Source organism: Myotis nattereri (genome assembly GCF_964212035.1).
Source record: "Myotis nattereri genome assembly, chromosome: 15".
NCBI classification, from domain to species: domain Eukaryota; kingdom Metazoa; phylum Chordata; class Mammalia; order Chiroptera; family Vespertilionidae; genus Myotis; species Myotis nattereri.
Window position 1 is genome coordinate 12,524,701 of NC_138090.1, and position 67,267 is coordinate 12,591,967.

Consider the following 67,267-nt stretch of genomic DNA (forward strand, 5'->3'; position numbering starts at 1 on the left):
AGTTTCCTCGAGCCCCGACCCTGGGTACAGACTGGTTTCTGTCACCACAGCGTAGTCTCACGTATTCTAGGATTTCATAAAGGTGGGATCATACAGCATGTACTGTTTTCAGTGTGGCTCCTTTCATTCAACATCATGTCTGCAAAATGCAGCCATATTGTTGCACGCACCAACGATTTATTCCTTTTTATTGCTGAGGTGCTTTCCCTGGAAGGGATGTCCCTCAGTTAGCTTATTCCTTCCCCTGCTGATTAACCAATGGGTGGTTTCTACGTTAAGCTTTTAAAAATAGAGCTGCGGACGGACATTCGTGTACAAGCCTCTGTAGAGACCCGTGCTTTCATCTCTCTTGGGTAAATACCTACAAGAAAAATAGCTGGGTCCCATGATAGACCTCTGTTTAACTTTTTTTAAAAAAAAAAAAATCCTGCCCTAACTGGTTTGGCTCAGTGGATAGAGCGTCGGCCTGCGGACTCAAGGGTCCCAGGTTCGATTCCGGTCGAGGGCATGTACCTTGGTTGCTTTCACATCCTCAGTGGAGGGTGTGCAGGAGGCAGCTGATTGATGTTTCTCTCTCATCGATGTTTCTAACTCTCTATCTCTCTCCCTTTCTCTCTGTAAAAAAAAAAAAAAAAAAAATCAATAAAATATATTTAAAAAAAAAAAAAAAAAATCCTCACCTGAGAATATGTTTATTGATTTCAGAGAGAGGGGAAGGGAGAGTGGGAGGGGGAGAGAGAGAGAGAGAAACATTGGTTGTTTGGCCCCAACCAGGGATCAAACTCAAAACCTCTGCCGAAACCGGTTTGGCTCAGTGGATAGAGCGTCGGCCTGCGGACTGAAAGGTCCCAGGTTCGATTCTGGTCAAGGGCATGTACCTGGGTAGCGGGCACATCCCCAGTGGGAGATGTGCAGGAGGCAGCTGATCGATGTTTCTAACTCTCTATCTCTCTCCCTTCCTCTCTGTAAAAAAATCAATAAAATATATTTAAAAAAAAAAAACAAAAAAAAACCTAGGCATATGCCCTGACTGGGAATCGAACCCACAACCTTATGTACGGGACTACGCCCAACCAACTGAGCCACACCGGGCAGGGCTGTTTAACTTTTTTTGTTGTTGTTTTAATATAATGTTGTTGTTTGATTGGCTGCCTCCTGCACGCCCCCTCCTGGGGATCAAGCCCACAACCCAAGCACATGCCCTGACTGGGAATCGAACCCTGACCTCCTGATTCTTAGGTCGACCCTCAACCACTGAGCCACGCCAGCTGGGCCTGTTTAACCTTTATATCAGCAGTGAATGAAAGGTCCATCTGCTATACATCCTCACCAGCACTTAAATAGTAGCATCCCTTTCTATGAAGCCATTTTGATAGGTGTAGAGCAGTGTCTCATTGTGCCTTTAATTTGCATTTCTAGATGTCATGGTGTTGAGCATCTTTTCACCCATGTGTTTATTAGATGTCCGTACACCTTTGTTGAATTGTCTGTCTGAATCTTTGGCCCCTTTTAAAATCCAGGTTGTTTTCTTATATTGAGTTGCAATTTTGAGCCACGTTTTAATTAACAGAGATGAGAACCAGGTGGTCCTCAGGTCTAACCCCTCCCCTCCCTGGCCTGCTCCCAGGGAATGTGGGTAAATCCCAAACTCCAGGGCCGGGGCCTGCACAACCTGCCTCCTCCCGCTGGTCCCTAGCTCAGTCCTTCCTGCCTGGCCGCCCGCTGAACCTGCCGACATCTATTACCAGCGACCACCTAACTCAGGATTCTCCGGGCACAGTTAGTGTTTACCCACACCCCCAAAACCCACAGCCAGCGGGGCTTCCCCTCAGGTCGGGCTCCCAGTTCTGCGGCGGAATGAATCCATAGGTAAATGAACGCCTCTTACCTAGCTGGAGAGGTCGGCCAAGTCTCCTCTGAGGACGCATTGCTGCTTTTTGGTCGCAGCAGACTAAAGGACTGCTCGGATAACGCGGCGGGGAAAGCACTCCGCGCAGAGCGGGTAGCGCGTGCAAAGGCCCGGCTGCAGGAGGGAGAGCCTGGTTTGTGTGAGAAACCGCGAGGAAGCAGGTGGGTGGAAGAGAAGGGCGGAGAGGGCAGCGAGGGGTGATGTTTTGCCCTGTACCGAGGCCCTGAGCGAGATGGGGAGCTCCCACGGCTCCCATCTGCCTCCTCGGAACAGCGCAGGAGGAGACAGGAGCGGCCTGCGGTCTGGCGGAGGCCTTGGTGGCGGTGAGAAGGGCGCGGGGACGGGCGTGTAGGAGGTGAACGTGTGTGGCCGTCGTGGTGAGACAGAGGCTGGGCGAGCACCAGGCCACCCCCGGGGACTCTGGCTCTTGGGTGGAAGGACGGCGGGCAGCACCCCTCGCAGAGGCCCGCGCAGCCAGCATGTCCCGGGCTGGTTTTGGCGACACTGAACAGGCGCCCCAGAAGGAGCGTGCGCGCGCGCGCGTGTGCCGTGCACGGGGCTTGCATCTTCGCCTCCCGCCCCCGGAATACAAGGGTGCGGCGGGGTGGGGGGTGGGGGTGGGGTGGGCCAAATGGCCGAGAGAGAAACAGCGGGAGTGGGTGGGAGGCCGACAGCGCGATCGAAGCCGCGGGAGGACCGGGCAGAGTTTTGCTGTTTGGGCGCCTAGGGTCCTGGGTGCCGGACCTGTGCCCGGCTTGAAGCTCGACGGGAGGCAGCGAGCGGAGGCCACCCTTCTGGGTTGTGGGGAGGACAGCCGGTGGGAGCTCCGACAGGGCACCCGAGGGTGGCAAACAAGTTCTGCAGCCTCCGGGGCAGGGGTGAGAGGAGAATGGGAGGCGTCTCAGGGGGCCCCAGGCCGGCACCGCGGCGGGTCCCGGGTCCGAGGGCAGGAAGGGAGGAGAAGGAACGAGGGCGGAAGAGGGGAAGGGAGGTCGGAGTCGAGGAGGGGGCAGGGGAGAGGCGGGGCCGGGGGCGGGGCGCGGCGGGGGATGCGCCCCTGCGCCGAGCTCGCCCGGCCCCTCTCTCCTTCCGCACAGCCGGGGTTTCCGCTTCCCTCCCGGGCGCAGGGGGTGAGGGAGCCAGACCGAGCCGCGTCCGTGCAGCCGCCACCGCCATGTGGCCCCCAGACCCGGACCCCGAGCCGGACCCCGAGCCCGCCCGCCGCTCCGCTCCCGGCGCGGGTGTCCCGGGGCTGCGCGCCCTCCTGCCCGCGCGCGCCTTCCTCTGCTCGCTCAAAGGCCGCCTCCTGCTGGCCGAGTCGGTGAGTGAGGCGCGGCCCCCTGGGGGCGGGGGCCCCTGTCCGGCGCGCCCCGCTGGTCCCGCTCGGAACCCGGTCCAGTTGGGCACACTTGCCCGCGTTCAGGACGGACTCGCTGAAGCTCAGCGCGCGGGGCAGAGGCGAGGCGGGGCCCGAACCCGCGCTCTCCCGGGCGTTCCACGCGCGCGTGCCAAGCTGGGGGTGGCAGAGGTCTCCAGCCTCCAGGCCTGGGTGAGAGGAGAATGCGAGGGGCCCGGGGAGCCTGGCGAGAGGCCCCGCGCGCGGCGCTGTGTGACCTCGGGCGCTTCCGCCCTCTCTGGGCCCCGGGAGGGTTCAGCGCGCTCGGCCCTTCTCGCGCCCGGGGGCCCTCGCCCTCGTTCCGGGGCGCAGGGAGGGCCAGCCGGGCCTCGGGCGGCGGGGCGGAGGCTGCGGTGGAGCCCAGCCAGCTGGGATGGGGACAGCACCGGGTGGGAAGGGGACCCCTGGGAATGGGTGAGGCCCCGGCAGCACTCTGGGGGGCGCGCAGGCGCCGGGGCGGGGGCCGGAGCCCAGCGGGGTGACTTCATCCCCCGCCTCCCCTTCCTCGTCGGGATCCAGCCGCCCCGCCCCCGCCGAGCTGCTTCTTCCTTCCCGCTCCCCCCGCCCGGGCCGGCCCGGCCTTTGTCCTCGGGACCCGGCGAAAAGCCCCGCACTGGCCGCGGGTGGGCTGGGGGCTGGCCCTGGACCCCCGTGGAGGGAAGGGGAGGGAGAGACCAGGCGGAGGGGACGCGGGATGAGGGAGGGGCACTGATTACTTAGATCCCGGCCTCTGTCTTTATTCCCACTTTGATGACAAGATCGCTGAGGCCGGAGCTTAAGGGGTTTGACCCGTGAGGGCGGGAGCTGCAAGGACCGCGGGGGATGGGGTCAGAAGGAGGGGGATCCTGCCGCCGCTTCAGAAGGCGGTCTGTGGTCCTGTCACCTCTGCTGGGCCTGGGGTCAGCCCGGAGGTCAGCCCAGGACCTGCCCAACTCCCAAGTGAGGCCGCAGGACCCCCAGCCCTCACTTCAAGGGGTTGCCTCCTGGTTGGCCACTCCAGCCCCACCCGAGAGATCGATGGGAGCTACTTTCGGGGAGAAGCCTGAGTCCACCATCCACCGAGGGGACCCCAAACCCACCCCACTCAGGCCCCCCAAATAAGTCAAGGGGTAGCAGGCTGGAGCTTAGAGGAGGCCCGGGGCAGAGCTGGGAGTCAGGAATCTGTCTGGGAGTGTCAGGCGTGGGGAGGAGTGAGGGTGGGCACTGAAGTCGCAAAGGGAGCTGCTCCCCGGCACTCGTGACTCCTGTAGTCACCTCCTGTCTGCCCCAGGCCCACGCAAGTGGGGAGGCTGGCAGGGGCAGGAAGGGGTGAAGTGGCAACTAGGAATCAGAGAATGAGGAAACAGGAATCTAGAGAGGGATGTCCACAGTCAGGCTTGGGGGGGTATGGGCGGGGCAGGAAGGAGAGGGACTCAAGAACAGCCCAGCCGAGTGAGTACAGCAGGAGCTGTGGACAGGCCGAGTCCGGGTCCCACACCTTGTCTTCCGGCTGCCTCTGTGCCCTGCTTAACCATCTGTTCAAGTTGGACTCAGCTATCCCCAGGGCCATGTTCAGTACAGATGCGGGTGCCCTGGGGACCTCCTGGGATTTCTGTAGCTCATTTGTCTGAAGCAGCCTCAGTGCTTCCTGTGAGGCCTCTGGGTATCCCTTGCAAGGCCCCCTGGGCCCCACTCAGAGCTACTCAGCCATAGACATGTTCAGACCCAGACACCGTGACAGAAACCAGATAAAAGCCAACACCCACAGGGCAGGGTTGCTTAAGAAAGTCACTGCCGGTCAAGCCAGCCCTGGGTTCAAAATCCTGGTATCCTCTTATTCGCTGCATGACACTGAGCAATCACTTCACCTCTCAGAACCTCAGTCTTCCCGTCTGTAAAGTGGGCTGTAAGCAGCACCTGGCACATGGGTGGTTGCGAGGATCCCAGGAGATCCCACAAGCCTCAGCGGGCACCGCCCCAGCACCTTGGTCTGCTCTGCAGCACACACAGTCTGCAGAACTATTGGGGGGCTCAGCGTCCGGCAGCATCAGTTCCCACACACAGTGCATGGACAGGGCTGCAGAGAACATTTTCACTCTAGTTCCTCAGCGCTCCTCGCCCAGAGACCAGCGGGACCGGGGACATCAGTGTCAACACTCTTCTCCTGGGTGTTTATTTCTTATTAGTCGTAAAATTTGCAAATATATTAAAAAGTCAAAAGAGTTATACTCTTAATACTAATATACCCACCACCTACATTGTACAGTTGTTAACACATTGGTATATTTACTTTATCACATATCTCTCCATCTATCTAGCAATCCATTTAAAATATATATATTTTTTATTGATTTCAGAGAGGAAGAGAGATAGAGATAGCAACATCAATGAAGAGAGAATCATTAATCAGCCGTTTCTTGCACACCCCACACTGGATCAAGCCCCGCAACCTGGGCATGTGCCCTGATCAAGAATTGAACCATAGCCGAAACCGGTTTGGCTCAGTGGATAGAGCGTCAGCCTGCGGACTGAGAGGTCCCGGGTTCGATTCCGGTCAAAGGCATGTACCTGGGTTGCGGGCACATCCCCAGTGGGGGATGAGCAAGAGGCAGCTGATCAATGTTTCTCTCTCATTGATGTTTCTAACTCTATCTCTCTCCCTTCCTCTCTGTGAAAAATCAATAAAATATATTTAAAAAAAAAAAAAGAATTGAACCGTGACCTCCTAGTTCATAGGTCGACGCTCAACCACTGAGCCACACCAGCCAGGCTCCATTTTGTTTTTCAATGAATTTAAACTGCAGACATCAGTACATTTCAACTCTAAACACTTCAGCCCCCATATCTTTACTAAGTTTAAGATTTTACTGTTTTTCAGGTAGATTGCATTCAGTGAAAAGTGCCGATCTTGTGTGTTGGGAGTGAATTTTTGAAATTGGTTCCTGCTTAGTGGGCTGCCTTTGAGGCTGCTTAGGTCTGCCTAGCCCGTTGGACATCATCTGGGTCGGGTGAACTCTGCCATAGAGCCTGCTGGGGTGGGGGCAGAGTGAGCAGCCCCAGAGGGTGGCCTCCTGCGGCTGGACACACATAGGAGGCTGGCACTTCCTGATTGGGTCCTGGCAAGGAGCTGGCACGGGGTCAGGACTAAGGGCGATGCCCAGAAACACTGGGGGCAACACAGGTGTGAGCCTGGGCCGCATGGCCAGGTCCTAAGCCTGGCAGCTGCAGAACTGAGGGCAGATCACCTTCCATTCCTGAGCCTCCTCTACTCCTGACTGGCGGGGGCTCAAAGGGGCCCTGGGTGAGGGGCTGTGCCAAGGCTCTGACTTCTCCCTCCCCACCCACCCAGGGCCTCTCCTTCATCATCTTTGTCTGCTACGTGGCGTCCACAGCGTCCGCCTTCCTCACCGCGCCCCTCCTGGAGTTCCTGCTGGCCCTCTTCTTCCTCTTTGCTGATGCCATGCAGTTGAACGACAAGTGGCAGGGCTTGTGCTGGCCCATGATGGTGAGGGCTGGGGCCCCAAGAGGAAGCGGCTGGCTGCCCTTTCTTCGATGCACTGGGACAGCTGTTTGCCGTTGGTTGGAGCCAGGCGGGTAGACCTGGCTTCAGGTGATCTGGGCCCCTCCACTCAGCAGCCATATAACCCCGGTCAGGGCCTCCAGGTCTCTCTGTAAGGCAAGCATGTCAAACTCAAAGGCTAACACGGGCCAAATAAACAAGGTTTAAGTTTATGTGGGCCGCAAAATAACAAAAGCTTCAATTTTCATAGAAATGTAGGTTTATTTCGATAGAGACATGCTGGATACAAAGGGCTGAAATAAATGAGTAATCATTAAAATAAAATAGGACATTTTAATAAAAATTAATAATTTTTCTTGAACATTAACTTACCAGACACTGAATAACTGCACAAATTAATAAGCGTAACGTGAATAAACCTATTTTTTCATGTTCTCCGAAAGCGAAATATTTCCTGTTGCGCACAGCAAACAAGTCAGTACAAGACTAATGACGTGGCAATCAGCTGCTAAAATATTCGCTGCTAGTATTAGTGGAGAGAAATGGTGCGCTGGCACGTAAGGGAAATGAATGCAAGCACGATTATAGTAAACGCTGTAGTTCGTTATTAATGATTATGTATAACAGGATATTGTAAAAATTAAGTTACGAAATTTTAATTAAAACATTTCTGGGCCACAAAAATATTCCTTGTGTGCAGGGAGTTTGACATGCTTGCTGTAAGGGAATCCCAGACTGCATCCTTGCTGCTGGCCACGAGGTGGCGCTGGTGCCCTAGTCTCAGCTACAGGAATTCAAGCCATTTCGACCAGGGCCGGGCACCCTCACTCAGCCCTCTGGCAATTCGGCTTATCTCCCCGGCGCCCAGAGCCCTGCCTCAGACTTCGCTGTGTGCAGTGGGTCAGTGGGTCAGAGAGAAGGGACAGCAAGCCTGCACTTGAACCCTGGCCTCTCTTTTTTTGTTTAATAAAGTGAATTTTTTTAAAAAAATTATTGATTTGAGAGAGAGGAAGGGAGAGAGAAACATTGATGGGCTGCCCTCTCGCACGTGCCCTAACTGGGGATCGAACCCACACATTTTGGAATATTTTTTTTTATTTTTATTGTTGAGAGTATTACATATGTCCCCTTCCTCCTCCCCCCACCGCTGTTGTCCCCTCCCAGCCTGCCCCTGCCCCCAACCCCAGCCTGCACCTCCCCCGCCCCCACCCCCAAGCCTGGTCTTTTCTTGACTTCATCCCCAGCATTCTTCTGGATGGGCTGCACCCTGTGTCCCCATTTTAGGGACAAGTAAACAGAAACCATAATTCATAAATGGACCTGCAACAAGTATGTGGCAAAGTGAGGCCCAGGGGCAGGGCAGCCTCAGCTGCTGGCAGCCTGCAAGCGGCACCGGAGCAGGGGGAGGAGTGGCGGTGGGAGGACAGGGTGGGAGCCCCACAGATGCTGGACTCGGGAGCCAGGCATGTGTTCAGGCTGCCAGGCCCACCCTCCTCTGGGAACAGTGGGCTTCCAGCCCTGTTTGTGCTGCCTGGTGTCTTCTGAACCCCTCGCCCCTGCCTAAGCTCCCAGCTGGCCCCTCCCCTGCTGTGCCCCACTCCGTGGAGCTCAGGGCGGTGTGACCATGTCCCTCTCTCCCCAGGACTTCCTACGCTGTGTCACAGCCGCCCTCATCTACTTTGCCATCTCCATCACAGCTGTCGCCAAATACTCCGATGGGGCTGCCAAAGCAGCCGGGGTGAGTAGCTGCCCTACCCGAGAGGGGGTGGCCAGTGACGCCCCCCTCAAGTTCACCCTAGCCCTCCTAAAGTCCCAGATGCTTCTTAGGACACCTGCTTAGCATGGTGCCTGCTTAGGCCCCCAAAGGCCTCTTATTGGAGATCCACTCTGCCCCAGCTTTGAAAGGGTGTTTGCCAGCCAAATTAACAGCTCCTTTTCCCATTTGTCATTAATGGGAGGGGCCTGTGCCTGCCAGTCTGAGCTGCTTATTCAATCAGATAAATAGGTGGTGAGGCTGGGGCAGGTACCTCCCAGTCTCCTGGACCAGGGACTCCCGTCCCCGCGCACCCTGTCCTCTGTATCCACAGGTGTTTGGCTTCTTTGCCACCATCGTATTTGCCATTGACTTCTACCTGATCTTCAATGACGTGGCCAAATTCCTCAAACAAGAGGGCTCTGCAGACGAGACCACAGCCAACAAGGAGGAAGGTGGGTGGCCACCCCGCGGGCTGGGGCCCTGCTCTCCCCTGGGGACACTTGACACTTGGCTGGTTTGAGGCTGGAGTAGCAGCATGCCCCCTCTCCCCATGGGCAGGAAGTGTTTTCACAGCCTGGTTCTCGCATCCCTTCATGCAGCCCTGATCATAAAGCCGGTCCCCTCGGACGAGCACATGGCTCCCCAGAGCCTGAGCCTTTCCAGGAAGGGCAAGCGGAGGGCATGCCTGGCACCTCCATCTACCTTCAGTGGTCCCTGAGGAGCCCCCGGGGCAGCCAGTCAGTGGCTCCCACTCCTGGGCACCGTGCCCTGGGCTGCAAAGTGGCCGGCGCCCCTGCAGTCTGGCCTGCCCCACGGCTTCAGGGTCAGGGAACCAAGCTGGCTCTCGGCCTTACCCGCAGCGCCCAGGCAAGTTCCAGCTTGTTCTGCTTTTTATCCAAGGAGAGTGCAACGGGCCTTCTGGCCCCTCCAGCCAACCTTCAGCTCAGAATGGTTGTGCCATTACCTAATTTAAAAATAAACGGGTTGGGGGGGCTTGCAGATTGGGTGGCTGGTTTTCCACCTGTGACCACACAGCCATGCCCTGTTTCTGATCACAATGGCCAAAAAGAGGTTTCCTGATTTTCTAGTATATTTGAGTTTCTTAGATAAGAAAATGGTTTTCCCCACATTGTCCTGCTAAACTGTGGGGTAGGGTTGGGGTACAGATGTCCTGTCCTGACACCCCAGGTGAGAACAGCTCAGGGAGACTAAGGGCGCATGGAGCCCCAGAGGAAAGGGCAGTGGGGCTCCCGCCTGCATTTGGCTGCACCGTGGAGGTGACAGCGGCTGCCCTCAGGCCAAGCAGACCCCACCAGTGGCACCGGCAGCTGCAGGAGGGGCCCAACTGTGCCTCTCCAGAGACGGCTCCCGGCACCACCAGCCAGGAGGCTCCTGCCAAGCCTCCTCTGCTTTCTTTTCAGAAGAGGATTCCGACTCTGACTCCGACTAAAGGGCCGCCCCGCCCTGGCAGCCCCGGCCACGCGGGCCTTCCCTCCTGCACTTCTCACCGGCTGGCTGGCCGGCCGGAGCAAGGCCTGGGGACCGGGAGTGTTGGAGGAAGGCTGTCACTTCTCCAGGGGAGCAGGCCTCCTCGCAGCCCCAAGGTGACGTTTCTGAGCCTGTCTAACCGCTCTGCACAGGAGGGCATCGTGAATATCCCGCCACTCCTCGTTTCTGTCCCACAGACCTTAAGCCCTTTGACCTCTCTGCCGAAAATAAGCACAAAGGGACAAAGCAAATAGAGCCATTTGACCCCTGTCACAGGGATATGCATGCCAAGATGGGGTGGCTAGAGGTAACGGGTAAGGCAGAAACCACCAGGGGCCAACCGCCAGCCCCCCAGCCCCAGAGACCTTCGTCTGCATTTGGTGCCCCTGCCCATGCCAGGCACTTTGTTGAGAACGATCCTTCCAAGGTTCTTTGGTTCAAGGAGCACCACTTCCTTCATTCTGTAAGCAGGGAGGAAGCTGGCCTTTGCCATGCCTTTAACTGCCTCCTCACACCCCTGGAAACCGTGACTCCTTCAGGGGACAGGACTATTGTGGGTCTAAGACCATTTCAAAGAAAAGCTCGTAAAGCAGCTTACCGGGTCCAAAAGATCAGGGCCCACAGGAAGGGACAGCGTCCTGGGTCGCTGGGCAGGCCCAGCTGGAGCCGCTCTGCCCCGGGGGTCCGCCAGCAGCCACAGGCTCTTGGACGCTCGGGACCATGTGCTTCTAGACACCAGAGCAGGTCTCCCGACCACTCACAAGAGGTGAGACGTGCCTTCTGTGTTCTCCTGTGCTGTGTATATATCTTCAATGGATTTTGTAACTTTATATAATTTTTTTATACAAAAGCAGCTTCTTAAATAGCATTTCCTGTGACCAAGAGGCCTTACGAAATGAGCCAGAGTTCTGGACCCATTTGGGAACATTTGTAACTTTTGTTCTTCTCTTGCATGTGAATCTCCTCCCCTGAAAAAAAGCCATAATGAATTAAACCAGACTGACTACCTGCATGGACTGTGTTTGAAGACCTTCCACCCCCCAGAGCGATGCCATCCAGTATCAGCGTCGGTGCACGCGCGCACGCACACGCACACGCACGCGTGCGCACACACGCTCCATGCCAGGCACCCACTACGCTCTCTGGCCTGTGCTCTTACTTACTCCTCACACAATCCTGTTTGTAGGCCAGGAAACTGACAGAAGGTTCGATGACTTGCCCAGGTCACCCAGCCCCTTTGAGGAGGCCCAGGGCCTCAGTATTAGGGCACGTCCCACCACACCCCTCAGGCAGCCAGACCTCGGAGTCCCCGTGGTTGGGAACTGGTTGCACCAGGGACCTCAGAATCGGAGCCTGGGGGCAGCCTGGCCAGCACTTTGGCCTAGGCCTATGGGAAGGAGCAAGCTTTCTGCCCCGGGTTACACACACACACACACACACACACACACACACACACACATTCTGAGAATGTGTGTGAAAGATGAACGTGCGGAGGCCAAGGGGGGGAGGGGGGAACAATTCTGCTCGGCCTCACCAGCCCCAGCCCAGCTACCTGTCAACACCTGTCCCACGGGGGCCTCGTCCGGTGGATGCTGGTTGTGTTCAACCTCCACCTAACAGGCCCGTTGCAGGAAGTGGGTCCCCAGCCTTTGAAGGGGAGGGAGGTAAGTCAGAGCAGGGAAAGAGCCCAGACCATTTTTACATGTCCATTTATTAAACAAGAACTCCTTCATGACAATTTAATACAATATTAGCGGTTAGTGTTGAGAAAATTATTTCCCTCTACATACAAAAATACAGATTTGAACACTATGAAAACAATCAGGACAAGTACCATGAAAAATTGGTCCTTCAAAAGAAAAAGGGGGGACTGAGGGCAATGTGAGGCTTTGTCTGCTGTTGGGACAAACCAACAGGAGCCGAGGCTTTGGGGCCCGAAACCACTCCAAGTGGGCAGAGTCCAGCCCCAGAGCCGGTCAGAGCGGGGGTGCCCACCCCAGGGCACCGTGGGCACCCGTGTCCGTTTGAGAAGCCGGGGTGGGAGCTCTGACCAGCCAACAGCATAAACCAAAGTTTACCACACGGGATCACCTCAGAACACCCCCCAGCTGTGTCTAAACGGTTAAAGGAAATAGGCGTTTACGAAGGAAAGTGTAATGGTTATTAAATTAACCTGACTCCCCCAAAGTACCCCTGGGCCAAGTACCAATGAGTGATCACCTAGAGTTACTAGCCATCTGACTTGACTTCCTTTGTTAGAAAAAAATTACATATTCTGGCCCTTCAGAAAGGACAAAAAAGCTACAGTTTTGTTTCAGTAAATCCATTCCTTCATGTTGCAACGGCTCAGCTGGTTTCCTCAAGATTTTTCATGTCCTGCGGGGGTGGGGCAGCAAGAGGGGGCATCTAGAGCGTGATCCTGTAGTGATGTCATCAAGCTCCTCAGAGCAGGGAATCTGTTTTGTTCAGGCCCCAAACCCCACAGGGCCTCGAGCCTACCCAGGTCCACCAACCAATCAGATCCAGTGGAAGGTGAGCCCGGGACCATTGGGGGGGGCGGGGGGGAGGGCGGGTCCCGCAGATGCAAGCAGCAAAGCCAGGCCGGCAAACACCCTCTGGTTCACTAGCCCCGGACAACGGGCCTTTTCACGGGCTTAGCCCAGAGAAGGGAAGTCAGAGCACCAAGGACGCTGTTCTGTTCTTTTCCAGTGGAACCCGTTCCTCTCACCGGGGTGAGCAGTGGCTCCCTCGACTGAACAAGGGGTTTAAAAAATGCCCAATGCAGATATACTGATTAAGAATTATTTCACAGAAATATACTCTTACTCTCAGACTGTTTAAATAAGCGGAAACAAGACGTGGGGGACGGAGCAGCAGAGGGGAGCTAGGAACAACCAGGGGTGGTTTTTGTCTTTTTCTTTTTAAAAACATAGGAAGTTTACGGGGAAAATGGCCAACCGCAAAACCAGCACTGCTGAAAGCAACATTAAAAGGACACAATCTAAAATCATGCTACAAAAATAGTGTTATCTGGTTTAACTAAATGTACATCTTTCTTTCAATTCCATGATTAACAAGTGTTTACGTGACCGACACACGGAAGGCACCAAGGTGAAGTGATTATTATTTGTCTTAAAATATACAAAGACAGAATTGCCTGCCTGGGGGAGGGCGGGGTGGGGACAGTCATACCTGTAATAAATTAGTTAAGTGTTTTTGCCATGGGTTCCTGAACCCCTACAAATTGCAACATATACAAATAGTTTCGATCCCTAGCGTTCTCTTAGAGGAAACCGCATCAAAAATCAGGTTATGAAAAGCACTGGCTTTATCTGCACACGCCATTTCATTCTGAGACAGGATCTGAAGACTCATTTTTAAGTGGGTTTATGGGGTGAGAGTTGGAAGCAGGTGGCCCCTCTGAGGGGCTGGGCCAGCTTGGGGGGCCTTCCAGGCATCCTGTCCTCAGAGTCAGCCTTCCCCAGCCCGTGGGCCAGCCAGTTCTCCCTTCAAACCCCGAATATTCGCCTGCCTCACTTCTGCAGAGATGGGAACAGAATCTTGAAACTCGCAAATCGATTCTGGAAAAGGCAGGGAAGCAAAATGGCCCACAGAGGGAGGCAGCCCCAGCGAGACCTGGCCCTGCCTGGCATGGGCACCAGGTCCCCACACAGGCCTTACCGCCTGGCCTTCCCTTCAGTGGCTTTTCTAATAAAAGGAGGTGCTTCCTACTGGGTTTCAGATTATTATGGAATCAACTATGTCACACCTTCTCTCCTCCGAGGCACACGTAGGAAAAGAAGCTTTGGGCCTCACACTAATCCCACCAGCAAAGGTCATCTGAGACAATTTCCTCCGCTAGCTGAGAACCATACAAGTGCTGATAGCTCACTAGAGCCCAGGCTATTAACCCTTAATGAAGGCCCCCAGCCTGTGAGTGTAATGCAGCCCAAACCACTCCAGGGTGTCTGAACTAAACTCTTGGCATCAAAAATGTAGACAATTTGGCTCAGTGGATAGAGCATCGGCCCGCAGACTGAAGGGTCTCGGGTTTGATTCCTGTCAAGGGCACATACCTCAGTTGCAGGCTCAATCCCTGGCCCTGGTCAGGCACGTGCAGGGGGCAACCAATCGATGTGTCTCTCTTACATCGATGTTTCTCTCTGTGTGTCTCTCCCCTTACCTCCCACTCTCTCTAAAAATCAATGGGGGGAAAAATATCCTCAACTGAGGATTAATAACAACAAAAAGTAGACAACAAACTAACCCTATGAAAAAGACAGACTAATCAAGGATCCATAATATAAACTTTATTCTAGGCAAACTGCCATTGATTCATTCAAACTTAGTGGGCTTGTGGGTAACTTTTCTTTACTCTTATGCCTATGGAATAAGATAAACTAGAAAAAAAAATCACCCAAATTGAGAAATTATATCTAAATGGAGTAAGAATATAGACTAGACCAAAAACGGGAAAATCTACCGGGCCCACTGCTCTGTTCCAGGCCAGGGGGGGATAAGTGCCATTCACTGGTGTGAGAACAAGTCAAACAGAACATTTGCTTTCAGAATACAGTTCTAGATCTAACAGAATGTGAGGGTATTTTCTTTCAGAGACAGTTTCAAAATTAAAGGAATGTAAAGGTCCAAATATTTCAGATTACCTTCTCAACCAGACCGTCCTTATGATTTCAGCACTGTCTGATAAGAGAAGAAACACGCGGTTTTGTAAAGAGCTGGGAAGCTTACAAGGCAGTGTTCGGTCTGAGTCCGCTCTAAGGTGGCACCGAAACCAGAATCCAAGTCACCCTGCCAGACCTGCGAGTTCCCAAACACCACCCAGAGCCCCTCCGGGCGCCAAGGCACATGGGCCCTACGTCCAGCTCTGGCTCTCAAGCTGATTCCAGAGCACAAGGCCTCACTTTCCCAAAGACAAGGGGAGAGGAAGGTAGCTAAGCAAGTCCATCTTTTCAAGACTTCTTGGGTCGGTCACCAGTCTAGTGTTATCAACAGCCCCACAGCAGACAGAGCCTGGCCCAAGGGGCCCCCTCCCCTCACCTCTCAGACCTGCCCCAGCTCCCACCTCACCACCCTCTCACCCTTCTGGTCCTAAAAGTGGGTGCTGATAAAACAAGCAAGACGTGGGGAAGAGAGAGCCCTGGGTTCTGCAAACTTCGCTGAAAAATAAAAAAGTGGCTGGAGACCTCATTTGCTCGCGAGAATCAATCGGCGGCAGCCCTCACCCTAGAGAGTGTCTGCCTTTTACTACCTGTTCAATGCCGTCATTTTCCTATAAATGAGATACGGAGAAAATGAGAACCAGGCCATCGCACAGCGACTTCCTGCTGCTTTGTTGTGAAGAGGGATGGCCCCCGTGGAACCACATAAGCTGCCACTGTCTCCCAGAGTCACTGTTAGCCACGTGTGTCTCCACACCCTACTCACTCGTTAGGACGGATTCTAAGAACCACCCACAGAAAATCTCGCTCAGCCGGACGTTAGACCCCGGCCCGCCCCTTAAACACACGGAGAGGGTCCTTCCCAATCGGCGCAGGTGTCTGTAAGGAAGGATGAGGCTGGGCCACACACAGGACACGACAAGTGGGGGTGAGGGTGGGGGGGGGACACTCAAGGCGCACTCATTGCAGGCAAGAATTCACAGACATATGCAGACAGAAGACTGCTTCCTCTCCTCCGAGACCAGCTATGGCTTAACCCCAAGTCTGAATTAAAGAAACCTTCAAGAAGGTAGATGAAGCTGCCTGCTTTAAAAAGGCAGGAATGCCCTGGCTGGTGTGGCTCAATTGGTTGGAGTGATGTGCCATACACCGAAGGTTGGCGGGTTCAATTCCCGGTCAGGGCACACACCAGGTTGCGGGTTCTATCCCCGGTTGGGGTGTGTATGGATGTTTCACTGGCATCGATGTTTCTCTCTCACCTCCCCCTCTCTAAAATCAATGGAAAACATATCCTCAGGTAAGAAATGAAACAAGAAAAGAGTAGGAATGTTTCAACTGAGTCACAAAGCTCTCATCAGAAGCCTTCCAGCACAGAGTGGAGGTCAGATACACTCCATAGCCACCCAGGGGCTTAAGCGTTCCTACCAGGGGACAGTAATGGTACCCAAAGGGCCATGAGTGTTGTCCACCTCCCCAAGCCAAGCCCTCAGAGCCACGCCGGGCCCTCACTGGCTTCCCTGTGGCCAGGCTGGGCTCTGCTGATGCCGGCCCTTCAGTTCAGGTTGCCAAGGAAGACATGGATAAATATTGGGACTGGGCAGGCTACTACATTCTTGCCTTTCTCTAGGCAGAGGTAATCTCTCAAATATATTTTTATTGATTTCAGAGAGAAAGGGAGAGGGAGAGAGAGATAGAAACATCAACGATGAGAGAGAATCATTGACTGGCTGCCTTCTGCACAGCCCCCACACTGGGGACTGAGCCCGAAACCCAGGCACGTACCCTGACCGGGAATCGAACTCAAGGCCTCCTAGTTCATAGGCTGATGCTCAACCACTGAGCCATGCATGCCGGGTTCTTATGAGATTTTAACCTATAAATGCCTTGGTCCTTCCCCAGCTTTATATGGGGCCAAGTGCCTTTGCGCTTTCATGATTGCAATCTCTCTGTATGAAAGGGAGAAGGTATTTCCTTTCAGGCCTTCATTCAGTATAAAGGGAAGATAAAGGAGAATCAGAGAGAAAAAATACCACATCCACCAAATCCGAGCCAAGATAAACTTTCTCTGAAGACGTCAGTGTTTGCATCCATCTAAAACCACCAAATGCTTGAGGGTTTCAACCATACAGTTGCTAGGCACAAATTCAAATGCACAAAGCAACTGTAGCTCTCTTCAGGTTTGGCACAGACCATGAAAGCCATTATCATCCCACCAGAAAATTGAGAAACACTAAGATTGCCTCAGTCTGAAAATTCCCCAAAACAAACTGACAGTGACCCACATTGGAACTATTAAATGCAAAAACACGCTTCCTTTAATTTGCCAAAAAAAGAAGTGCCACAGGCCCCCCGAAATCTAGATGGTCTTGTTTGGACAGAGGCAACATAAGAAGAACGCGGGTGTCTTTACATTCACCTGGACAAGCACATGCCCTTCACACCTTCTCACCACCACACTGCCACAGGTGACGAGATGGATGGCGGTGCATCACACCAGCTAGAGAGCTCATTAAATAGAAAGAAATATATTTACAAACTCCATGGGAGAGCCTCATGGCACAAAGGATATTAAATAGTTACAGGGACATAAATTATTCCAAAGATTCTAACACTAAGATGCACATTAACTCCTAAGTCGCTCGGGGGTGCTCGGTGTCATCACTCTTCCTCATCGTCAGCCGTCACAGTGTCCGTGGCTGCAGATCGGTTTCTTGCAGCCGACAGCACAGCCCCAGGAGGCCAGGAGGCTCCTTTCCCCGGACGGTAAACTGGTCCCATGCAAGTGACTTGGGAAAACTTGGGCAGCAATCCTGCCTGAATGGTATTCTTTTCTTCAATCTCACTTCAAAGGCGGCTTTTTATTGAGGCCAAGTAACATGATTCCCAGCAGGAGATTTCTGATAAAGTACAGGGTGGTCCTTCCAAGTGGGCCCCATTTAATGCCAGGCCGAGTCTTTGTGACCCCCTTTTTAAATGGAACTCGCAGAGTGAGATAAGCCCAATTTTGATTAGGCATACACACTCAAAAATGCAAAATAAATACATAAAATGAACAGATAAAATCCAGATGTTAGAATCTCCTCAAAAAATCACTATATAGAATAGGTTCAAAGTTTGTGAAGCATGACCTGTACTGCCCCAGGACAGACACGGAGAGAGGGCTCCATCAGACCCTCTGGGCAGCACACCCCGCTGTGACCAGGCCTGGCTGCCCTCTGGGGGAGCAGAGGGAGGTGAGTTACCCCCAGACCAGCTGGGTCTGCACCCGCAGCCATGGCCCCTGAAGCAGACAAGGGGCTTGCACATGTGACCTGGGCCGGTGCCCATGGCAGGAACTGCAGTAGAACTCAGATTGTACCGAGTGTTCAGTTCAGGGAGCTAACCCCTAACCCCGCCCCCTCAGAGACAGCATAGTACCATTTCCTAGGCATCCCCAGCCACCTGATCAATCCCCCAACGCTGCTCTTTATGAAGAATGCAATGCCACACACGCACAGACGCTTTCCCACGCACGCTCTCCTCCTGCCACCCCCAAAGACATATCCCTGTTCTCTCTCTCTTCACACAGAACGCTGCCAAGGCTGGGATCGCTCGCTAGCAGAAGCTCCTGGGGGTTCTCCGAGTTACTGCGAGATCTTCCCACTTTCCCACCAGTAACTGTTTTTTCCTTGGTGAGAGCTAATCACAAAACATTAGAGCTAGAGTGAGGTTTGTAAACATTAAAAACAGCTCAGAGTGAAAACCTGACAAAACAATTTTCCCATAAAAGATACAATTAATCTCCAACAGGAAGAAAAAGACAACAACACTACAGCATCATAGGGGCTCATTTAACTCCTTCACCACAATAATCTTCACTTTATCAAGAATCAGTTCAAAAATCTGACAGACCTAGGTTTCTTCCCAACAACCTCCAAGATGGATGTTCATAGTTAGGACCCTGAAAAGCTTCAATTCGTTCATGCTTCTCAAATATCAATGGAAGGATGTCATGGTGCAAATTCAAGTATTTTCGAATCCTAGACAAGTCTACACAGAATCACTGTAGAACTCTTCTCAGGTCATTGAAGTGAGCACGTATCTAAAACAGAGGGGTGTCTCCACCTGCGGTCCAAACGGGCAAGTGTCTGGCTGGCGGGATGGACTGCGTTTCTTTCCTGAATTTTACCTGCGGAGGTAAAATGATAGGAAATCTGCAACGCAGCCTCAAAGCATTAAGGGTAGGCAGGAGAGCGAAAAACAAGATGGTCTCCATATTCCTGGAGGAGAATCTGGGTTCAGGGAGGTGATTCATTTGAGCAGGAATTGAGTGTTTTCTCAGCAGGTGGGAAGTGCATGTCAACAGTCCTGTGAGCTGTCCCAAGGGGACACCAGCTTTGCCCATCCCCAGAAAGTCCAGCCCCAGCCCAGAGCTCCACCAGCACACCCATCACTGCAACCCTCAGTGCCACGCGTGGCTGCCGGGCCTTGCTGGCTGTCTCAACGCCCGGGGCATGGAAGACAGGCAGTAGGGGGGATCCTGGCAGCAAGACTAACGCTGATGGAGCGCACTATGGGGGCTGCCCAGGAATCACTGCTGACGGACTGTTCCAACCTTGTACCTTCCTGCCTTGACTTCCCCCCTCGTGGCGGCCCCCATTTAATCCAAAGTCTTGACTTGTCACAAATGCATATGACAGGGTGGCTCAGTCAGATGGGAGGAAGCCTGTGCTCAGGGCCGGTGAAGACCTAAAGTGGACATGGCAGCCAGGGAGGCCGGCTGCTCCCACGGCCACCAAACGCTGGAGAACCCGTAGGTCTCTCCCACCCACTTCTGTCTACACACAGGGTGCAGGGGTTCTCGGCCTCACATACCTGCTAACAGGGCCACTCTGGGGGGGCGGGGGACCTTTCCCAAAATGAACTTTACCAAAGAGGACAAAATTCAGCTTAAACACATGAGAATCTGTCGTGACGAGGGAAAGAAAACTTGATTGAAAGGACGGGCACGAGGATGAGGGAGGACCCTGCTGGGCCCTCATGTGTCCAGGCGCTGGATCTCCGGGCGCCCATCCACGTCCCGGGACTCGGTGCGGGCTCGGATGTAGTCATTGGCGCTCTGCTGGTGGATGCTGACTCTCCATTTCTGCACGGCCAGGAATGTGTTCACCGCATACACCGCTGTTGCCAAGAAGCCAAATATCTACGAGAAACAGGCATGGATAGTCCTCAGACACATCAGCAGTCTACGAGGTGTCTGGGCAGGACCCCGAGCGGCTTACAGCTATGCCCCCAACACCTGGCCCGGCTGAATGTTTAGCTGTCAGACCGTGGCCAAATCTATAGTTATGTGACCCACAGAAGTCCTCCCTGACCTGAAGACAGCCTAAGGTTTCACACAAAGTATTTTGGATCTTTTTTATTACAAAAATGCCTTTTGCCCAGCCAGTGTGGCTCAGTGGTTGAGCATCAACCTATGAACCAGGAGGTCATGGTTCGATTCCCAGTTAGGGTACATGCCTGGGTTGCAGGCTCGATCCCCCAGTAGAGGGTATGTAGGAGGCAGCTGACCGGATGATTCTCTCTCATCATTAATGTTTCTATCTTTCCCTCTCCCTTCCTCTCTCTGAAACCAATAAAAACATATTTAAAATCAATTAAAAAAATTTTAATGACTCTTTTACAGCACCTTCATGGTCACTGGTCCCAGATGAGAAAATACATGTAGACAAAATCCCATGCACACAAAAAATCAGGGGCTCAAGTATAATAACAACTCAAGCCATAAGGCCTGACATTCCAAAGCACAGCCCTCGAACCCCCACCTGCTCTCCAGCTGCCTGTCACCTGGGCAGCTCCAGGAGGAGAAGCAGCAGGTTTGGCTTAGTTAATAACAACTGATGAATCTACTGAGTGACACCTGGGAGAGCAGCGCGCTTAATATTTTTCAGGAACCTTTTAATCCCCCCCATTACAAAAAACGCTACATATTCTCTGTAAATACAGAACAATACAGAAATGCAGAGCACAGAGACAGTTTGGTTCCCACCCCACCCCCCAGGGCACTCTACCCTGAAGAGCAAAAATGTCATCTGACTACTAAGACTGCCACAACGGCCAGTAAGGCTTGATAAAGCAACACCACTAACAGACAGACATCCAGGGTCCCGGTGGAAAGACTAGAGCAGTGGTTCTCAAACCTGAGTGTGCCCCTGAATCAGCTGGAGGCAGGTTAAAACACATTTCTGATTCAGCAGCTCTGGGGGAGCCTGAGAATGGCATTTCTAACAAGTTTCTGGGTGATGCTGAGGCTGCTGTTCCGGGAACCACACTTTGAGAACCATAGCACTGAAGGGACTGGGACCTCCATTGGCCCAATAACAATTTCATTAGCAAAGAAAAAGCTAAAGGACAATGAGTAGGACACATATTAGGGGACAGAGGAGAGCAAGTCACAAGTACACAAATCAGCCCGTGTTTTAACCACCTGGGTTCACCTACCACGGCAGCAATTTCTGCTCCGGCTTTGTGGTTTAAAGCAGCCAGTACAATGGAAGCAATAAAGAAAAAGAAAGTGCTGAGTCCAGTGTTGACCAAATCCTAAAGAAAAAGATAAATAAAATCACTTGAAAAGAAGCATCTCATGCGTTGCCCTGAAAGCCATTGAAGAACTTTCAAAACAAGCACAACACCCAGCCTCTGTGCTGGCTCCATAGCTTCGCCTCAATGGCCCGGGGGTGTTGGCTGTACAAAGGAAGGCAAACACCGTAACAGTGTCTGATGCTACTGGATAAGCCACACAGCAAAACCCACGCCACCATTTCTCAATGACTTATTACAGAAACCCAACCTGCGAACCTATCGAGGACATGCACACTAATGACCACTTAGAGTTCTATTGTTGTCTTTTAAAAACTCATTCAAATCATCCTGGCATGTGGAAGCTTTTCTGAAGACATGTTTTCATTTCTCTTGCGTGATCACATGGTTTTATTTATTCTATTTTAATATGTGTATCGTCCAGTTTTTCTATAACAACCACTTATCACTTGCACAGTTTAAAAAGCTTAAAACCGGAGTACTGCTGCTTGAGCTCCTTGGCCACGAAATAAAACCAAGGCTCTTACTGTGTTGTTCCACTTATGCCAGGGGCACATCCAGGCATGCCCTCAGATGTGGATTAGGGGGTGGGGAGGGGGGATATTAGTAAACATTGGTACTAAATTTTTAAAAAATGCTTTTAATGGGCCCTGGCTGGTTTGGCTTAGTGGATAGAGCATTCGCCTGAGGACTGAAGGGTCCCAGGTTCGATTCCGGTCAAGGGCACATGCCCAAGTTGCAGGCTTGATCCCTAGTAGGGGCCGTGCAGGAGGCAGCCAGTCAATGATTCACTCTCATCACTGATGTTTCTAGCTCTCTCTCTTTCTCCCTTCCTCTCTGAAATGAATAAATATATATATATTAAATAATAACAATAATAAAATAAAATACTTTCAATGGGCTGTGTACTCTATAAGATGCATGTTTTCCAGTTTGCCACAGCTATCCCCACTCCCTGCAGTCTCATAACCAGCCACTCCATGTTTCCTGTTTGGCCCCTGAAACACCACGGCTGCAGCCCTCCTATGCTAACAGAAGCAAAGGAAGGTCACCCTCACATACACATGTTTTCGAGTCCCTCCTCCAGTAACACACTAGTAAGTATAGGTGTGAGCCCAAGTAACTCCAATAACAGATCAAGGGGATCTGGTCTAGAGGGTGCTAACTCCAGGCCTATTGGCCATATCTGGCCCACAAATAGGTTTGATTTGTACAGTGTTCAAAACAAATTTGAACAAGCTAATATTTATAACATCAGAGGCCTACACATAAAAACTAACATCTAAAACAAAACAACAACTATAAAACCCACAGAGCTTGCCTTTTTGCGGGAAGGTTTACGAGGTTCTCTCTGCTATCTGTTTACTACGCTATCAATTTAGATCACAACTCTGTAAGCATTTTCCTGTGGATAACACAAACTTTATCTTAAAAATAGTTGAGACATTAAAACCTGTCATAAAAACTCAGACAAAATGCCTCCACTATCTTGAGGTTTTAGAGTTTAAATTTAAATCACATTTTTTTCAGTGTCCAATGCTGAGACAAAACCGAGTCTTCAACTGACATCAACTTTCCTGATTCAGCTCTGCTCTTATTTTTCCTCCTAAAAGAGTCTGAACAACACAGAGAGCCTCCTGTGGGAAGACCCTCTCCTCTGGGCACCCCACAGGATCACCTGGGAGTGGCCCTGCGAGGCAAGGTGACCAGCTCCGGCCTCCTCCCCAGCTCCCTCACAGGGGCCACACTTCCATGGTGCTGCACCAGCCAAGAGAGAGGCGCTCTCCTGAGGCAGCTGGTCCCAGCGCCCTCCCCTCCTCTGCTGCCCTCTTAGAAGCTGTGGGCCCACGGGGTCCTCCTCCCACAGGCCCAGAGGCTGAGGCAGCTGACTGCTTTCCTGTGTTTCCCTGAACGATTCCCTCTGAGCTCCTGCACATGCTCACTTGCAGAGAAATACCAAGAAAACCAAGTGCTATTAACTTTCCCCTCGTTTAGCACAGTAAAGACAAGTAGCACACGTCCAGGAAAAGGGGCCTGGGAGTGACCAGCCAGGAGCTTCCCATGCTGATTGGAGGGCAAGGCTGTCAAACAGGGTTAGGAACCCAAACCACAGGGAGAAGAGGACACATTTCCAGTCAAGACTGATCAAACACTAACCCTTCCTTCCATCCTCCCAGTTGCTTTGAATTTGATAATATCCTTAGGCTTTGCAAGTTATTGCCATTTCATTCATAGTTTCAATTCTTCCCGAATCAATTCTTTTATAAATGGCTTTTGGGTCCGGTATAAAATATATGCAAAAATGCATTAATTCCATTTTCTCTTTCCCATATTCTGTACACATATCAACATCACTAATCTCAGAAGATCATGAAATTGAAATGATATCTTCAAAGAAGTCAAAACAATTATTATGATGTTTCTGCCATTAGTGAAGATTCCATTTAAGTTGTAATTTTATTCAACTCAGGAAAGAAATGTAACATTTCACAGCTGAATGACAGTGGAGTATTTCAGTACCGCAATGAACTGGAACCAAACACGACATGGAGCGGTTCCCACTCTTCCTGGAGCCAAGCAGCAGCCGATCCTTTCACAGTCGGAGGGCGGTGACTGTACTCACCGTCAGGTTCCAGTTGATCTGGGGGATCCTCATGTGAAGGTTGAGACTGAACAGAATCAGCAAGACTCCGGTCACCACAAACGCACTGCAGCTCACAAACTCAAAAAAGTAGAGGCCTTCACACGGGGAGCATTCCATGATGGTCTCTATGCAGATGAACGCAATCAGGGCCAAGATCTAGGAAGAAGATTGGAAACATATCATGTGTCTGTAGGTTTAGTACACATCCGGGGACACAGGTGCCTGCCACATTTAAATAAAACCCACCACCACCACCATATGCAGCCACAGAGGTTCCCTCTGGGGACGGCAGTTATCACTGTCAGGAGTACGACCTGGTTCAATTCTTACATGAGGATGTAAAGGTATAGAGCCGTTATCAAATTCCTCGTGTGAATCCAGTCTGTTACGGTGTAGCCCTTGCGAAGAAGCAGAAAGGAATGTCTCTGTGATTTTTTTTTTTACTAGTAGTTCTATCTCTGCCATGAGTAAGTGGACACTGTCTACACACGTTTCTAATTTATAGTCTCTATTCTAAAAAGGAGGCCCATTTAGTTAATTCATGAGCTATGGTTTATCATTGGACTGGATCACAAAAAGATAGACTAGCAGTTGATAAAAATCATTGTTAAATATACCAATAATAGAATCAATTTCTTTCTGAAGGATCAAAGTTACATTTTAACAATATGTCCCAAGAGATTGGAGACCATCATGAAGTCAAATAGCTATCATTGGAAATTACCAGTGAACTTTGAAAGGAAGAATTCAGGAAAAGGAGGAAGCCCACACAAAGGCTGAGTTAATGGCCCTGTGATCAAAGAAAGGCATGGAGTTCTCACACCTAAAACCACATCGGAATGAGCTCCTGGCCTCTACTTCACCTCTTTAACCAAGCACTTCACAACCTACCTTATGTCAAGCCTACACCAGTTTCCAGTCTAGACCTCACCTCAAAGGTCAAGGATGTACAGGGAGGCAGCTCGGTGGTTCCAGATCTGTCCTTCAAGCCAGACATCAGCCTCACCAGGGAGCTTGTTAGAAATGCAAAATCTCTACTTCCCCCTTCCTTGACCAAAAGAGTCAAAATCTGCATTTTCTACAAGATCCTCAGATGATTCAAGCATGGGAAGCACATGCTGCTCTGGGGCCCTTCTCCACCTACTGTAGATCCACTCGTGCCTTTCAATGCTCTACTCAATGCCACCTCCTCCCTGTGTCTTCCCTGACTGTGTCTCTCATTGCCAGACAATATCTGATTCCACCCTCTCTCAGGAAAGCTTGCTCCTCTGTGATTGAATTCTACCTTTCTTATGCTTACTACTAGAGGCCCGGTGCACGAAATTCGTGCACATGGGGGGGGGGTCGTCTCTCTCAGCACAGCCTGCGCCCTCTTGCAGTCCGGGAGCCCTTGGGGGATGTCTGGCTGACAGCTTAGGGAGAAGGCCTAAGCCGGCAGTTGGATATCCTTAGCACTGCCACAGAGGCAGGAGAGGTTCCCGCCACTGCCACTGCACTCACCAGCCGTGAGCCTGGCTTCTGGCTGAGAGGAGCTCCCCTTGTGGGAGTGCACTGACCACCCGGGGACAGCTCCTGTGTTGAGCATCTGCCCTCTAGTGGTCAGTGTGCGTCATAGCGACCGGTCATTTTGCCGTTTAGTCGATTTGCATATTAGCCTTTTATTATATAGGATTATGCCTCCTGAGCTTCTTAAGGATACAGCCCATCGATCTCTCTCTACTCCTAAGATACTAAGCAAAATAGTTTGCACACAGCCAACAAATGGGGGCTCATGGAGCCACTAAAAACCCATAAAACAATTCCTGGAGTACTTGCTAGCATCCCTACAGAAAAGGAAGGGTAGCTCTGCTTTTTCCACTGCCAATACTTTCACAGAAAAAGACACCTTTTTCTAACAATATGTGGTATTTTCACATTTCTATTATAATCAGCACATTAAAGATATGGGTGTTTAAGCACACACTTCGTGCTTTTCCTAATGGTTTCTTATATTCTCCAGAACCATAGACTTTAATTCTCCACCTGAATTATATGCCTGACTTGCAGGCAATTCACAAAGAAATAGTTCATATAAGGAAAACTCCTAAACTTTTTTTTACCCCTGTAATTGGATCTAGCAATCTTGGGCAAGAAATAACACACTATACTGATGAGTTACAAATGTTTCTGGTATGCTAACTTCAACCATATTTGTGTGGGAAGGTAACACCTACATTCTTAAATATTAAAATAAAAATGGTTTCAAGAATATGCAAATCTAACAGTCCATTCAATATAGCAGTGAACAAAAGATAAAATTCCCTGCTCCTTAGCTCATATTCTAAAGGAGAGGTTTTTAAAAAGTAAGCCCTGGCTCAGTTGGCTGAGCATCATCCCATGCACCAGGAGGTTGCTGGTTTGATTCTGGTCAGGGCACATGCCCGGATTGCGGACTAACACCCCAGTAGGGGGCTGCAGGAGGCAGCCAATCAATGTTTCTCTCTCATCAATGTTTCTCTCTCTCTCTCTCTCTCTCTCTCTCTCTCTCTCTCTCTCTCTCAAAAAAAAATCAATTAAAAAGCATATAAAAAATAGCTGACAAATAAATTGATATTAAAAAGCTGTCAGATTTCCACAATTGCAGCTAAGTATGATTGGCAGCATCAAAAAGTAGGAAGGGTGGGGTGGGGGTTGGCTGATGAAGTTACTATAAAACATTTAAAAATTTTCTAATACATAGTGGCAGGCACACAGTGGGGTTGGAGATTTGAGCTATGAGATTTTCCCCAAGGCAGATTTATCCGCGAGATGATGAATGAAGCTGCAGAACTTCTGAACTCAGCACTCACCACTCAACTTCTTGACTATCTCCACTCCTTTTGCCAGGTGGTGATGGAACAGAATAAGCATTTTGGGGATTCAGCAAATTAAAAGTTGAGTGAGGGGTATGTTAAATTGGGGTTTCGCTCTCACTTTCATGCATATGGTTACTACAGCTTTCCCACTGTCAGAATGGCTTCCAGAGATGCTTTGATCTGACATCATAATGAAGAAACAGGCCCTAAAATTCACAGGATAAGTGGGTCCTACCATGCCACAGAAGTATGTCGGTGGTGAAGGAGAAACAGGGTTTGAAACATATGGAGCCAGAAGCTAATCTGTGGAGAATTCTTCAGATCATCAAATGCGAGATACTATAAGTGGACAATTGTGGTTTCATCGGTATCTAAATGGAAGTTGTGTCCTATCAGGAATATATTCAATAATGCAGTAATACAGTTATAAACACACTCAACATTGTCTCCCTTTTTGTTGGGAATCACATAAAATAAAGTTTATTAGAATTCCAGGGTCTGTAGGGCAGAAACCTGTGGCAATACTACAAAGAGCAAGTACATATGTGTAGGAGATTACAGTTCATGCCTCCCAGTGTATCAGTTCACATCCTGACATACCTGACAAATCTTGAACTGACAAGGTCCGACAATCCCAAAGCAAATGGCGTTAAAATTCTCCAACGCATTGAAACAGCCTGAAGAAACGAATGTTCCAGTGACGACTTCCTACACATATTCATCAGAACGCCGATGTACGTAGTATAAGAGCATATTGATCATAAAATGATGATGCGTGATACAATGCAGTGGCAATCTAAAATCTGAATTGTTCAGACATACATCTACTAGTACATTTCAGATTAACTTTGTATACTTTTCAGAATTAAGTGACCATACTAAAGTTCAAAAATGATCCATCTTAGTGGAGGCAAAAACAGAAGGGAACACTTTTTAAATTTGTAATTTAATGTGTTTCTCATTCTAAATATGCACTATTGTACCTAGCTTTATATCTTTAATTTTGTATCTTCATCCTTAAAGTGGGCCTCCAAATCATCTGTGTCTCAAGCCCCTCTAAACCTAATCTACTTCCGAGTTTAGGCAACGAAAGGTGAGTGGATGAGACATCTGTTACTTCTGGCAGCAGCCTTTAGGAACCATGATCAGTTTCACCACACACACACACACACACACACACACACACACACACACACACACCCGCCCCAGCAGCCAGCAATGTTCCAGGTGGGGGTGGGTGGCTCTGTGTGAGGCTGATGGGCAGCCTGCTTACCACAACCTGGGAGACTGTGTAACATGAGTAAAAGGAAACGTCCCTTGTGTTCAACCTTGAGATTTCAAGTTTGTTACTAAGCATAATCCAGTTCATGTGACTAGAAAGGCATAATGTTAATCTGCACATGCCCTGGTATCTAATACAAAACTACAAATTTACAGGATGAATATGTTACCATCCCCCTCACTCTTAAAGACACCGGATTGAAATGGTTTTACAGACAAACTCTTACCAGATTGTCAGGGTAAAGACATCGACTATGTTACTTAAACTCTTTTAAAACAAACAAACAAAACAATTGGAATTTCAATATACATCTATGTGGTTAGGATTGTAAATAGACTTTTTAAAAATACAGGCCTCGCCCTAACCGGTTTGGCTCAGTGGGTAGAGCGTCGGCCTGGGGACTAAAGGGTCCCAGGTTCGATTCCGGTCATGGGCATGTGCCTTGGTTGTGGGCACATCCCCAGGAGGGGGTGTGCAGGAGGCAGCTGATCAATGTTTCTCTCTCATCGATGTTTCTAACTCTCTATCCCTCTCCCTTCCTCTCTGTAAAAAAAAAAAAAATCAATAAAATATATTTTTTAAAAAATACATGCCTCTTTAATTTTTCAAAATTTCTACAATAAATGGTATTTTTATTTTAAAAGTTAAATATCACATGTATAAACACTTTTGAAACATCCAGGTTTATTATGAATTAAATGTTAGTGCACTCTAAGAATCAATTCTTACTTGCTTTGAAACCATTCAAGAATATTTTTAAATGACAAAAACTTTAATGGAAAATGAAAGTCACCCTGCAAGTCCATGTTGGACCCTTTATCAGAAGAATTCATCATCCTTAAAGCCTCCCTGATAGCACACAATCCTATTTCCTGGCCGCCACGACACTGGAAGGGCAGGAAGTGGGCATAGAACAGCCTCAAGGCGGGCACATGATAAAAAGCCATGCTTACTCTCACTAATGTAATGGGAAGGACCATAGCCCATGTCCCTAATACCCATGAAGACCTCTTCGAAGGTAAGACAAAATCCTAACTATATCCCTGGCCTTGGGGCACATCAGCAAGTGAACAGTTCGAAAAGGCCTCACAGTACATAACCTGTTTGCCTTTATTGGATGTGTAGATTATGTTACTGAACATAGAAATTTTTCTTTTCCCTCAGCACACCTGTTAACACCACAACACGGTGTTGGGGGGGAAAAACAGTTTGGGAAACAAAAAAAGCCATGTGCCGGTCAGTACTGTCAGGACTCAGGTCATGCACAATTAAATGCACAGAGTGAAAAACAGAAGCTCATTTACCCAGCAGGGTAGCAACTATGAGGACCCTGAGGACCTTGTTAATTAAGTGATGAACACACACACACACACACACACACACACACACACACACACACAGCAGGATCCAAAGTACCTTCAGTATCAAATCAAGTCCTAATCAACTCTAGCATATTCAAAATTCTCTCTTCCCAACTACACTGGAAAAAAAAATATTTGAAAGATGAGACGTGGCTTCTATTGAGCCACAAAGACCCAACAGGCAAGTTGTTAAGTTGCTGCTTTTGCTGAAAGACCTCATGATGTGCAGAACAGAGAACCCAGAGAGGGCAGTGGAGGGGCGAGGAAGTGACTGCACTTCAGAAACCAGCTCCACTCTCAACGCACAGCTGATGCTAAGACAGGATCCTGGAGTTAGAACCACAGAAGAGGCACACGGCCTTCCCCACCGTCTCTCTGAGTCCTGAAGCCAGGGGTTTAAGCTGCTCTCATATGGACATGTCTGTTAACTGACAGATCACTTAAAACATAAGCTCGCAGGCCATGTTGCATGGTCTGCTGAAGGGGCTCAAGAAGCTAGCCGTGCACTGCAAGGCACCGCAGAGTTACAATGCCATGCATTTAGAGGAGCATCAATAAGGTGAGGATGCTCTCGGGCTCTGTACTGGGCACAGTCCACTCTTTATCTCTGATGTTCACATCTCCATCGTGTGGCCCAGAAGGTTCGGCCCAGGGCCCAAAGCTAGTTCCTCCCACACCTCGTTCTCGTACACCAGAGGACTAACATGTAACTGACCCAGGGTCTGCTCCTTCCCCACATGCTTGCCTAAAGGAAAAAGCATCACTACATGACTTCTCTCAAGGAACACAAGCTAGGACTCAGGGAGCCGTGCCACGAGGGCCCCTGACAAAGCACACAATGTGATTACCCACTCAAAGGGTCTAACTGCTACTGCATTGTTCTAAGAAAAACAATCCGAGAGCTGCTCCCCGCAAGGGAGGCCATCCCATGAGGAAGGTCGATTTAAAATATTACCCTCCTCTCCCCGAGACAATAAACAATAAGCAAATATTATTTGGTTCCGAATCGAAAGCGCTAAATGCAGGTATAAATTATTTAACCTGCGATCAATGTCTCTGCATTTGCTCTTTGGTTCCATTGTTTTTCTGCAGCTAAACAAACAGTGTCCAAGCTATGGATGTGCGAGATGCAGAGAAAGAAAAGAAAACCACCTGCTCAGGAAGGGCAGGGATGCCCTGGGTGCCAGGGCCGCCCGCGCTGGCTGGGAGCACTCACTGGGCAGCAGGATTCGTTAGGCAAAGGAGCTGGGGGCACCGGCAAGTAGGTTCCTTGTTGAGAAGAAAGGGAGGCATGAGGACAAAAGGGGGAGGCTGCCAAGGGCTCAGGGGGGTCAGAGGAAAAGAGGTGGCTGAGAGGACGGGGCAGTGGCAGGTCTGTCACCAGTCCAACCAGCCACACCCCAAGCTGTGCTTCCTTCAAACCCTGAGGCTTTGTTTCATTTGAGGGCCGAGGGCGAGGACTCTTGCTGGCGGCTCCAGGAAGCTGTGGGCTTGGTTCGGTCTGAGTTTGGCTCACGCCACAAGACCTACTCAACTAGTACTCCTGACACATTTTTCAGGCTGGGTTCTGCTGTGTAAATAATTTTGCTGGTTTGGAATCCTACAGCCATACATAAGTTAAGAGCTGAACTTAGGAGACTGTATTTCAATTTCATTTTTGGCAAGACTCTCACCTTTAACATAAATTATTACACGTACAGAGCAGCGAGCACGAGTGCACACAGATTAAACCCAGGGATAACTCGTCAACAATGGCTCACCAGAGCAGATCGGTCTCGGACAAATTAAAATAGGCTTGGACAGCCAACTACCCAGAGCACACAGACAGCGTGACCCAGTGAAGTGCAAAATATTTTCTTGTTTTTAAAATAAAGTCCAGAAAATCTTATATGTGGTTTGATGATATAATTGCACATGATTTCAGAAAACCACAGGACGGTCAGCATCTTTCTTGCCAAAAGAATACCCACAAGATTTTACTGCAAATGCCACCCTGCCCAAGAAGCTACATTTCAGACCGTTCACATTACTAATGAAGCACATGAGGAGGACACAGGACACAAGCTGCTTCAAACCATACACATCTGAAGATGTTTAACTGCTGCTGGCACTCGCGTTTTCTGTCCCCCGTCCTGGCTTCATGCATAAAGCAGAAATCCCAGAGAGCAGCATCACATCCCCGCATGATCCAAAAGCAAACCCTTCCCCCTTCCCTTCCTCTCTGCTTTAATTCTTGGGCACTTCCCCACCCTAACATCTCTGACAACCACCTTAACAGGATGGGAAAGAGCACCGCTTTTCTCATTGAGTGAGAAACAAGACCAAGAGTAGCTTTGTTCTAAAGATTAATTTAGGCTAAAATAACGAACCATAAATTCTAAGAGGCCAGGAGGAGACCCACTTGGAAAAACCAGCTCAGCCATGAGACCTGTGAACCCTAACAGCCCCTAGCACCTCCACATCATCCAACTGAGGGGGGGCCAGGAGAAGAGCCTCCTTAAGTGGCCAAACCTGGGACCCCCAGAGCCTTGCCACAGAGTCAAAGACTTGCGGATTCAGGTACCTTCCTACACAAATTCAGCATAGTCCTTGTAAATGGTGTCCCCAGCTCTAGAGACAGTAAAAACTGTGGCCCCTACAATGTGACCCTCTGGTCCTCCTAAGAAATTCAACATCTGCCAAGTCCTACTGTGGGTCAAATGCTGTGCTAGGCACTGCTACAGCCATTAAACTGCCATTCCATCCTGTGAGAAACATAGTTGGTTTGCTTGTTTTTAATTGAGATATAATTCACACACCGTAAAATTCACCCACTTAAAGTGTATAATTCAGTAGTTTTTAGTATATTCAAAGTTATGCAGCCATCACCATTATGAACATTTTTATCACCCCAAGAAGCACATGGTTTTTAATCACCATCCTATTGACGACAAAAATGAGGGAAAGAAGTTAAGTAACCAATCCAAGATTACAAAGTCTCATTAGTAGCAGAGTTGGGGTTCAAACCCAGTCCCTGAACCCTTTACAACACTGGGCACTGCTGATCAGCCCTTCACCCACCCTTGACCTCCATTGCTCCCTTCCTACCCTGCCTCTCCTCACTGGTCCCCAGGGCTTTGTCATGCTGCTTTCTTAGCACACACACAGATTCCTCTGATCCAGACTCCCATCTCTAGTGCCCAGGCTGAGATTTCTAAATATTATTTCCCACTCAAAGAACAAGAACTTCTAGGAGAAATGACAGATTCCAGGTCTGGGACAGGACATTCTGATAAGCATATCAGAAGGCAAGGGCGTTAGCAAGGACTACTGAGGGTGAGTCAGGACTATAACTGATTTACATAGTTGTTTTTTTTAAATATATTTTATTGATTTTTACAGAGAGGAAGGGAGAGGGATAGAGAGTTAGAAACACAGATCAGCTGCTTCCTGCACAATCCCCACCAGGAATGTGCCCGCAACCAAGGTACATGCCCTTGACCGGAATCGAACCTGGGACCCTTGAGTCTGCAGGCTGATGCTCTATCCGCTGAGCCAACCCGGGTAGGGCTGATTTACATGGTTTATAAGTATCTCCCAGAAAGGGCTCATCCTATGATGTTCAGCAGCATCCCTGGCCTCTACCCACTAAGTACCAGTACTTGACTCAGCTCCTGTGATAGCAACCAAAAATGTCTCGGCTTTCCCCTGCAGGGGGGGCGGAAGGAGGGGGTAGCTGCGGGGGCAAAATCTCCTCCCACCTCCAATGAGAACCACTGATCTAAGCCATGATCACCAATGGCTGTTAAGCTACTGATGCAGGTGTTCCAGGGGGACACACAGCAACATGGAAGAATATCTCAAATGCATCATGCTAAGTGGGAAAAAAAAAGCCAGACTTAAAAGACTACATACTTTGTGATTCTATTTATGTGACATTCTGGAAAAGGCAAAATGATAGAGATGGAAACAAAATTACTAATTGCCAGGGTTTGAGTAGCAGTAGAGAGAGGGGTTGGCAAAAAAGGGTAGAATGAGACATTTTGAGGGTTGGTGGAACTATCTGACTGTGGTGGTAGACACATGACTCTACATATTTGTCAAAACTCACAGAAATGTACACTATAAAAAGTAAAATTCACTCTATGTAAATTTAAAATAAAAAATAGAAAAAGAAAAAAGAAAATGCTGTAAAGTCAATTGATAAAGGCATACATAAAATAGTTGCTATACAACTATTCATTTGTATCGTGTGTATGTATACACACCCATATGTACACATGTTAATAAACACACACACAAACAAAAGTGTTATGCACACTGTGAACAAACGATACTCACGTCTGATTAATAAGATTCCAGGAAATTTGTTTTCTTCTTTTAACTTACCAGTCTTTTCTAATTTTTCCTCAAAAATAAAGTAGTATTACTTGTGTGATTTCTTTTAAAAGTAATTTTAAAACAAGCAGATGAAAAGATTAAAGCAACCTCTTCTGGGAAGCCTCCACCATTAGCCTTTCTCCCTCTAGGCTTCACCCCCATTTCTCCCACGCACTTCACACAAGCTGCCCGTAGTCTCCTTCTCTCTGTGGCTTTAGCCTCTCCTGCAAGCTGAGCTGCGTGAGGAAGTGCCCCCACACACGCCATGTTCCCAGGTGTACTGCCACGTGGCACCTGTCTCAGGAATCACGTTTATCTGGTTCCCTGCTCCATCCCCTCCCCCAACAATAGGCACTGGGTAAAAGAGCTGGTCAGTGACTGACCAACCAATGGGGAAGGAACAGGCATCTAATAAATGACCATTAAACCATACCCATAGGTAACTGAACACTACCCAAAGGGTGATCATTAATGTTTCATGTCAGCCTAGGACACGGGTTCAGGTGAAGGACCTTTGGGATGGCCCCTGCCCACATAAGTTTCTAGCAATTATTTGGGCTGGCTTATCATTTGCCATATTTGTGGATAAGAGACTTGGAATTGTTACTATGTAAGAGAAGCTTCAAAATTATCCCAACAGTATACAAAGCCAGGCTGATGCCAAGAATTGATTCAAACTGGCAAACATTTAAGGTACAAAGATTCAGCAACAGAAATACAGAATAGAGGAGGGCAGTCAACAGGTTTTAGGTGACATCAGTCATGCTGAACCTAAAGGTTTGTCAGTAAAGACTGGGGTAAAAGACTTAAATTTTGGTGGTCGGGGTTGAACTGAGTGGTCACAAACCTTTCCTTATGTAGGACACTCCACTTTCACATATGTAGGCAGAAGTCTGTTCATTAAGTTATTAAATCCAAACCTTGTTAAAATAAATATTTTTATGATTCCCTGCACATGCCAGCAATATCCAGAATAATATTTTAAATATTCCCTTACTTTCAAAACAAAAACTCAGCCTAAGCAGACCAGGGCCCCAGCAGCCTGCAAGCTAACAGCTTATTTGCTGCAGACAATAAAAACAAATTAGAAAGCTTCCAAATATCACAATTTTGTAATCCCAGTTAAGTACATCCCACCCAGTCCATCCCACTAAATGCTGCTATAAATTTGGAAACAATGTGTGAAGCAACTATTACATGACTCTGAGAAATAAACAGCAGACAGATAATAAGCAGCAGACAGATCAGGGAAATCAGAATTCACAGTACCACTGAACCAGCAGTCAGTTCCCTTTTTTTTTCTCTCCAAAATTCCCCAGCTTAGACTCAGGCACAAAAAGGTCTATTGTTTGTGATTGGAATCCCAAAAGTAGAGGGAAAAGAGCATGCAACATAAAAAAAAAGTATTTGAAAAAATAATAATTTCCCATATTTGGCAAAAGACATAAATTTAAGATTCAAGATCAGCAAACCCCAAACAGAAAAAACTCAAAGAAATCTATGTCCAGATGCATCATAATCAAACCATGGAAAGTAACAAAGAAAAAGTCCTAAAAGCAAACATAAAAGTTATGCATTATACATAACAATGATTTGAATGATGCTGATTTAATATCAGAAACCATGGAGGCCAGAAAGTGAAATAACATTTTTAAAGTGCTGAGAAACAAACTGTCAACCCAGAACTCTATATCTAGCAAAACTAACCTTCAGTGACAAATGTGAAATAAAGACATTTCTCGATAAAAGGATATTAGGAGAATTCACAGTCAGTAGACCTGCTCTAAATGAAATGCTAAAATTTCAGAATTCACCAAAGGTAAAAAGGCAAATTAATGGAGAAAGGGTAGTCTTTTCAACAAATAGCGTTGGGACAACTACACATCAATAGGCAAATATATGAAACTCAACCTAAAGTTTTCACCTTGTATAAAGATTAACTCAAAGGGGTCATAGATCCAAAAATAAAACACAGAACTATAATTCTTAAAAGAAATCATGAGAGGGCACAGTGCAGTAACTCATCAGGGATAAAAAGGAGAACGGACTTCCTGTTCTTTGTTCTTGCCTGCCTTGTTGCTGGTGCATTGCACCCTCCTGCAGAAGTAAAGATATTTGCCTAGCAAAAGAGGGGGAGGAGGGGGAGGAGGGGGAGGAGGGAAAATCATGAGGAAAAAAACCTTCATGACCAGAGATTAGTTCTTCGCTATGACACCAAAAGCATAATCCAGGAGGAAAAACTTGATAAATTGAATTTAATTAAAACTAAAAACTTGTTATGAAAAGACATTGTTAAGAAACTGAAAAAACAAGACAAATACTGAGCTTAAATATTTGCAAGTCATGTATTTGACAAAGTTCTTATGTCCAAACCACATACAGAATTCTCAAAATTTAACAGTAAGAAAACAAACTGTCCAATTTTTTTTTTAATGGGCAAAATACAAAAAGATTCTTCACCAAAAAGACTATATAGATGGCAAATAAGCACAAGATGCTTAGTATCATTAGCTATTTAGAGAAATGCAAATTAAAACCACTATGAAAAGCATTACATCGCGGGGAGGGAGAGAGACAATAATACCAAATGCCTGCCAGGATGCAGAGCAAATAGGACTCTAATATATTGCTGGTGAGAATGAAAATTAGTACAGCCACCCTGGAAACTATTTAGCAGTTCCTTATATAGTTAAACATACATTTAACCACATGACCCAACAATTACACTTCTAGGTATTAACTCCAGTGAAAAAAAACTTAAGTTTACACAAAAGCTGTACATGAACATTTATAGCAGTTCCATTCATAATCACTAAAAATTATAAACAACCCAAATGTCCTTCAACAGGTAAATGAATAAAGAAACTGTGGTACATACCCACAATGAAAAACTAGTCAGCAATGAAAAGGAACGAACTATTGATAAAAACTACATGAATGGATCTCAAATGCATGACACTGAGTGAAAGACAGTCTCATACACTTACATACTCTAGGATTCCATTCATACAACATTCTGGAAAAGACAAAGCTATCGTGATGGGGAACAGATGAGTAGTGGTCAAGGGTTGGGTGTGACCACAAAGGAGGAGAATGAGGAAGTTTTGTGGGCTGAGACTGTTCAGTATCCTAACTGTTGTGGCTACATGAATGTATGTATGTGTTAAAACTCACAGAACTGTATACCCCAAAGTAAATTTTACTGTATTTTAATTTTAAAAATAGCACATGTGGAGACCACCAACATCCTTGGCACAGGCCCAAATTTCTATAGCTCAAACTTCTGGCAGTTTTCTTATGCGCTCAGAAAGAAAATGCACTCCATTAACAGATTTTTTTTTCTTTATTGGTTTAATTCAAAACCATGATATGACAAATTCCAAGTTAGCTTTTAAATGCTATTTTCCCAGATGCAAAATATAGAATAAAAGCCTTCAATTTTGTCACTCAGTCATGAAACAAAACAAAAATATTCTAAAGAAAGAAACAGATCAAATTCCAAAATGGCAACCAAAACAGAAACAAGACAGAGTGGGCTACTGGACAGGGCCAACCAGAGAGCATCCCCACCGGCCAGCGTAGCTCAGTAGCCGAACACTGACCTATGAACCAGGAGGTCCCGGCTCAATTCCCAGTCAGGGCACATACCCAGGTTTCGGGCTCAATCCCCAGTAGGGGGCGTACAGGAGGCAGCCAATCAATGATTATCTCTCATCACTGGTGCCTCTGCCTCTCTCTCTCTCTCTCTCTCTCTCTCTCTCTCCCTCCCTCCCTCCCTCCCCCCCTCTCCTTTCCTCTCTGAAATCAATAAAAATATCTTTTAAAAATAAATATTAAAAAATTAAGCAGGGGTGGGAAACCTTTTCCTACCAAGGGCCATTTGGATATTTTAACATCATTCTTGGGCCATACAAAATTATCAACTTAAAAATTAGCTTGCTATATTTGGTTAAGCATTTAATTAACTCACCCCAAATGCCTTGGCAGGGCCAAACCAAATGCTTTCACAGCCCTTGGGCCGGACGTTCCCCACCCCTGATCTAAAACATGAGGCATAATGTTGAGACGTTACTAGTAGCTGTATACTTAAGGTTTGTGCACTTTTCTGTATGTATATTGTACTTCCATGAAAAGTTCTTAAAAGCAATAATGTAAATCTATAACTAAATTTTAAAAAACCGTGTGTGCCATACCCAATGTATAATATCCCATTTTTACAAGTATGAACACACAGGAACAAAGTCTAAAACAACACATACCTATTAATGGAAGTTCTCTCCAGCTAATGAGAATAGTGATGATTTTTAATTTTTTCATTATTTTCCTATAGTAGTCTGATTTTTTTAAAAATATATTTTATTGATTTTTTACAGAGAGGAAGGGAGAGGGATAGAGAGTTAGAAACATCGATGAGAGAGAAACATCGATCAGCTGCCTCCTGCACACCTCCTACTGGGAATGTGCCTGCAACCAAGGTACATGCCCTTGACCAGAATCGAACCTGGGACCCTTCAGTCCACAGGCTGACGCTCTATTCACTGAGCCAAACCGGCTAGGGCTGATTTTTTTTTTTTAAACAACAGACACAATACTTTTATAAATCAGAAAGTAATTTTCTTCCATTTTGGAAAATAGCATTCAAATTAAAAATATGATATTTATATTACGGATCAATTTATATATGACTCAGACTGTGCTCCCTGACATAAAGGAGCTTTGTAAGCCTCATGCAGTACCAGATTTCCAAAAGACACTTTACCAGATGTGAGGCTGGAACATGACAAATAGAAATATGGGAAGCTTCTCTGGTGTTTCTGAATAAAGGGGGGAGGGAGTCAGGTAAGTGGTAAAGGTGTTCATATGGAAGGAGGTCTGTGAGTGATGGTGATGAGGCAGAATGGATCCTGGCAGGGGAGTGGACCTAGTCCTAGGAGGAGACCGGGAAATTTGAAAGGGGCTGACCCAAAGGCTATGATGGAGAGAGTTAAGAGCCATGTCACAGGAAAAGACCAGTATGCTCACTGATGCCAAGAGCTATTCCATCCCTCCTCCTCCCCTGTCTTCCTCACCCCTAAGAGAAGTGACCCCAAGCTGTTCCTTGCAAAGAGGTGTCACACTCAGGACCCTAAGTACATGGGGGGAGGGGGCGGGATCTGACTCAAGGGCAGCCCTACCCAGAGGCTGGCCAAGCATCTCTCACTTGGCCTGGCTGGGAAAGCCCCACCCAAATAGAGGCAGTGGCAATCAGGCCCATCAGACGTGCTCTCTGGAATTCAACCACAGTCAGCAAGTTAGCGTCAGAGCCGTCAGACCTGGAATGACTTTAAACAGATCATCTATCAGAATATATTTGCAATATGTACAAATACATCTCTATCAGAAAATGCAATGCTTACAACTTTGCCTAAGCATTCTTTTATGATTCCTCCCACCTTTAGGAGTTGCTTTTTGGGGCTGCTCCATCCTTTACTGAAAATACCTCAGGGCATACACTTCTGAGTCTGAATGCTGTCCTCCACTTTTGTGCAGCTACTTAACAGTGAAATGTGGTTTGTTCCGCAGGGCCTCTTAATACGACATTCCTACAGCAAGAGATTGTGTTTCCCACTGCAAACAAGTCAGGCAGCGATGCTTTCCACACAGCCCTCACAGCCTACATACTTTAAAACAGCATTTTCCTCAGCCAGTTTTTTCTTCTTGGAAGCAACCAAGCAGAAGGTTCACATTTTATTAAGAAAACTACCTTCTTTGGCCAGGTTTTCAACTTCCACTCAGGTCCCTGACCAGACCTACTCCTGGGATTCTTTCAGGTCGACAGCAGCCAGTCCTTGGCTATCTGAGACATACACGGTGCCATGTGCTGGCCTTCATGGCCCCTGGGCCCAACCAGGGATAGAGCATGCAACCAAAGTACGTGCCCTTGACCTTCAGTCTGCAGGCTGAGGCTCTATCCACTGAGCAACCCAGCCAGGGCAAGTCCAGTCCTCTTTTGGGTCACAGTCCAGCCTGTGAGGGGAGGATATAGGCCCTTTGTGACCCAAGAGCCAGGGGCTGCCTTCTGACTGGGAAGCTTGGAAGAAAAATGAGTCCTCTTGAGCGAATAACTGATTCAAATAAAACCCCCAAGATTCATGAGGCCTGGCTGCTGGGCTCTCCCTGGGTTCCCTCCAAAACCTGGTTTACCTGGTTCTGAGTGAACCCAAAAGGAACCCCTGTGTCTGTTCCTGGCAACTCAGAGCTGCCCAACACTGAAGAGATGGCTGGGCCTTGGGAGCAGCCCACCCAGTGAGTCACAAAGGCCCTCAGTGCACACGCCCAGCCAGGACCTCCTGGGTGGAAGTGGTATCGGGTTTTCTGCACCAACCTCAACTACCCATCGCACATCATCAACTGTTTGGCAGATGTTCTAATGATAATTTAGGTTCTGAGCAGGACTCCAAGTTTCTCACTTCCACAACATGGGAGCTTTTGTTGAAATGAGGCAGCAAGTAACCTTTTTATCTCTATTCATTCAGTCAGTCATGCACTACGGAATACATCATCGACATGCCTCACAGAGGACCACACAGCATGCTGGAAGGCCCTGCACACGCTTACTAGTTCAAAATAAATCTGTGTAAAATATTATATCTGGAAAATTAAAGTTTACATTTTTGTTTTATTTGGTCTTAGTTAAAAATACACTCTCCCATCTAGCTTAATATGCCAGTTAAGCCACGTCTCTAGAATAAGTTTCCCACTTAAATAAATAAGATACAAGCTGCTCCATATAGCACCTCTGTGCTAGTTAGAAACAGATCCCAGTCTGGGTGGAAGCTTGGCTTGGCAAGAGGATAGCAAACTGAAAAGGGCACCCCTCTGGGCTAACGAACTGGGCATAGGCAGCCCCTCCTCCGGTGCCAGGGCCTATGCCTTTGCAAGGAGAGCATGCAGCTGGTTCTCAGCCTCCCTCGCCCTCTCAGCTAGACCCACTGTGCGTGCACAACCGGCGACTGTATAAAGCAGCCTTGGACAACAGGATGCCGGGGACGCTCTGTTCCCCTATGACAATAATATTGCTGAACGGATCCTGTATTCAGCAGGTCTTAATGCTCTGTGTGTTAAGTATTAAGAAGTTTTGCCCTGAACGGTTTGGCTCAGTGGATAGAGCGTTGGCCTGTGGACTCAAGGGTCCCAGGTTCGATTCTGGTCACAGGCACCAAAATTAATAAACAAAAAGAAGGTTACTGTTGGCCCTGACCGGTTTGGCTCAGTGGATAAGCGTCAGCCTGTGGACTGAAGGGTCCCGGGTTCGATTCTGGTCGGGGGCATGTGCCTGGGTTGCGGGCACATCCCCAGTGGGAAGTGTGCAAGAGGCAGCTGACAGATGTTTCTCTCTCATTGATGTTTCCAACTCTCTATCCCTCTCCCTCTCTGTAAAAAATCAATAAAATATATTTTTTATTTTTTATTTTTTTTTAAATATATATTTTATTGATTTTTTACAGAGAGGAAGGGAGAGAGACAGAGAGCCAGAAACATCGATGAAAGAGAATCATCGATCAGCTGCCTCCCGCACATCTCCCACTGGGGATATGCCCGCAACCCAGGCACATGCCCCCGACCAGAATCGAACCTGGGACCTCTCAGTCCGCAGGCCGACGCTCTATCCACTGAGCCAAACCGGTTTCGGCAAAATATATTTTTTTAAAAAAAGAAGTTTACTGTTGTAAACAGGTACAATTAAAAAAAAATTTTTTAACTTTGCTTTCATTTATATTAATCTGGTCTGAGACACAATGGCTGATTCTATAGTCCATTAAGAGAGAGAGAGAGAGAGAGAGAGAGAGAGAGAGAGAGAGAGAGAAGCAGATATCCTACAGAACTCTGTAGAGCTAGACACATAGGAGAGGCTCCACAAACTACTGGCCCTGCTGAGCTCCCCAGATTTCCTTCTCCCTACAATTTGTCATTCTTTATTGAGCACCACACCAGCAACATCCTCATTACCACCTCCACCACCATCACACATTTCGGGACCAGGCAGAGCGCCATGTGGATATACTCACCTGTCACAAGTGGGGGTCTGTTTCCCAGTTTCACCTACAAAACCATGCCCTAAAAGAATATAAACCAATTAGAGGCCTGGTGCACAGATTCGTGCACCGGTGGGGTCCCTCGGCCTAGCCTGCGCCCTCTTGCAATCTGGGACCCCTTGGGGGATGTCAGACTGCCAGTTTCGGCCCACTCCCCATAGGCCAGACTGAAGGACCCCACCAGTACACGAATCCATGCACCAGGCCTCTAGTATGAATATAAGATCTTTGGTTAATGTCTTCTTACTCTCCTCTTCCCCCCTTCCCTCTGAGATTCATCAGTCTGTTCCATGTTTCCATGCCTGTGCATTGAGCGTCTGCCCCCTGGTGGTCAGTGCACATCATAGCTACAGGTCGAACAGTCGTTTAAGCTTTTATATATATATACAAGTGCTGGGCCCTAACTGGTTTGGCTCAGTGGATAGAGGGTCGGCCTGCGGACTGAAGGGTCCCAGGTTCGATTCTGGTCAAGGGCATGTACCTTGGCTGCAAGCACATCCCCAATAGGGGGTGTGCAGGAGGCAGCTGATCAATGTTTCTCGCTCATTGATGTTTGTAACTATCACTCTCCCTTCTTCTCTGTAAAAAATCAATAGAATACATTAAAAAAATAAAATTAATAAAATAAAATAAAGAAGTGCTGGCAAATTATCCTGACATCAATTTATTATTAGAGAAATTAAGGAACTAAAAAGCAGTTTACACTTACAAACATCAGGGTTTCATTACAATCCAAACATTGGGACTCCCCAGTCAGCTGCCTGCCCCAGTACATTCACTTGGGCAATCTGCCTGGGCTGGTTAAACACCTGCAATTTAAACAGAGCATCACAAGCAGACTTGATTCGTCATCTCTAGTCTTTCCTAAAACACACCTGAGGGAATTTACCACCTATCCTCTCTTCCCAAAAGCATATAAAAGATAAGAAAGATTATCAGAATCCACAGAGCTGTCGCACATCTGGCTTCACAGAAAGGAATCAAACTATCACCCCTCCAGCAGCAGTTGTCACAGGAGAAAGAACACCAGCCAGAGACTGAAGTTCCAAGGCCACCAACAAACTGGGTTGCCATAGGTAAGTCACAACTTCTCTAGGGGCCAGATTCCTCACCCGTAAAACAAAGGAGGGCACACAACTCCTTCTGTCTAAAAGCTTGAGTTTCAAGATCTTTGGAGCCTCCCTGAACCTCCATCACTGATTTATACCCTGCTCTCACCTTGCTATGCACTGAATTACATCTCCCTCACCCAAATGCATATGTTTCAGCCCTGACTTTCCAATGTGCTATTTGGAGGTGGGAGCCTTTGGGAAGTAATTAGGGTTGGATGTTGTCATGAGATGGGGCCCTGATGATGACATCAGTGTCCTCATAAAAAAAGAAATATTTCCCCCTCTCCACAGGCACGCACAAAGAAAAGGTCATGTGAGCACATGGCAAGATGGCAGTCACCGAGAAACCAAGAGGAGAGGCCTCAGAATGAAACCTACCCTACAGGTATCTTGATCATGGGCCAGTCTCCAGAAGTGTGAGAAATGTGAGAAATAAATTTCTGTTGTTTACTAATTTTTAGAGAGAAGAAAGGGAGAAGGAGAAAAGAAAAAAAGCATCAATGTAAGAAACATTGATCGGCTGTGCCCCCTACTGGGGATTAAATCAGCAACCTAGGTATGTGCCTTGACCGGAAATTGAACTAGTGACCTTTTGGTGCACTAAACAACGCCCAACCAACTGAGCCACACCAGCCAGGGCAAATTTCTATTGTTTAATCCACCCAACCTATGGTATTTTTATAACAGACTAAGACACACCTTCAACATGAATTACTTGTTTTTACTTTTTCCCCGTATTTGGAACTTGTTCCAAATTTACTAACCCATCAAACTGAACTTGGATGAGTTGGGATGTGATTACCAAGCAGCCAAGTGTTCACTACCATGTACACTCAACAGGATCTGGGTCTTGGACTTGTTTATAAACTTATTACAAAAGACTTGTAAGTATATCCAAATCTGTTCAGAAAGCCAGAGAGTCCAGAGAGTAAGGGACATATGTAATGTAAAGTAGGCTACAATGAGCTGGAGTGACATCACAGGACAGAGGACAACAATCAGAACAAAGAAAACCCTATGAAGATGGACATGGCAGGGCCAGCAGAAAGAGAGTAGGAGAAGGCGATCTATAGGTCCTGCCTTACCCCAGCCCACTCACTCCTGGGCAGAGGGCTGGAGTGGCCTCACAGTAGCAACATGTTACTTTGGGGAACAAGGAGCTTCCAACCAGGTTGAGGTGACAGATTTATGGGGAGAGACTGAGTGGGAGAATGACTGAACCAGAACATGGCATTAAGAATAACAGCTAGTATTCACCAAGCACTTCTCTCAGCCACTTTCCATTCAACCTCCCCTCCCCACCCACCCCATGACAGCAGGTAATCCTCTTACCTGTTCTCCTTGCCACTCTAGCCTGACTCAGGCTCCTAAAGGACATGGTCCTAAGTATAGATGATCAAGATCTGTTTTTTGTGAAAAACAATGCCAAGGAAATCTAGAGTGGGGTACAAGAAGCCATAAAGGATCCTCCTCCAACAACCCAACAAGACAGGGGTCACCCGTCAGGCTGGAGGAATAGAGGAAACAGAGAAAAGGGGATGAATGAAACTGTGAAGTTCTAACATGCACAGGTTAGATATTCCTCATATATTCCCCATCTCAGGATAAATTGTGGAAGATTTCAAAATGGACTAAAGAGATTATTGAGTATCTTCAATGGAAAAATAGGCCTTGATAGAGCATAACTTTCCAAATTATCTGATGCTATGGATTTGCACCTTTGTCTTTGAGCCATTTTGCAACTCTATCAAGTAGTACCTAACTACAGCAATGCAAGTGATTCCAGCCTGCACATAGGCAAATGAACTATCTCTGGGAGAACTAGCTGATACCCTCAAGCCAGAGTTGCATCTATTTCAACGGGTGTGTGTGTGTGTGTGTGTGTGTGTGTGTGTGTGCACGCTCTTTGAATTTCCCTTTGAACAAGTTGTTACAACTTACTGGTTCCCTGGTTAATAAAGTCTTTTATATTTGTACGAAAGTTATGATTTTACCACTTCAAACTTATCCTTTAGCCCTAGCCGGTTTGGCTCAGTGGATAGAGTGTCAGCCTGCGAACTGAAGGGTCCTGGGTTCGATTCTGGTCAAGGGCACATGCCCAGGTTGTGGGCTCAATCCCCAGAGGGAGACTTGCAGGAGGCAGCCAATCCATGATTCTCTCTCATCCTGGATGTTTCTATCTTTCTCTCCCTCTTCCTTTCTCTCTGAAATCAATAAAAATACATTTTTTTAAAGAAACAACATAAATGTATAAAAAAACAAACAAACTTATCCTTTAATACCCACAAGCAAAAGTTAAAAAAAGGTGCCAATATTCTGTATTAGCTGCTCTAAGGGGAAAAAGGTTCCAGAGGTCAATAATTCTTCCAACTCCAATTACGTTGAAGTCTACTGGCTTGAGCATACAAGAGGATATAAACAAGTCTCAATTTTCACCTTCCTACCCCTCCTCCACCAGCAAACATTGTCTCCAGCTTCTTCATGACTTTCCTTGGCTCTGATCTCAGCAACTGTTAAATTTCATTGATAATCCAAGGAACTGGAAGAGAAGGGCTGAGGGACCTCCCTTTAAGTAAAACCATCACCTCTCCTCTGACTCTAGCACAGGGGTGGGCAACCTTTTTTCTGTCAAGGGCCATTTGGATATTTTTAACATCATTCTCAGGTTATACAAAATTATCAACTTAAAAATTAGCCTGCTGTATTTGGTCAAACATTTAATTAACTCACCCCTAATGCCTTAACAGGGCCAAGCCAAATGATTTCTCGGGGCTTACACGTTCTCCACCCCTGCTCTAACAGGTGCAACCCATGTATTGTGCCAGAACTGGGACACAGGAGAGCTGTCAAAGCTGTAAGACCCACCAGGAGCGGGGCCAGCAGGAGAGAGGAAACAGAAATGGGCTAAGTCCCTGTGGAATAGGAAAGACAAGTGATGCTGAAACAATGTTCATAACCTGCCTCACGGTTGTAGAAACAGACACACACGAGGGTTCCAAGAGTGGTCTCTGAAGGTAGGCTGCATAGCTCCCCATTTGCTAGCTGTGGGGACCTTGAGGGAGTTATTGATCTCAATACAGCCTCTGTTTCCTCAACTGACAAGTATCTGCCTCATAGGATTGCTGTGAGCATTAAATGAGGTAACACCTGTAAAACATTTAACAATCTTACACAGTACATGCACAATAAGTATTGGCTTCGATATTTTTCATTGAGAAATAAATTTAGTGTAATGTCAAATAAAAACCAGGAATATAACAAAATTTGATTGGCACCTGTTAAGTCCCATTTGTCATGTCCTTTCCACCTGCATTGCCAAAAGACCAGTTGGCCTTTGTTTCTCGCCTGAATTACTAAGTCTCTTACCAGGCTTTGCTGCTATCATCTCATCCTTCTCAAAGCCATTCCTCACACCCTCTAACTCAGTGATATCCAATAGAAATATGTCAGCCACATATGTAATTTTAAATTGCTAAATTTAGCCCAGCCGGCATGGCTCAGAGGTTGAGCATCAACCTATGAATCAGGAAGTCACAGTTCAATTCCCAGTCATGGCATATGCCTGGGTTTCGAGCTCAATCCCCAGTGTGGGGTGTGCAGGAGGCAGCCGATTAATGATTCTCTCTCATCATTGATGTTGCTCTCCCTCTCCCTTCCTCTCCAAAATCAATAAAAATATATTAAAAGTAAATTGCTAAATGTAATTTTTCTAATAACCATATTTTTAAAGTAGAAACAGGTAGAATTATTTTAATAGTATATTTCACTTATCCCAATGTCAAAATATTATCATTTCAACATGTAATCAATATAAAAAATTAAGTTATTTTACATTTTTTTTCTATTCCATCTTCAAACTCTAGCTTGTATTTTATACTTACGAGCACCGCAGTCGTACTAGCCACATCTCCAGTGCTCAGCAACCACAGCTCTAACTTTTCCCCATCTCTTTCAGAAAATCCAAATTCATTAACCTAACAAATCTGGTTCCCCCTCAGCCCTCCAGCTCTTCTCCTTCCATACCTTCACCTGGGGAACCATACCTGGCTCACCTCCTTACCACCCCTTTCCGAGGCTTGCCCTTGACTCCCAGAACCTGATACATTCCTTCTCCACAGGACACACCACACATTCCGCCAGGCACTGACATCAACACTCAAAATGTGGATGCACCATTTCCCATAGGCCACCAGGGCTTCCCTGGCACGCCTGCTGTCCCTGCCTCTACTAAAGCCCTTGGTGTGTGTGCTTTCTAACCCCCAAGTAGACGGGGTGCGCCTTGGAGGCAGGGTTTTTGTCCTATTTATTGTCTGTCTATCAATGACCACCCCCACCTACACATTCAAATATATACAGAATGTAGTTTTTTTTTTTAAGGGGGAAGAATCTGTCAGAATTTTTGCCACCATCCAGCTAGTGATCTTGATCTACCTCTAAAGTTATTTAGCCAACTTTCAATCTCCAATTAGACACACGTATATAGGGTTTGAACCAAAAATGGTTGAAAATAGACAAGTTAAAGAAGCAACTGCCGCTGGAGGAACCATTGTTCCTGGGGTGTGTGTTTTTTTCCATTGGCACAAAAATCTTTTAGCCTTAAACTGTTTTTCATAGCTGTGCTGGAATAAACGAGAAACCACAAAAATGAAGGCTTCCACTACGCCAGTCATCAAATCACAGTGGCAAAGAAATAAACCATCCAAAACTATCCACTTCTGGTTAAGCTCTGATAATTTTAAGTGCTTGTTAACCCATTTAATTCCCAAACCTAACTAATCATTTGAAATGTTCAGAGACAAAATTTTGGATTGCAGTATTTCTTATGGTCCTCTCCAGCCTCCAAAGGACAGAGGCATCACTTCGCCGGCCCCATGAACTGCTGTTCTTTTCTTTTAATCAGAGACTTTTATAAAAATAACAAGTAGAACCCTCCACTTCAATCCCACTTGCAACTCTTTCTTTACACATGTTAACTGTCTGCTCACTCTAAGGGTTCTCAAAATGTTAGCTTGTCAGACCCTGAGCAACCCTCTCTCCCAACACATTAAGCAAAAAGCAGACAACTTCAATAATAATTACAGAATCCCTGGTTTTCATTTTACACTTCCCTAAGCAAAAGGCTTAGCCAAGCCTCTTATGGTCCCGTTCCCCCGCCCCCCCCACAACCCTCGCACCCCCGCCTTTTACAAAAATCTGTCTCTTAAGCAAAAGCTTCTGTTTCCTAGTAGCTAGCAAGGAATACACTTTTAAAACTTACAGTTAAAAAAATAAAATAATAATTACAATGGCATTTTATTCCCATATTTCCTCCCCAATATTTTCCACTTACAACAGAAGTTTATTTAATCATAAATATATAAATATGTTATTTTCCCTTTACGGATCACATGTTTTCAAATCAGTTAATCTTACAAACTACATTAAGTAATATTCCATTTTTTCTTTCTTTTCTTAACCAGAAATATGTCTATTCGTCTATTCAACTGTTTACCCCTGCCTTACTATGTGACAGGCACTGTTTCAGACACTGGATAAAGCAGGGAAACTTACAACACCTCTGCTCTCATGGAGTTGAACTGGTCAGGTGGTAAATACAGCCAGGAGAGGGGGCTGGACAGTGCCCTACTTTAGTTCGGTGGTCGGAGAAGGTCTCTTCTGAGCAGAAGAAAGGAACAGCAATTCTGAAGAACAGAGCCAAGTGGGCATTTTTGGGGAAGGGCTGGGGGGCAAGGGATAAAAGAATAAACCTCAAATGCAAAGACTGTGAGGCAGGAGTTAAGTTAACCAAATGTTAATCAAAGCTTCTGATAAACATGAAATAATCAGTACCATAAAATTCCAGTCTAAAAAGGCCTGTTGAATGCAGGTTATAGTAGACTTTTTTTTTTTTAAATATATTTTATTGATTTTTTACAGAGAGGAAGGGAGAGGGATAGAGAGTTAGAAACATCAATGAGAGAGAAACATCGACCAGCTGCGTCCTGCACACCTCCTACTGGGGATGTGCCCACAACCAAGGTACATGCCCTTGACCGGAATCGAACCTGGGACCCTTCAGTCCGCAGGCCGATGCTCTATCCACTGAGCCAAACCGGTTTGGCAATATAGTAGACTTTTTAAAAAATATATTTTATTGATATTTTACAGAGAGGAAGGGAAAGGGATAAAGAATTAGAAACATTGATCGGCTGCCTCCTGCACACTCCCCACTGGGAATGTGCCCAAAACCCAGGTACATGCCCTTGACCGGAATCGAACCTGGGACCTTTCAGTCCGCAGGCCGACGCTCTATCCACTGAGCCAAACCGGTTAGGGCATATTAGACTTTTTGAAATATAATTAGTACCCAGCCGCTCAGCCTGACTCAATCCTCCATTTCTATAGAAATAAACTCCGGGGCTCCCTGGGGACTCCCCTCTGAAAATCAGTGACTGACTCCGCCGTTTTATGTGAGGAGACAGGCCACACACGAGGGGCACTGCGATGAGGGCTGGGCTGCCCTTGAAGTGAGAATTTTTCACACAAAAATTCTCCCCATCAAGAAATTAACTGCTTAAAAATATTTAGTTTCGCCGAAACCGGTTTGGCTCAGTGGATAGAGCGTCGGCCTGCGGACTGAGGGGTCCCAGGTTCGATTCCGGTCAAGGGCATGTACCTGGGTTATGGGCACAGCCCCAGTGGGAGACGTGCAGGAGGCAGCTGATCGATGTTTCTCTCCCATCGATGTTTCTAACTCTCTATCTCTCTCCCTTCCTCTCTGTAAAAAATCAACAAAATATTTAAAAAAAAATATTTAGTTTCCAATACTAAAAAAGCAAGATCTTGTCCCGAAGGAAGCGTCACTTTCTCAATTCTATACCCTTCCTCTCATCCGGCCCCTCTTCAGCTAGCTCTGGGCCAGCTCCCAGCCCTGGATCACTTTGAACTGAGCCTTTAGAAGTTTAAATTGGCTCTTCGCTATCTCAGGAGGTGCTGAGGCCATCCCCTTGGCCGGGGTACCTTGCTCTCATATTCTCGGCCTCTCCCAGTCTATCCTTCCCCCTTCTGGGCCCTCTGATCCCACCTTGCTAAGGATTCCAAGCCCCAGCACATCTCACCCTGCTTTTTTACTTCCCCTGCATACACAGCCTGTCCCCCAGGAATAATCTTATTTTCCAAACAGAAATCTCAGGGCACAATATCAGTACATGAGTACTTGCTATAAGAATTACTCTAGCCCGCACTGGTTTGGCTCAGTGGATAGAGCGTTGGCCTGCGGATGCAAGGGTCCCAGGTTCGATTCCGGTCAAGGGCATGTACAACTGATCAATGACTCTCTCTCATTGGTGTTTCTAATTCTCTATCCCTCTCCCTTCCTCCCTGTAAAAAAAAATCAATAAATTATATTTTTTTTTAAAAAAGAATTACTCTACAGTGCTTGGAATATTTCATAATTTAAAGCAAATGATTTCTACAAAACTTAGGATGTACTTAAACATGGTCTAATGAGACAGCACAGGAAATTGGGACTGTCTGGGAAAATTGAGACTCTGTGATCACAGTCACAGGTCTTTGACTACTGCTCTATTCTCTCACAAACAACTTTACTTTCCAAAGAAATCTGACCTCATCCTACAAAAGGATCTGGAGCTACTTCCAGGAATAAGAATAAAGAGGCAGTGATAGTGGCTATGAGTTGAAGGCCAGGAGGCTGGTATTTCCAGGTTATTTCAACAGCTAACAGGACCATCCTGGAAAATAATCAGCCTCGGCTGCCATACAGACCTCGAGCCCTTAATGGGATGGATCATGTATGCGCTGCAGCCCAGGTAAATCCAGATCTAACTCTCGACTGGAAACGCCTCTCTCCAGGACCCAGGTAGACATCCGTTCCACCAGAAGGAAGAAGCATCGTGGACTCAGCAGGGCACATACCCTCGGTCCTTGCCTCCTCCACTAAGCATCCTCTGAAGTGCCATGACCTGAGAAAGGCTCTTACCACTTTCTGATTAACCATGATCCTCCAGGGCTGTTAACAGAGAAATAATTTGGCCCTCTGACTCAGGAGGAGCCAGAAGGTCTTACTGGTCAGGCTCACCATTTCCCACTGGTACGTACTTGTGGGTAAGCCAGACCTCCAGGTATGTTATAGGGAAAATGCTGACCAAGTCCATAATTTTTTTTTAGTGTTCAGAAATGATATTGCCCTCTGATGTAATAAAAGCACTTCTTGAAATGTAACAAAAATTAATGACAGTGCAAAAGAAGAATGCAGCCCATTTAATGAAGCATTCTTCCTAACAGGAAAAAATTGGAAACCATCATCAGATCTTATGCAGCTTTTGAAAGAAAACACTGCCAAAGCTCTTTCCGTTTGAATCCATCTGACTACATTTTTTTCCTAATTTCCTTCACTGTTCCAATATTTTTAATTGAGATATAATTCACATGTAAATTAGTTTCAGGGTGTATACCAATGATTCAGCATTTGTACATATTTCGAAATGATCACCACAATAAGTCTAGTTAACATCCATCACCATAGTTACAAAATTTTTTTCTTGTGATGAGAACTTTTAAGATCTACTCTCTTAGCCAACTCTTAAGTATGCAATATAGTATCATTAACTATAGTCACCATGTAATATAGTACATTCCATCCTCATACAATGTTTTAACTAATAATAAATGAGGGTACATTCCTTTCAAATAGAAGAAATTTTGCCATTAGCTTCAATAAATATATTAAGCACTCCTGTTGTGCAGAATGCTTGCTTTATAGGAAAACGTATTGAAAAATTAAGCTTCAAGTTCCTTCAAGTTCTAAATCATCCTCAAGGGCCTCCAAATTATAAAGTAAGAACAGTAATAAAAGCTTAATTAAAGTTTTTGCTCAGTATATTAGCTTTAAGGCTAATTTATACTAAGGTAGAACTAATAACAGCTAACATTTTAGCAATTTTTGAATAGAAGGTATTTGCATGTGGTATACAATTCAAAAAGTATGAAAAGCCATACGGTGAAAAATAAATCTCCCTTCCACCCTGGCCCACAGCCACCCAGTTTCTCAACTTGTGTCATTCCAGAGATATTTTATAGTGCAACAGGGTTAAATGACTTGGTATGTGAGAGTTGCTAAGGACTTTGAATGGACGGCTCATTGGTACTAACATCAGCCCCTATTTTCAACTGAGGAAACCTGTTTGAGGCCTGAAGTAAACAAGCCACTGGCCAAGTCTCATGGAGATAAGAGACAAAGTTCATATTCTTGGAATCCATCCACCTCCCATCCCCACCCCCAACACACACATATACACACAGAGCTCTGAACAAAGGTGACTTCAGCTCATGTTGTTCCCTCTGCCCTGAACACTTTTCCACCAACCTTCGCCATCCCTTTGCCTAGCTAATCTGACTATCCATATACATTTTATAATCAGTTTGTTTCTAAAAACATCTTGCTGGAATTGTGGGATTGCATTAAACCTACAGATCAATTTGTGGAGAACTGGTATTTTAACAATACTGAGTCTTCCAATCCATGAACACAGTATGTCTGTCCACTTATTTTAGATCGTCTTGGATTTCTTTCTTCAGTGTTTTGCAGTTTTCAGTGTGCCGATCCTATACATGTTTTGTTAGATTTACACCTAACCTAAGTATTTCATTCTTTTCAGATCAACTGCAACTGATACGTGTTTTTGTTGTGTTTTGTTTTGTTTTTTTATAATTTTAGTTTCCAACGATTTGTTGCTAGGACATAGAAATACAATTGACTTTTGTGTGGACCTTGTATCCTGCAACCTTGCTAACTGTCTTCTTATTCCCAGCTTTTGTATAGATTCCCATAGGGTTGTCTATATAGACAATCATGCCATCTGCAAATGAGGACAGTTGTTCTTCCTTTCCAATCTGTATGCCTTCTATTTACTTTTCTTGCACTGGTTAGCACTTCCAGTTGGATGGTGAGTATCCGTGGTGAGAGCAGATGTCATGACTTTGTTCCGCATCTTGGGGAAAAGCATTCACTCTTTCACCACTGTGTTAGCTGCATCTATCTATGTATGTTAACTGTAGATTTTTCGGTAGAAGCTCCTTTTCAAGTTGAGAAAATTCCCTTCTCTTACCGGTTTGCTGGCAGCATTTATCATGAATGAATGTTGAATTTTGTCAAATGTTTTTTCTGCATCCACTGACATAATCATGTGGTTTTTGTTAAGCCATTCGTATGGTGGAATAAATCTATTGATTTTGGAAAAGTGGAACAGCCTTTTGTTCCTGGGATAAATCACAATTGGTTGTGGTGTACTATTCTTTTTACATTTAATGTTGCTGGATTTGATTTCCTAGTTTTTTGTTGAGGATTTCTGGGTCTGTGTTCATGAGGACCATTGGTTTGTAGTGTTCTTTCCTTGAACTGTCTTCATCTGGTTCTATAAACAGATGTGTACTACACACTTTTCTGAGGTCTTGGATGATAATTTTACTATTTTTAATGATCATGAAAACTGAAGAGTAGTTTTTTGTCTTTGCTTTTCTGCTAGACTTTGGTTGTAAGTCCTTGACTGGGAAGACAACTTCCAAAGATAACAATCTTCCTAAAGTAAAATGAGACTGTTTTACAAGGAGCCACAGTGGCTCTGAGCATGCAATGCAGTGAAACCCATTACTTTACCACCATCACCTGCAAACCCTTCCCCTACCCCAGCACATTGCCCAGAGAGTAGAATCCATGAGGAACTGTGCTGATTGGCTTTGGATAAAAACAGGCCATGGTTTCTATCAAATAAAAGATATATTATTACCCCACCCTGAATGCAAATACTCATATTTGTCTCTGAGTTACCCAGGAAAGCACCTATCAAATATTAACCCCTTAATTCCTACAATTCCTAAAATGCTCAATCAGTCATTACCACCCACATACTTACTGAGGAAGCCAAGACACAACAAGGTTAAAAGATTTCAAAATCGGCAGAGCTAAAATTTGAATTTAAACATCTCCTATTACCCAATTTGTTAGAAAAAGTCCTACAAAAATGCAATGCAATGTCAGGTCGATCAGGCATGGGAGGGGCTCAAGAAAGGGATCTGAAGCAAAAGAGTTCCCTGAGGGGTCCTTTCAGAACTAAAATGCTGATTCTGCTTTTGGCACTTTTTGTTTATTTATTTTGTTAATCCTCACCCAAGGATATTTTTCCCATTGATTTTCAGAGAGAGTAGAAGGAAGGGAGGGGGTAAAATTATGATTCAGAAAACCTGGGGGAGGCCTCTGATTCTGGATTTCTAACAAGCTCTCTGATGCTGGAGATGCTGCTGACCACTAGGAGTAGCAAGGATCTACACTACAGGCTGCAATGGACCACAGACCACAAGAAATGTCTTTAAAAACAGAAATGAAAAAAAGGCAAACTTTTCTCAAAAACCAGAATGAGGACTTATCCATATTTCTTGATGGAATTCTGAGCCGTGTAACACCTTAGAAATACCTTCAGCCTATTTTCCAGTTTAAATTTAGATTTCAATTTCTTGGAGGGTTGTTCCCTAAAAATCCTGATTTTTTTATCAAGGCTAAGAAGCCAAGTACATGGAAAACTGTGTTGTTTTTTTTATTTTGGTATATATAATTTGATCTCAGAGAGGAAGGGAGGAGAGAGAAATAGAAACATCAATGATTTGATGGCTGCCTCCTGCACGCCCCCTACTGGGGATCGAGCTCGCAACCCTGATCGTGTGCCCTGGTGGAGATTGAACCCTGACCTCTACTCAACCACTGAGCAAAACCGGCGGGGCAGAAGACTGTTTCAAGTTGCCATACCTTCCAAGCAGGTCCCCATCCTTCACATAACCTCTCACTGTTTAAACTCTAGAGATGAGACAAATGGCCGAGCTAGGTGAGATTTTAGGGGCTGGGCCCCAAAGTTCTTCCAGATGCAAAGGAAAGCTCTACACCAAGCATGTCAAACCCGTGGCCTTCAGGCCGCATGCCTCGTTTATTTAGCCCATGTTAGCCTTTGAGTTTGACCTGCTTGCACACCAAAATAACACCTTAAGGTACCACTGGCTCCCATGTCTGGCCTTAGCTGACTAAGTTCCAGCACTGAGGTGATCACTGCTGGGTAACATTTTATACAAACTACTGGGTTTCAATTTCTTCACCAGATCTTTTGAGTGGCAAGCTCTACCTACTTTCGTAAGTCCACAGAGGAAACAAAGCAAGTTGCTTAACAAGGCCCTGTATTCTACCTGGACCCGAGTTCCTGCCCTGCTCTCTTGTATTCATTCCTGGTTATCTGTGCTGTGCTCAGACATTGGCTAGCTGCCTCTTTTAAAAGGCAGTCGCACACCTCCCCCCACCTCCTCCATTCTCTTTGCTCACAGCAATGCCTAACTACCAACTAACATACCTCAGAGCACAGAGCCCTGCAGCTGACCGGATAAGGTCAGTTTAAAATTCTGGGAAGGCATAACTTGCTCCTTTTGTCTTTCCTTAGGGCCCTTCAGAAATACCCTCCGGCAACCAGCAGAATAAGCCTTTCACCCCGGAGACATAAAACAGTCTGCATCCTGCAGTCTACAAACAGTGGGGCCTTTATTTAAAAGGTGTCCGCATATTATATTAGTCCCAAGGAACGCGTGTCTATGCACTCAAGTCAGAAAAAGAAGCCCGATGCCTGGGAGAAACAAAACGTACATAACATGACAGCTCTCTGAGGAGTCTATACAGTTACGCTGCCCGGCCTCCGAGGGAGGCCTACCTGTGACAGGGAACATGGGGCCGGGTTTCCTGAGCGGGACATGGCCTGTCCACAACAGAGCCAAGGAACTGCCCGGAGACGCCTGTTACAAAACCGCAAAAAGAGGGGCAGAGCTGACAGGCCCCTGCCTCGAACGCCCTGGAAGCTAAACATAAGGATTCTGCGAAATGAGCTCGGCCATAGACAAGTCCAACAGAAAGTTCTCTGTTTCGGTTCCCTCCCGAACTGGCTGCCCTCCCGGAGTGATTTGACTCTGGGTACCAATTGGGCAAAGCCCGCCGCGGTGCTGGGGCGGCGGACTCAGGGATGCCGGTCCTGTCTTCTAGGATAATCAAGCAATCGGACCGCTACTGTACAAACTGGGGACTTTTGTGGGCAGATCTCGGCTCCCCCACTGCACCGAGGCTCCATGGCTCCATTCAACGAGCATGTATTGAGCGTCTATCGTGTATGCCCGGCGCTCCTTGGGCGCCGGGGAGGAAACCCAGCCACGGCCCCCAGTGGTGGAAGCAGACAGAGAAGGACCATCGGCAGCGGCGGATGTTGTGCGAAAACCTGTCACAAGTTGCTATGATCAGTCGTATCCAGGGGCAACAGGACCCCCAGGCGGGCTCCGCAGACCCCCAAGCCAGAGCATCAGACAGGCTCCCGCCAGCGCAGGGGGAGCAGCAGGTAGGCCCGGGGGCAGGTGTGCAGGTAGGAGGCGCACACCTGAGGCGGCCGCGCAGAACCCCCCCGGGAGTGGAGAGGGCGGCCCTGGGACCCCGGGCGGGAGAGCGGGTGCGCAGAGCGGGGGGTCTGGCCCCGCAAAGAGGACGCGCGGCCGAGGCCAGCCGGGCCTGCGCCCCGGGAGGGAGCAGGGGGAGAAGGCGCGCGGCTAGGCCGCCCGCCCGCACCTGGGGCCCCGCCCGGCACCTACCACTTGGGCGACCTTGAGGCAGCCGAACGCGCCGCGCAGGTAGTCGGGGTCGCAGCGCAGGCCGGCCAGCCCGCGGCGCTGGCTCACCGGCTCGGTGGTGGGCTGGTACGGGCTGCTGGCGCCCGAGATCATGGAGGTGCTCGAGGCCTCGCCCTCGAAGCCGTCCAGCTCCTCGCCGCTCCGCATGCTGCCGGCGGCCCGGGCCACCTCGCACGGCCGGCCCCCGGCGCCCGGAGCTGGGGGGCTCAGCGGGGCCGCCGCATCGCCGCCGCCGCCTGACTGCCCGCCCGCGGCCCGCCCCGCCGCCGCCGCCTCCTTCTCTGCGCCCGCCGCCGGCTGCGGCCACGGCTCGGTCCGCTCGGCTCGGCTCCCGCCGCCTCAGCAGCGGAAAGGAAAGGAGGCGGGAGCGAGCGGAGAGGGAAGGAGGCGGGAGCCGGCGCGGCGGCCGGGAGGGGGCGGAGCGAGTGCCCGCCCGCCGGCCGCTCGGCGGCGCTCCGAGGCCCCGGGGAGGCGGAGGCGGCGGCCGGCCCGCGGGCTCTCGGGGGGCGGGGCGGGGCGGGGCGTCCTTAGGCCCCGCCCTCACCTGCCTGCGCGCGGGGCGGGGGCCGCGGGGCGGTGCCTGGCGATGCTGAGGGCCAGGACCAGGGTCCAGGAAGGCGGGGTGCGTGGACCGGGAAGAACCCGAGCTGAGGGAGAGGGTCGAGGACCCAGGGGCACGGAGGCGCTGTCCCAGGAGCAGCTCCGTGTTCCTTGGAGGAAGCGGGGTCCTCTGCAGGCGGCGGGAGGACTGACTGCCCGGTGAGCACGGAGGTGCGCGGGCCGGTGCTGGGAACGGCGTGGCCCAGGGTTGGCCTGACGCAGACTGTTTAGCTGACAGGAGAGGGGCTAAGCGCCTGGGCTCCTACCCTGGGCGTAGCCACAACCAGCTCTGAGGCCAGAGGCAGAGCGGGCAGGGGTGTGGAGCAGGGGTGAGTGGGGGTCTGCAGGACAGATACACGGTAAATGTGTGTGGAAAACCACAATGTAAGTCCTGGTCCACCGGCAGACAGTGGAGCACCCTCGGTGACCCTGTCTTAGTTGAAAAGGTTTTGCGAACTCTGGCTAACCAAGTCAGGTTAAACACAGACTTTTGCGCTGAAGGGCATTAATCAGGGACCAATTTACAATTCAAATGTGAAGCTTAAGTAAAACACCGACTTTCTAAGAATTGTCGCTTTGGTATCCCGACTCTTACGCGCCACAATGTGATGGGAGCCTCCCGTCCTGTAGGCCCTGAGCAGGGCACTCCACGGAGGTATTGTTCCCATTTTACAGAAGAGAGGACTGAGACTTCAGAGCTGCAGCAGCTTGTCCCAGGACACACAGTTAATGGGTGGGTAGAGTCCAGGTTCCAACTCTCTTCCCTACACAATGTTGCCTAATATACAACTCGGATGGGCTTGTGAATTCCAAGCTAAGCAGTAAGTACCAAAAGGGCTCTCACCTTTTGGTTACCAAACATGAAACTCAGTGCCTCCAATTAATACTCTATTCAATTGGCAAATATTGGGAACTTAGTAAGTGCTAAGCAATATGCTAGTGACTGGAGACAGACGGATAGTCAAAGATGATAAGCTGAATCGTTGGATGTAGGCTCTGGCCTCTGCTCTCTCCCAAAATCTCAGTGAAATGACAATTACAGGGATTTATTGTTTAAAGGGCATAAAACTATTAGGACAAAGAATGGGAAAGGAGACAAAGGCAACAAAACGTTGGAAGCAGAAAAGCAAATGGGCAGGTGGTAACTGACTTAGCAGATCCAAGAAAGCTAAACCGTCAGCTGGCACAGGCAAAGGCTGAAATGCAACCTAGGTTCTACCACAGAACAAAAGGCTTTGGAATGGGCAGCACCAGCACATCTAGAAATGGCGGTGAAGGCGGGAATAAAAAATTGTTTAAAAAGGTCAATTAAGTCTTTTTACGAAGCAATTGGATCCCTGGATCCCCTCTCATGCTCATCCCCCAAAACTGTAGTTCTAGTCTCTGGAGAAGGTAAAAGAGAGGGTCTCAGCTGGGAATCACTAGGCACAGTTGAGGACAGGGGTACCATACTGAAAACTGTGTGTGTGTGTGTGTGTGTGTGTGTGTGTGTATCCCTGGATACTAAGTAATTAGATGCCTGGTTCACAAAATCAGTGCACTGGAGGGGAAGCCCCTCAGCCCGGCCTGTGCCCTCTCACAGTCCAGGACCCCTCACTCCTTACCGCCTGCCTACTCGCTGCTCCCTAGCACTGCCACGGAGGTGGGAGAGGCTCACGCCACCACCGCTGCACTTGCCAGCCGTGAGCCCGGCTTCAAGCTGAGGAATGCTCCCCCTGTGGGAGCGCACTGGCCACCAGGGGCAGCTCCTGTCTTGAGCGTCTGCCCCCTGGTGGTCAGTGTGCTTCATAACAATTGGTCATTCTGCTGTTCTGTCGATTTGCATATTAGGCTTTTATTATATAGGATATGAAAGCCAAAAAAAAAAAAAAAAAAAGGGGGGAGTTAAAGAAAAGAAAATCTCACAGGAAATAGAGTCAAAAAACAGACATAGAAAATGAGAAAATAAATTAGAGCTATAGTCCAAGAGAATAATAGAATAAGACTTCCATAAAGTTAAAGAGAGTGAATGGAAGGAAAAAAAAAAACCATAAAATAATAATTCAATAACATTTTTCAGAACCAAAGGACATGAGTTTTGGACTTAAAGGACCCACCAGTGCCCAGCATAGTGAGTGGCGCATCAGAACAATGGAGCAAAGAGAAGAGCCTTGAGGTTCCAGGAGGAACATAGCAGGTTTCTTTATAAAGAATCAGGAATCAGAAAGGCATCACAAGGGAGCTACAAGGGAATAGAGCAAACCCTTCCACATCCTGAGGAAAAGTGATCCCACCTAAGAAGTCTGGCTACAGCTGGAGTATGAGTAAGGTGTGAGGGTTGATGGAAGACTCTTTCAGACATGCAGACTCTCTCTGTCTCTTTCTCAGGAGGCGGCTAGAGGAGGATACCATCAGAACAAAGATTTAAACCAAGGAAGCAGCCCTGGCTGGTGTGGCTCAGTGGATAGAGTGTTGGCCTGTGCACTGAAGGATCTCGGGATTAATTCCTGGCCAAGGGCACATACCTGGGTTGCAAGTTCAATCCGTGGCTTTGGTCATGGTGCCAGTGGGAGGCAACCAATTGATGTGTCTCTCTCACATCAAAGTTTCTCTCCCTCCCTCTCTCCCTCCCTCCCTCCCTCTCTCGCTAAATATCAATAGAAAGATATCCTCAGGTGAGGATTAATAAACCAAGGAAGCAGAGACCAGAGGATCCAAGAGAGGGTCGATGCAGCCTACAGAGAGGTGAAGGGGGCAGAGGCCCCAGTGCAGCAGGGCTGGGCGTCAACCAGCCCAGATTGGAGCAGCCAGAGACTTCAAGAGACTTCTTCAAGGTGAAATTAAGAAAATACTTGATGTACAGCAAAGAAAGATACATAGTTTGGGGAAAGTTTTGAAATAAACTAGTGATAAATGCCTAGGAAACTAAGCAAATATTCATAGATATTAATTGCAGGAAAATTAAAATGATGTATAGAAAAGGATAAGTATGGTAAAGCACAAGGCTCAACTGTGAATAATATTTGCATAATTATAATAATGTAAACAATGAATACTGACCAATCCAAAAGTATGTGACCATATTAGGAGAGTATGGGGTCCAGATGTATGCACGTGTGATAGGGAAAAGGGGAGGGTGTGCAAAAGACTGAAATACTCATCGTTCATCAGGGGAGATCAGTAGATGCTTAAAACTGAAAAACCAGGAGGTAGCAGTATATGCGTGTTCATTACGAATATAAAGGTAAGGGGTGGGGCGGGCTAGAAGGGGTCATTGGGAGAAAAAAAAGGACATATGTAGTACTTTTCAATAAGAAAAAAATATATAAAGGTAAAAACAAAACTAACGAGTTAAAAGTGACAAAGTGTTGCCTCTGGAGGCAGGAAATGTAGTGGGGGTTTGAGTCCTTGTGGAACTATTTGATTCTCTCAACCATGTGCACTTAGAACTTCAATAAAAATAAAATCTAAATTAAAAACATTTTTACAAAAAGGAACATGAGAGTCGGTGGTTAACAAGGCAGATAAAGCTCCTGCCAGCAGAGCCGTGGAGAACAAGTACTGAATCCAGTAAATACAACAGCGTGTGTGCTGAGTGTTGTTCATGGTGGTATGGGGATTTCCAGCAAAGATTTAATTGAGTCTGTGGCTCAGAATTTCAGCTGATATTCGAAATATGAACAGCAATTAGCTAGGCAAAGAGATGGTAAGGGTGGGTGGAAGCGTGTTCTGGGCAGAGGGAACATGTGCAAAGGCTCAGACACAAGCAAAAGCAAAGCACAGTGAAGAGCTCGAGCCCAGCATTCAAGGGGAGGAGGACTGGCAGACAAGACCTAAGCTGAACGGTAGCCATGGGCCAGTCTCTGCAGGGCTTCACGGGCCCCCTGAGAGGGTGGACTCTGATGAAGTGTTAAGCAGGAGAGTGAGGCCTATTATTTATTTATTTTTTAATATATTTTTATTGATTTCAGAGAGGAAGGAAAAGATAGAAACATCAATGAGGAGGGAGAATCATGGATGGCTGCTTCCTACACACCCCCCACTGGGGATTGAGCCCGCAACCAGGGCATGTGCCCTTGACCGGAATTGAACCCAGGACCCTTCAGTCTATAGGCCGACACTCTATCCACTGAGCCAAACGAGCTAGGGCCTGGTGAGGCCTTTTAGAATGCTCTCTCTGGCCACAAGAGGGAGATGGGTTGAGCGTAGCAAGATTGGAGGTTCTCCTCCAGTACTTATTGTTTCCTGTCCCTGGACACTAGCCTAAGTTTATTTTTAGTTCCAAGGACAGACTCAAATTTTTTACTTTTGCTTTTTAACAGAAGTTCACAGACTTCCAAAAGGCGTTGTTGGGAATCCCACATAGTAACAGTAGATAAAAAATGGTATTTTGGTGCCTTCCTCGGTGTTAAATTGCAATATATCATGAGTCGGTGGCTATAGCTGTGCCTCTAGGGTGTTTACAAAAGCTGAAGTCAAAATGAGGATAAATAAAGGATAGAGAAGCTAAATTAGTGATAAATGCGTAGGAAACCAAGGCAGCCTTTGGACAGGTCTCTGGGTTTCAGGGTCTGAGCCACATATCAAGGGCTGACTCAAGGCAACCGGACTCAGAAGAGACTGATTAATAAACCAGATGCTACTTTATTAGTTGCTGCCAGTGGAAAGAGTCTACCAGCAGCTGTAATGCTGATTCTTATCTCAGTTCCTGAACTCATCCTGAGAGTATATTGGCTACTCCCCAGGATACTCTTCTTTCCTTGGATCCAGCCTGGCCTCTTCCCAAGTCCCTCAGCTACTCTGTTAGCCCTGGGCTGGTCTCCCTCCAAGGACAACCACCTCCAAGCCGGGGGACTCCTCACTCTCGCCCCTCTCTGCAAGCACACTGATTCCATGGACTCATGGAGGGTTCTTAACGTCAAAAGCATTGATCCTACAAGGGCTTTAGATTCTAAATTCCATGAAGGGCTGGGAGCAAAACACCCTCCCAAACTGTGGCCCTGCAGGTTCTGCCCCTGGGGGCAGCGCCTGATAATGGTGAGGTGAGAGGGGGGGTTCCCATTTCACTTCATTTCTTACTGAGGTCTCTCCCAGTGCATCTCTGTGAGTGTTGGGATGGGGGTAGCTTTTCCTGTAACTCCAATTCAACAATAGCTCGAATCTACTACTTTTAATAAGCTCAGTAATTAGCAGGAGCCCTAGCCCATTGAAATAACTAAAAATATAAAAAAATTTTTAAAAATATATATATATATTTAAAAAGAACCCTCCCCCCCAAAATAAACAGTGGTGGTGAAATTGAACATTTCAAGTATTAAGTATATAGTAGGAAGACCAATTAAGTTTATCAGAAATAATTATCAATATTAAGCATGAACCAAACACCCACGAAAGTCTCATGTTTAATGTCACATGACTTAAAACTTGTTTTGAAATGATTCTATTCTTACAAGGCCTTTTAAAGAAAAGTGCCCATATAAATCCCTTACGTCTGAGGGATTCGACTCAAAGATGTAAAAATAAACAATCCATTGCGGTGTTTGAAAGCAGCAGATGCCCCTGTCTTCTGTGGGGGGACTGACGGGGCTCCTCCCATAGTGTTCCCACGTGTCTGGAGGGAGGGGCCGGGACCTGGGCAAATTGCAGGCGGAGCGGTTCAGGGGTTAGAGTCAACTGCTGCTTCTGAAAAACTTGTCTCTTCAGCCGGAAAAATGTTCTCCGTTTCTTCTCTAAAAATAGTGCTCGCTGGGATTTTCCAGTTTGACATTCCTTTGGTTCCTATGACCAAGGACAACCCGAGCCAATCCATCTGCGTCCCTCCCCGGAGCCTCCAGTGGAATCCCAGCCTTTGTGGGACCCGTTCCTACTGTGGCCTCCAGACCTTGCTGGCACTTGACAACTCAGGGAAGATTCGTCTGCTCAGCAGTTGCTGGCTTCTCCCCGGCTGCCTGCTGCCTTCCCTTCCCATGGCAGAGGAAGAATGGCCTTCCGGGAAGAAGGCGCCAAGGGTGGCTCCAAGGAAATGTGAGCACTGTCTTCACTTACTCCCAGTTCCCATGGTCATGCCAGGCTGGGCGCTGGCTAAACTGGCCTGTGAACCTCAGGGAGCAGCTGCGGTAGCCAGGAGGCAACTTACATAAACCAAACATTTGCTGGTGGCCCACCCCCGTCTGCCAGGCCCTGGGCTGCATGCTGGGACCCCAAGGCTCTCTCAAAAGAACTGTGCGGGTAGTAATTGTGGAACCAGGACAGACATGTTTGCTTCTGTCTGCCAAGCATCTATCCCCTGCTTTTCTTTTCTTTTTTAATAAGTTTTTACTGATTTCAGAGAGAGAAAGGGAGAAGGGGAGAGAGAGAAATATCAGTGAAGCTTCCTACACAACCCCTACTGGGGATCTAGCCCGCCACCTAGACATGTGCCGTGACCAGGAATCGAACTGTGACCTCCTGGTTCGTGGGTCGAAGCTCAACCACTGAGCAACACCAGCCGGGCCCCCTGCTTCTAATGACAGCACCACCACCTTGTCCTGGGCCTACTCCTCTTCTACTTCCACCTCCCAAGAAGAGTGAGCACCTGACCCGAGAATGAGCAGGCATGGTTCCCTGCCCTCCTAGACCATAGCTCAGGGTGGGCATGGGACCTGAGCTGAGCCAGAGATTCCCACCTGGGGATTTTCTCTAGAACGCAGGGGTTCGTGAACTTCCATGCGCAGAGGAATCACTCGAGATGTAGATTCTCAGCAGCTCCTCTAAGAGTCTGCTTAGGCCTGTGGTGGGGGCAGGATTGTGCTGCTGCAAGTACCTGCAGGATATAATAAGGTCAATACAATTACCTGGGCCAGGAGGGCAGGGAAGGCTCGAAGGAGTTAAGCTGGGTCTTGAAGGCTAAGAAGGAGTTTACTCAGCAGCATGTGATCCTGCCAAATATGTCTGCCTTCTTGCTTGGCCTGTGTGGCCCAGGCTCGCCTGACCATCCTCTCTCTCTGCTTGCTCTTTTCAGTCATAGTCATAGGACTGGCCCCTAGAGTTCAACGTTTCTCAGGCCACAGCCATCCTGTTAACCCGCATGGGATACATTCCGAGATCTCCAGTGGGTGCCTGAAACTGCGGACAGCACCGAACCGTATACATCCGTAGATACGTGTTTTTCCTATACATACTTACATATGATAAAGCTTAATTTATAAATTACGCATAGTAAGTGGTTAACAGTAAAAATAGAACAATTATAATAAAACACTGTAATAAGTTATGTGAATGTGGTCTCTCTCACAACACCTTCTTGTAACCGTGTCTTACTTGCCGTAAATGGTTTGGTGTCACTCCTTTCAGAGGATCCCTTGCTGACGTCTTCCTACAGGCTCAGTGCTTTCTGGCGCAACACATTTTCTGTTCGTGTTTTTCACCCATAAAATTTAATGCCTTTCCATCGTGTGTGTGTGTGTGTGTGTGTGTGTGTGTACATGTATTAAAGCTGGGGACAGTGAAACAAGGCAGGGCTTAGGAGAGAAGCAACAGGAGAGAGCCTAGGCGGGGCTGCTTTGGCTCACTGGAAAGTCAGAGAAAAGGAGGCCTTGGAGACGGGTTCAGGAGTTTCGCCCAGGACGAGCTGCCACTACCCATTGCTCCCCTGGTTGCAAGTCTTGTGGAGACCCTTAGAGTTTAAGAGGTGCGCGCCTGTGGGGGAAGAGGAAGGAGAAGGGCAAGGTGACAGCATGCTCCCGGCAGGGAGAGCACACTTTCCATGTTAACTGAGCACTTATCCATGCACTGTGGCCATAACTTTTGCATTTTGAGGTATGACCGCAACACAAGCAAGAATTTCTTTTCCCCTCTTCACAATTCCACAGACACTCATTCTTATTATAGATCTTAGCAACCTCAGCATATTATATTTTTCCTCTTCTTTTTTTTTTTAATATATTTTATTGATTTTTTACAGAGAGGAAGGGAGAGGGATAGAGAGTTAGAAACATCGATGAGAGAGAAACATCGATCAGCTGCCTCCTGCACATCTCCCACTGGGGACGTGCCCGCAACCCAGGTACATGCCCTTGACCGGAATCGAACCTGGGACCCTTCAGTCCGCAAGCCGACGCTCTATCCACTGAGCCAAACCGGTTTTGGCATATTTTTCCTCTTCTTATCAAGAATATTCACCTTTACATTTAAAGGGAGCATTTATTTATTTTTTTTAATATATTTTATTGATTTTTTACAGAGAGGAAGGGAGAGAGACAGAGTCAGAAACATCGATGAGAGAGAAACATCGATCAGCCGCCTCCCGCACATCCCCCACCGGGGACATGCCCGCAACCCAGGCACATGCCCCTGACCGGAATCGAACCCGGGACCCTTCAGTCCGTAGGCCGACGCTCTATCCACTGAGCCAAACTGGTCTCGGCTAAAGGGAGCACTTTAGCCCTAGTCTTTGTGGCTCAGTTGGTTGAGTGTCGTCCCATGCACCAAAAGGTTGCCAGTTTGATTCCAGGTAGGAGGCAGCTGATCAATGAATTACCTTCACATTGATGTTTCTCTCTTCTCCCTCTCCCCTTCCCTCTCTAAAAATCAGTAAAAAAAAAAAAAAAAAAAAAAAAAAAAAGTTTGTTTTTTTTTAAAAAGGGGGGGAGGGAGCACTTTATTGCTTCTCTTTGGCATATCTGAACTGCCAGCATCACCACTCTTGCACTTGGCGCCATTACTAAATAAAATTAGAGTTACTTAAACACAAGCACTGTGGCAATCCTACTAAGTAACTACCGGGTAGGAAGCATTTACAGTATGTAGTCACTGGACAACGGGACAATTCGCCTTCTGAGAAGGAGGGTATGGGAGCATGAGATTTCATTACACTATTCAGAACAATGAACAATTTAAAACTTCTGAATTATTTCTGAAATTTTTCACTTAATATTTTTGGACTGAGGTTGACCCAGAGTAACTGACACTTTGGTAAACTGAAACTGCTAACGGACACGTACTTAAGAGGGGACAGCTGTACTCGCTCCATCTCCTTTCCTATGACTCCAGACCTTTCTCCTGAGCTCCAGCCACTTAGAACCAACTGCCCACAGATACTACCTTTGTCATGGAATTGTGTGCCCTGAATTCCATGAGGCCAAAGCATAATTCATAACTTCACCTGATGCCCCCCGCCAGTAAGCACACCCATTCCTTTATGAGGCTAGGAGGGAGAGGCGGCGGAGGAGGTACAGCTATTGTACACCCCATGTGCCACACACTGTTCTACTTGGCTTTCACATATTAACCCATTGAATGCTCAAAACAGCCACTAAGGTAGGCTAACTCCTGGCATCCTGTAGGGCTCAGCTAGACGTCAACTCTTCCAGCTAGATATCAAAACAATATCAATATTTTGCAGAATGTCCCTCAATTCCTGAGTCCCCAGGCAGGGTCAGGTACTCCAGCCCTGGCCTTCTTAGTTCCTTATATCGAAGTATTTATCACAGGAGTTATGACTCACTGTTTACTCATCCATCTGCAGCCCTTCCAGCCATAAGCTCTGAAAGGGCAAAGGCCTCTTTTATCTCCGTGTGTCTCAGGGCCAGATGTGGGGTAGACATGCAATAAACCATTCATGGGACACAGGATTATATTCACTAGTTGCATATTCTCGGACAAGATATTAACCTCTGTGGGCCTCTTTCCTCATCTGTAAAGAGTTTAGAATTGTGCTTGAGACAAAGTAGATACTCAGCAAATGTTTACGCATTGCTGTAAACACTTTGTAACCAGCTTTGAAAGCATAATAATTCTGAACGAGCAAGGCAGGGCAAGGCATTCTGGGAAGAATAGTTATCCTAAGCAAAGGCCCTATCAGAAAGGCCGGAGAGGTTCAGAAAGAGGTGAGCAGTCTGGATTCCTGTCCAGATAGGGAGAGGTTAGAAGTTATTTGAAGGCAGGGGCTAGGACAGGTAGGTTGCCAGCTGGGAACAGATTCCCAAAGCCCCAGCAGTCAGGGGAGCCATCAGAGCTGCATTTTGCTCTTTAAGCAAGCAC

The 67,267-nt window shown here is 47.5% G+C and overlaps 2 protein-coding genes across 2 annotated transcripts; one reads left to right on the forward strand and one right to left on the reverse strand.

Moving 5' to 3' along the window:
- The first annotated feature begins 3,034 nt into the window (after positions 1-3,034).
- On the forward strand, positions 3,035-11,060 carry CMTM3 (CKLF like MARVEL transmembrane domain containing 3). The gene is made up of 5 exons (XM_081108476.1): positions 3,035-3,230; positions 6,634-6,789; positions 8,447-8,542; positions 8,892-9,012; positions 9,982-11,060. Exons 1-5 carry the CDS (start codon positions 3,084-3,086, stop codon positions 10,008-10,010), a joined length of 549 nt encoding a protein of 182 aa, XP_080964602.1. The 5' UTR covers positions 3,035-3,083; the 3' UTR covers positions 10,011-11,060.
- Positions 11,061-18,590: 7,530 nt separating this feature from the next.
- CMTM4 (CKLF like MARVEL transmembrane domain containing 4) lies at positions 18,591-56,815 on the reverse strand (the record flags this gene model as incomplete). The annotated part of the gene is made up of 4 exons (XM_081107505.1): positions 18,591-19,909; positions 21,208-21,306; positions 23,930-24,106; positions 56,630-56,815. 4 exons carry the CDS (start codon positions 56,813-56,815, stop codon positions 19,745-19,747), a joined length of 627 nt encoding a protein of 208 aa, XP_080963631.1. The 3' UTR covers positions 18,591-19,744.
- Between the last annotated feature and the right edge of the window lie 10,452 nt (positions 56,816-67,267).

Bases quoted from the DNA above. Each gene is read 5' to 3' on its own strand.
- CMTM3 (XM_081108476.1), top strand. From the start codon at position 3,084: ATGTGGCCCCCAGACCCGGACCCCGAGCCGGACCCCGAGCCCGCCCGC. The intron at 3,231-6,633 runs GTGAGTGAGGCG...CCACCCACCCAG, and splicing joins GCCTCCTGCTGGCCGAGTCG to GGCCTCTCCTTCATCATCTT. The intron at 8,543-8,891 runs GTGAGTAGCTGC...CTGTATCCACAG, and splicing joins GGGCTGCCAAAGCAGCCGGG to GTGTTTGGCTTCTTTGCCAC.